The sequence below is a fragment of the Adiantum capillus-veneris genome, chromosome 3 (genome assembly GCF_014529385.1).
Source record: "Adiantum capillus-veneris isolate H3 chromosome 3, ASM1452938v2, whole genome shotgun sequence".
In the NCBI taxonomy this organism is placed as follows: domain Eukaryota; kingdom Viridiplantae; phylum Streptophyta; class Polypodiopsida; order Polypodiales; family Pteridaceae; genus Adiantum; species Adiantum capillus-veneris.
In genome coordinates this window covers 77,582,394-77,654,482 of record NC_140933.1, presented here as the reverse complement: position 1 = coordinate 77,654,482, position 72,089 = coordinate 77,582,394, and the positions used below count along the sequence as shown (strand labels likewise).

The 72,089-nt window shown below is 41.4% G+C and overlaps 1 protein-coding gene across 2 annotated transcripts; it reads left to right on the top strand.

Annotated features, from left to right (window-relative positions):
- Positions 1 to 41,701: 41,701 nt before the first annotated feature.
- LOC147461146 (lipid phosphate phosphatase 2-like) lies at positions 41,702 to 54,092 on the top strand. 2 transcript variants are annotated; one of them, XM_086508768.1, is made up of 9 exons: positions 41,770 to 41,902; positions 44,734 to 44,820; positions 44,914 to 45,182; positions 52,501 to 52,588; positions 52,703 to 52,812; positions 52,898 to 52,991; positions 53,096 to 53,284; positions 53,619 to 53,678; positions 53,794 to 54,092. In XM_086508768.1, exons 3-9 carry the CDS (start codon positions 44,943 to 44,945, stop codon positions 53,952 to 53,954), a joined length of 942 nt encoding a protein of 313 aa, XP_086364894.1. In that variant the 5' UTR covers positions 41,770 to 41,902; positions 44,734 to 44,820; positions 44,914 to 44,942; the 3' UTR covers positions 53,955 to 54,092. The 2 variants fall into 2 exon arrangements, with proteins under 2 accessions (XP_086364893.1, XP_086364894.1); XM_086508767.1 differs by lacking the exon at positions 44,734 to 44,820 and having other exon boundaries at positions 41,702 to 41,902.
- Positions 54,093 to 72,089: the final 17,997 nt, after the last annotated feature.

Here is a 72,089-nt window from a genome sequence, read left to right as displayed (position 1 = left end):
CATTGAAACATGGAGAGAAGGATGCTCCACCATTTGTCGAAGCTAACTCTATTGAAACATGGGGGGTTTACGTTCAAGGTCCACCACTTGTCCAAGCTATTAGTGCTAGTAGCACGAGTGGTTTTGTCTCAAGATTCACCACTTTTTCACTCTATGTCATTATATTAAGAATATTAGGGTGTTAAGGTCCACCACTTGTCCAACCTATAAGGCTATATCTTAAAGGTTATTCTTTCTCACCACTTGGAGTGACCATGATAGGTTTTAAATGGGGGTTTGGTTCCAAGGTCCACCACTTGTCCAAGCTAACTCTATTGAATAATAGAGAGAAGTAAAGGTCCACCACTTGTCCAAGCTAGGGTCCATTGAAACATGGAGAGAAGGATGCTCCACCATTTGTCCAAGATAGGCTCCATTGAAGCATGAAGAGAAGCAAGATGCACGATGTCTCCAAGATGCTAGGCTCCATCGAAATACCTTAAACCCACGATATTTCGTAGATGGGGGGTTTACTTTCAAGGTCCACCACTTGTCCAAGCTATTATCGCTAGTAGCATGGTTTGGTCTCAAGATTCACCAGTTTTCCACGCTATGTCATTATATGAAGAATATCTAGGTTCTAAGGTCGACCACTTGTCCAACCTATAAGGCTATATTCTAAATGATATTTTTTTTGACCACTTGGAATGTGCATGATATGTTTTACATGGGGTTTTATTCCAAGGTCCACCACTTGTCCAAGCTAGATCTATTACATATATATTATACATACAATATTCAACTAGATTCCCTACCTATCATGTCCAGTAGCATGGATGCTCTAGCTTGAAGGTCCACCACTTGTCCAACCTATACTCTCTTCTGTAAGGGAGATCTCGCTATAAATTCAAAACCTTCCCGCCTAAATTTAAAATATCCCTCCCAAATCTTAAATATCCCGCCTAAATTTTAAACTATCCCGCCCAAATTTTAAAATTCAAACTTTTTTATAAAAATTTAAATTTTACTACTTAAATTTAAAATATTCCACGCGAAATTGATTTTAAATTCAAGTTTACCACAAAAAGATATCATTATACCACCTAAATTCAAATATGCAAACCTCAAATCATTATATTGTACATAAATTCAAACAAATTCAAATTAACAAGCCTAAACTGATATTAGTTTGCATAGATATGAATTTATCACACCTAAATTATGTCACCATGTTAGAGAGAGTGGTTAGAGAATTTGAACAAGGTCCACCACTTGTCCAACCTAGATACCAAGAAGGATTGAGTGTACAAGGTATTGTTGGAGGTCCTTATAGTCCATTGGTCTTAAGGTCCACCACTTGTGGTAAGGGTCACCAAAAAGTGTATATATTCATCCAAAGAAATACACGTATTTTTGGTCTACATGTCCTAGTTTAAACCATTTATGTCCATTAGGTGTATCACTAAACAACACTACTATTTTGAGAAACAGAAGTTACAATCATATCTACAAATGGATTAGAGGAAAATCAGCTCAGCATACATCCAGAACTCGCTACAAGAATCGACTTTAACAGATCACGCAAGTAAGTCTTCCATTCAATTTTACTAGTATTACAATGTGTTAGTTATTTGTGATATTTATGTATGTATATATACTATGTGTGCATATCGTAATTAAGTGTAATTGTGTATATGCATTATGTATGAGTATTACAATGAAATAACACAAATATACATACATACACATAGATAACACAGACGCACAATACATGAGCATGTATTTTCAAGAGAGAGATAGCAAATACAGAGATAGATAGATATAGAGAGAGAGAGAGAGAGAGATAATAACTGTTTTTTAGAGAGAGGAGAGAGAAAGATAACAGATTTCACTGTGTTTATGTATGTGGAAGAGAGGAAGACGATGTATGGGAATATGTGCACGTATTTTCAAGAGAGAGACAACAAGATAACAGATTTCATTGTGGTTATGTATGTGGAGTGAGGAAGACGATGTGTGGGAATATGTGCATGTATTTTCAAGAGAGAGACAGCAAGATAACAGATTTCACTGTGGTTATGTATGTGGAAGAGAGGAAGACGATGTGTGGGAATATGTGTATGTGTGCGGGGATACGTTTAAACTATGTATCTCTGTCTTTTGACGAGAGAGTGTGTGTGCAAGAAGAGTTACAGAGAACCATCTTCTCTATATGGAGAAAGACAGAGAGTGAGAGAGAGAGAAATACCTGTTTTTTCTCTATTCGTGAGGTGTGCAATGTCTCCTGAGAAGACTGCCCGATCCTGCCCTTCTGGAAAGCGTTGTGTACGCTGCTGTTTCTTTATCTTGTGCGCGAACTTTCAATCCTGTGCACTCCACCTGTGTGTTGTGTACGATGCCGAGCTTGCTCCTCTACGCGCGCGTATACTCCAACTGTGTGCGATCCGTGTGCGCTTTCTGTGTTTTGCTGCTCGCCTGCTTTCTGTGTTGCGTTTCTCGTGCGCTCTCTGTGTGCCTAATCTTGATAGGGTTTATTAGAATGCCACGTATGCTACAAGTCCATGTTTTATCATAGGATTAAAAAAAAAAAAGCAATATAAAAAATTAACCAATTCACACGGCCAAAATTAAAGAAATCATGGTTGAAAATATGAAAAACATGCGTAACTCTATACTAGGAATTCACTTAAAAAAAAAAAATCTTTGGGCGCTTGACCCTTGACCGCCCGGGGCGCTGCCCCGAACCCCGCCCAGAACAATATCCCAAAATCAACCTCCCAAGCCCCGCCATCGAGAGCGCTATATTCCACATCCCCATCAAGAGCGCTACCCCCAAACCTCACGTGGAAGCGCTGCCTTGTCACCCCATTGTGGCATTGCCCTAAGACCCCGCATCTGGAGTGCTAAATGGGAACATTCTTCATTAGTGAAATTTTGAACATAAATTATATTAGCATATACTTAAATATAATACAAATATTAACATATTAGCTATACTACTAATTTACTATAGCAGTTCTAGATTATGTCCCATACTATATTTAAGGTGCCAAAGGTTTGGCCTTATGGTCCTAGATTTAGCCAAGTGGTCAACACATATAGGACCAAGTGCACACTGTGCCACAAAACTTGGCCACCACTTCACTTGCCAAAGTTTAGGCCACATGGTCAATCCTAACTTTCCAATGTTCTTATTATGTCACCTTTTGCCTCGTGGAAAACCTAGGCTTGTTTTCACATACTCAGGCACTTCAAGCACAATAAATTGTCATTACTCTTCGACAACCCTTTTGTTCAAGTCTTTGAAAAAACATTGTTTAAGGCCACCCTAAACCATTTTCATTTAGGGGTGTCTAAAACTAGCTTTTTGGCAATTCGAAAGAAAATGGTCAAAGTTTTATACTTAGTTTTAACCACTTGACCAATTCAAATATTGGAAAGCAAGGTCTTGTAATACTTTTCTTTGGACATCACACATTAAAACTAGGTCCCTCACTTGTCCAAGCTATGCTCTAATACAATAAAGGGCTTTTGGTTTCAAGATGCACCACTTTCCCAACCTTGATTCCATGAAAGAAGCTAGCTCTACTTAGACATTTAATAGCAAGGTCTTGCAGCAGTTCAGATTGAACATTTTCCATGGCAGCTAGGTCCACCACTTATCTAAGCTATGCTCTAATAGAGTAAGGGGGTTTGGTTTCAAGATCCACCACTTGTCCAAACTTGATTTGGGAAGCAAGGTCCTATAATAGTTTGCTTTGGACATTCACCATTACAACTAAGTCCACCACTTCTCCAAGCTATGTTCTAATACACTAAGGAGGTTTTGGTTTCAAGGAGAACCACTTGTACGACTCTGTTTTTGGAAGTAAGGTCTTTACATAGTTCACCTTGGACCTTGGACATTGGATACTACAACTAAGCCCACCACTTGTCCAAGATATCCTCTATATATAGCCAAAGGGTTTGGGTTTCAAGATTCACCACTTTTCCAACCTTTCTTCCATTAAAGAAAGGAGGGGCTTTTAACTAGGTCCACCACTTGTCCAAGCTATGCTCTGATATGGAAAGGGATTTTGGTTTCAAGGTCCACCACGTGTTCAACCTTGCAAGACTCAAGGGATACTTGGACATTGGAAAGCATAGTCCTATAGTAGTTGATAGGTGGCAGTGGGTATTACAACTAGGTCCAACCTATGCTCTCATATCGCAAGAGGCTTTGCTTTCAAGGTCCACCACTTGTCCAACTTGCTTCCATTAAAGAATGAGGGGCTACGTAAACATTGGCAAGCAAGGTAGCAAGGTTCTAAGGTGTTTCACCTTGGATATTGGGCATTATAACTAGGTCCACACTTGTCAAGCTAGCTCTGATAAAGAAAGGGGATTTTCGTTTAAAGGTCCACCATGTGTTCAACCTTTCTAATATAGAAGGGGATTTTTGTTTCAAGGTCCACCACGTGTTCAACCTTGAAAGACTCAAGGGATACTTGGACATTGGAAAGCATAGTCTTATAGTAGTTGATAGGTGGCAGTGGGTATTAAACTAGGTCACCTATGCTCTTATATAGCAAAGAGGCTTTGGTTTCAAGGTCCCCCACTTGTCCAACCTTACTTCCATTAAAGAAATGAGGGGCTACGTAAACATTGGCAAGCAAGGTAGCAAAGTCCTAAGGTATTTCACCTTGGATATTGGGCATTATAACTAGGTCCACCACTTGTCCAAGCTATGCTCTGATAAAGAAAGGGGATTTTCGTTTCAAGGTCCACCATGTGTTCAACCTTTCTAATATAGAAAGGGGATTTTTGTTTCAAGGTCCACCACGTGTTCAACCTTGAAAGACTCAAGGGATACTTGGACATTGGAAAGCATAGTCTATAGTAGTTGATAGGTGGCAGTGGGTATTAAAACTAGGTCCAACCTATGCTCTTATATAGCAAAGAGGCTTTGGTTTCAAGGTCCACCACTTGTCCAACCTTACTTCCATTAAAGAAATGAGGGCTACGTAAACATTGGCAAGCAAGGTAGCAAAGTCCTAAGGTATTTCACCTTGGATATTGGGCATTATAACTAGGTCCACCACTTGTCCAAGCTATGCTCTGATATAGAAAGGGGATTTTTGTTTCAAGGTCCACCACGTGTTCAACCTTGAAAGACTCAAGGGATACTTGGACATTGGAAAGCATAGTCCTATAGTAGTTGATAGGTGGCAGTGGGTATTACAACTAGGTCCACCACTTGTCCAACCTATGCTCTCATATAGCAAAGAGGCTTTGGTTTCAAGGTCCAACACTTGTCCAACCTTGCTTCCATTAATATAGCAAGGAGGATTTGGTCTCAAGGTTCACCACTTGTCCAACCTATGCAAACCTTTTTCATGTTGTAGCATGATTTTTTGTTTGAAGAGTATTTTTCTATAACTATGGATTTAACAATGTAATCTTTTTACTTACAGGATGGACTTCGAATCTGGGGAGAAAGTACATATGATACTTGACAATGAAATCGTTGGTATTGGTGTGTGTGTGTAGAACAGATCCATATTCCACTTGTGGTGGTACAAAGATAGGGCTGGGAAATGTCTCCATACTAGTGGAGGAATGCTTGAAGGATGTGGTCCTACCTTTTCCTACAATGGATACTTCATCTCTCCAAGGCTCATTATGGAGTGCTGTTCGATGGTCAAAGCTTCTTTTGCAATCTTTTGTATTAAATGGGAACTTAATTGATCCACACGAAAGCTACAATGGTGATGAAGAACATGATCATTCTGATCCTCTAGTTACAGATGCAATACCTATGACAAGCCCAGAATTTGAAGCAATGATTCGAGAGTCTTGGAGAAATCAGAGGGTCCTTTTAAAAGATGACACAATGATGCAAACCATGAATGAAGGGACCATCTTATATGTATTTCCACATGATTATGTCAACTTTCAGGAACTTGGTCCTGATTGTGTGGGTGTGGGTATTGAAAGAGAAAATGCAAGCATTCATGATGTGGGTAGCATCACTTTGCTAAAGTGGCCCATCAAGCAGACAACAATGTTGAATGGGAGCCCATTACAACGCTTTGTTCCTGTTGATGGCATGCATGCTACATATGAGGATGTATCCAACGATGGCAATGTTGGAAAAAAACTTGATGGGAGTAATGTTGTCCAGTTGTCAAGGAAGAGACGATACACTTTCATGAACAGGACTCAAAAATCAAAAGCAGCACCAGCTTCGACTTTTTACTTTCAAACAAATCAATTCAAAGGGTATCATGCATTGATTGTTGTGCACAAAATGCTGCCATTTGCAGATCGTGATATGGTGACAAGGTTACGACAACAATTTTGGGGAGAGTCTCAAAAATCACGCACTAATTATGTTTATGATGTTCTTTCTATATGTTATCAGAAAGATGAGAAGTCACGATACCAATTCAGGCTAAATGGCTCTATTGTTTGTTGTAGAGCATGGTATGAGCTACATGGAATACCAAAGACATCATTTTATCGATACAAGGAGAACTTTGAAAATGGTGTGCGCAATATGTACATGGGAACACATGTACATTGAGAAGGGGACTTCAACATACTAGTTTAGCAAGAGCACTACTAAATGAGTTTGTGGAAAATAAACTCTGAGAAGATGCCACATAGAAGTAGAACACTGCTAGATGGCTCAAGAGAGACTCAATTGGTGATTCCATCAACATACAAACAAGTGGATATTTTATGTGAAATCAACACGACACTTGACCAAATGGGCTATGAGAAGAAGCTATCCCAATCTTCTTTTGGTAGAATTTGGAACAAAGAGTACCCACATGTCACTTTAACAAAGACGAGTGAGTTCTCTAAGTGCAATATTTGTAGTTCAATCAAGGCAAGGTTAGAAGCTAAACCTTCTCTTGAAGAGAGAGCTCTTCTCTTGAGGGAGAGAGAAGTTCACATGGCACAACAAAAGAGTTGCAGAAGCCTATATTATGCATGGCGCACGTATTCAGAAACTCAACCACAAAAATATGTATGCATAATCCATGATAAGATGGATCAAAAGAAGACTGCCATTCCTAGATTACGCATTGTTCCCAAGGGTGTGGATTCAGGATATAATCTGCAGGTGGCATTGATTGGCATGATCACTCATGGACATGGAGAAGGTCATTACGGACACTTTGTCTTGAATGGTTTGTGGCCAGCTGATCCAAATCTTACAATTGGCTCAATTGCTAATTGTTTACATAACCTCGAGAGGATAGATAAGCATCCTCTTGGTGATCTAGTAACAAATGGACTTCCAAGGAGCAATATTTCACTACTACATGCTTTGAACTCAAGGGATGCTTTGGACTACCATAACTTGAGTGATGGAAAAGAGCCCATTGTGCAGTCGTCAGAAATTGCAGAAGAGGAATTGGGGTCAACATTTCGCAGATTGCCAGAGAACTTGTTGCTACAATTGGATAATTGTGCAGGGGAAAACAAAAATCGATACTTATTTGCCTATTTGTCAATGCTTGTTGCAAGGGGTGTTTTCAAAACCATCCAGCTGGGATTTTTAATGGTTGGGCATACACATGAGGACATAGACGCCATGTTTAGTAGGTTTTCAGAGAAGTTGAGAGTTACACAAACCTATACTTTGCCACATTTGATGGATACATTACGAAACAGCTCATCTTCATCTCAGCTCCATTTTTTCTCACAAAGATCCCGATTTCAAGCAATATTGTGATGGCTATCTTTGTGATGGACAAGACATACTTGTTGGACATTCCAAACCGCTTCAGTTCAGGTTCTTTATGCAGGATGAGACACCAATGATGCAATATAAGGCACATGTAGGTGTATCAAGTTGGAGTGGAAGTATTCGCCTTTGGAAAACAGACACAGAAGGCAAGCCAATGTTACCACATGGAGATCCACCTCTAGTACAAATGGCGGAGTATGTCAAGGCCCACGAAGAAGTCATTTTGGGGCTAAAGAACTATATAAAATTTTGGAAAAATTTAGGGAATGGTTCAAGTATTCCGCGATATTATAGACCGTGATAGATTATTGGAGTAAGGTAATTGAAGAGATTGGAAAAGCAATCATATCAGAGGGAGTCTTGTATGAAATTTTTGGCCAAAACTCAAGAATATTCTCATCTACAAAGCACTACAATGAATTTGCAACAAGGAGCAGAAAGATTCCTAGGCCTTGAAGAGTTGAACGATCATTTTGTGGGCCTCAACGAGATAGGCCAAGGGAAGAGTTTGACCCTATGTCTGATGTGCACCAGGTGACTTTCTTATGCTTGTTCCGAGTGACACAGAAATCTATCCAGTGTGGCTTGCAATGGCTTTATCTGACATTGATAATGAGCCTACATCACCAAACTACAGAAAACTCTTGATTCAATATTGGGCACCTTGCGCGAGAAAAAGTGGGATGACAGATACTCAAGCTTACAGTAATTGTTGGAAGGGTTATTGGGCTGTCAACTATAAGGACCCACAAGTGTGGGAAACTATAGATGCAATTGTTTGGTCCTGGAGACCCAACAAAGAAGGACCATTTTCTAGAATAAAGATTCCAGAAAGACATGCTCTAAAAGCCAAAGAAGGCCTCACTCGTGCACATCAGCCACACTTGGATCAAAGTTCAGATATGGTATCAAAATGTGGAGTAGAATTATGTGGGACTTCTATTGTGACTATACTAGTCAATTTGTAAACAAAATCTTTTTTGTATCTTCCTTTGTTTTATGTAATTTATAGTTATTATTCAAATCCATGTGTTGTACATCCTCTTGACTTTTGGTGTTTATCAACACCACAATCCTATGAGATTTTCACTTTATTTACTAGCCACACACCTCAATTTTTCCCACTTTAAGTGGAAAATTCCCAAATTACATGAATTCGGTCGATTTGGAGATTCCCATAATGTGAGATTTTTACCAAAATACCTAATATGGTCTTCAAAGTAGATCAAAAGGGTGACTGCAATGTTAAAGCTCATATGTTTAGTGGTTCGGATACAGCTAGTAATGCGACAAGTGATGCAGACCATGACAATTTTCTTCAAAGCATTCGGCATATCAACATATGCAACACATATTGGTATGTATGCAAACTTTCATCGTTCAAGAATTACGAGACATCGATGCTCACAACAACCAAGACGGATTTCCTTCGAGACGAATTTACATCGACATGTTTGGTTTTATTTCGAAACCGATCATCATCATCATTATTTGTTTTGTTCTATTTTATGTCAGTTTTTCTATAGCCTATTGTAAAAAACAATCATATATTTCCTGTCAAAAGCCTTGTAGTCAATTATTGTCATGCTATTTCACTGTCATGCCAAATTTTGTACGGGCTATAGACACTACCACACATAAGTGGTAAGACCTCCCAAAAAATATGTTCTCAAGTCCTATTTTGTTACCACTTCTCATGAGGTTACTGGGTACACCTTAAACCCAAGGTTTGGTAGTGAACCAAAAACTCCATTTTTGGTAGCTAACCTTTTTTGACCTTTACCCTATCTGTTCAAGGGGGGGTTACAGACGTAGCACCAGGTTATGGATAAACCAGAAATCCTTGGTTGTGAGAGTACCTAATACTCATGGTTGACGAGTACACCAAAAACTCGAGGTATCATGAGTTGCTTGTCCAGTTCGGGCTTGAGGGGGGGATTGTTGGGTTCAAGCCCTTTTTCGGTTAGCCCGTGAGAACAATTCTCATAGGCATGCAATAAAGTTCAGTTTTAAGCCCAATTTGCATGACACTTTTTCTATATATACAATGAAAGGCTCTTACACAAGATATAATAAACAATAGCGTTTTTTTTCTACTAGTGTCGAATCTCTGATCTTTCTCTCTCTCTCTCTCTCTCTCTCTCTCTCTCTCTCTCTCTCTCTCTCTCATTTTCTACTCTGCTCATCTTCCACGCCATGGCTTGCCTCAGGCTACACCCACCATAGCTAACCGCAGGTTCCAACACTTCTTACCATAAACAATCTCGAAGGGAGCTTTGTTTGTGGTAGAGTGCAAAGTGTTTTGTAAGAAAATAGGAGGAGAGGAAGGTGTTGGTCCCAATTTGCTGGTATTGTCTATTGTGTAGGCCTTGAGGAGGTCAAGGATAGTACTATTGGTGGCCTTGGTCTAGCCATTACTTTCAGGGTAAAAAGCAGACGTGAAGTCAATTTTGGAGCCTAGGTTAGTGCACAGTGCAAACCAAAAATGATGGCAAAATCGACCATCACGATAAGGAATTAATACTTTAGGAAAACCATGGTGAGGAAAAATGAGATTCAAAAACCTTTTTGCAGCTTTAGGTGTAATCAGATTCTTTTTACAGGAAATAAAATATGGTTGCTTGTTGAACCTATCTATGAATGTCCATATCATATCATTGTGCGAAGAGGTGGGTGGAAAACCTATGATAAAATCCATGAAAATCTCCTCCCAAGGGTCCTTTGGAATAAGTAGGGGCATAAGAAGTCCATGAGTTTTACCATGGTGCCTCTTGACACGCTGACAAACAATGCAGTGTGAGACAAATTGTGCAACATCATGCTTCATGTCAGGCCAAAAGAAGTAATCAGTGCAAGCAAAGATAGCGCTTTGAATGCCACGGTGACCCATGTACTTTGGTGCATGCATTTCGTGAATAACGAGTTCTCTGAAGTGTGCACTGACTCAAAACGTTTTACGATAAAAGACAAAACCATTCACAAAAGAGTAGTCACCGACATAGGTGACATGTAAGAACACAATTTATAGTAGCCTTGGGCTTCCAATAGTCATTTAGGAATCTCTTCGTAGTAGCCTTGGGCTTCCAATAGTCATTTAGGAATCCAACGCAATGTTTTTCTACATTTCTTGGAGTGAGTGGGGCGTCTCTACAAGGCTTTTGTTTTTTAGCGTTAAAAATGGTCGCTAAAGATTCTTTAGGGACCCATTTGTATGTTTTCTTTGTTAGATTACGATGAGTCTTGTGTGTCTCATGCTTTGTTTCAACTACAAAAGTTGAAGCTCTAGAGGGTTGGGCTATAGATACATATAGTTCAACCCCTTAGACATGCAATGTTTTGGGTTGTATTTCCTCAAGAGGTGATATCTCAGGGACTATCACTTAAGTGGCAGGGCTAAGAGTTGGTTTCTGTGTTGGGACAGTCCCAGTTCCCCAATCAATAGTGCATTTGGCCTCTAACATCCACTTGCATCTTAGGTTTATATTTCCTTCCATAGTTCCAACAAGCATGATCAAAAAGTCTTGAGCTATGACCCTGTTGTCATAAATAATAGAAGTGTGTCGGGTCCCAGAATCAGTAGTTTTTTTCTTGTCGATACCCTTGACTTGGATGGTACTCTCAGATAGAGATGGCTTCCCTAATTGACACCACACTCTATACGATAGCAGATTATATTTAGCACATGTGTCCAATAAGGTGTTGTATAGAACTTTCCCATAGTCACTATTAAACTCAATAGGGTATCGTAGAGGTGTGTCAGATTCCAACCAATCATCCTCTGTTTCAACTTGAAATGCATGTGTAAGTCCAAGATTGGCCTCTCGTTGGTGTCTAATACGTTTTTTTTGCTCCTTAGCCTCAGCTTGAGCTTGTATCTTTTTCAATTTTGCTTGTGTCTTGGTTGCCTTTTTTTTATGGATGGCACGTAGCTTTTCTTGGCTTAAAGGATCATAGTATCTTTTAAATTCACTCCCATTGAGGAATCCAATGGTTTCAACTCCATCAAGAGTTTCCACACGAATGGTACCTTGTGGGGTGACTTTGCATACTCTATATGGTCCTTTTCCCGCATATTTCAACTTTTTCTTCTCATTATGTACTCTATACATAAGGACTTTATCCCCAACCTTGATATCCTTGTTCTTTAAATGACAATCAAACCATTTCTTTTTCCTATCTTTCTTCACAAGTGCACTTTGCACAACCAATTATCTTTCTTCATCTAACACTCAACTAAAGGGTTACCATCCCAACCTTCTTGTGAAGCTACCCGTTGACTAAGAATTACAAACTACTATGACATAACTACTTCTTGGCCATATACCATCTTGAATGGTGATTAATAGCCACTTTGTGAGCAGTACGATAAGCCCATAGAGCTGATGTCAGCTTCAAATCCCAATCTGTGCGACAAGCTTCCACTGATTTGGTCAAGATAGAAACTAAAGTCTTATTAGTGCTCTCACCTTGGCCATTTTCTTGTGGATAATAAGGTGTAGACTTATGGTGGGCTATCATGAAGTTTATCGTCATGAGTTCCTTTATCACTCCATTTATAAAATGAGTACCATTGTCACTCACAATCCCAAGGGGACAACCAAATTGTGTAAAAAGAGAAAATTAGCAGTTGACCTCGTCTCAGTCTTGCGTGTCGCCTTGGCTTCCACCCACTTTGTCACATAGTCAGTGGCAACAATAATATATCAAGATTGAGTGTTATGTGCTACCAGACTAATTGGGTCTACAAAGTCTAAACCCCATTTTTCAAATGGTTGAGTCACTTTAATAGGATGTAAGAACATCTTATCCTTTTGTTGTGTGATCTTATAATGTTGGCATTCATCACACCCTTTTGAAAACAGTGATGTATCCTTGAATAAGGTAGGCTACCAACAATAGCCTAATTGCAACACTTTTCTAGCAATTAGTTCCCCTGAAAAATGTCCTCCGGATATACCCATGTGGGCTTCTTGTCGTATGTATAAATACTCATCCTCTCACGAGCACAACGTCTAAGAATATTGTCCTTCCCTAGCTTGTAGAGAGTTCCTACAATTAGAGAATAAGGTTGAAATTCCTTTAATAGTTTTTGAGCTATATCTTTACAAAGATCTTTGGGTGGAAAACCATTAACTAAAAAGTTCATAATCTTCTCACTCCAGTCAGGCATGGTCTCAACTAGGAACATGGAAGTATCGGGCACTTCGTCATCGATTCTAGTAGAGACTTCACCATTGGGTATGCGAGACAAATGATCCACCATGACATGTCTGTTATCAGGTCTCATCATCACAACGGTAAAATCAAACTCAAGAAGAATTAATAACCATCATGTAATTATTTCCGTGTAACAAGGTTTATTTACTAGATACAACAATGCTTGATGATCCACATAGAAAACAAACTTATTGGCAAGAAGGTAGTAGCAAAATTTCTTTACTATGAAAATCATAGCTAAACCTTCTCGCTCTATAGTGGTGTAGTTTCTCTCAGCATCATTTAATTGATGACTTGCAAAGCTAATGGGGTAGTCCAATTTATGCTCTCCTGATTGAGCTAAAACACACCCAATAACAAAGTTTAATGCATCAATATGCACATGGAAATTTACATTCCAATTGGACACTCATAGGATGGGAGCACTTGTCAAGGCCCTTTTTAATAACTCATAAGCATGGTTACAATCTGCGGTCCAATGGAACTCAATAAGAAGCTTGTACAATGGACGAGCTATCTCGGCAAAGTTTAAAATAAACCGCTTGTAAAACAACCAACATGGCCCATGAACCTTTGAACTCCTTTATAGTTTGTAGGTGGTGGAAATTTGGAAATGGCTTGAATTTTGCTCTCATCTGTGGAAATCCCTTTTTTAGACACTATATGCTCTAAATATGCCCTAAAATGACTCCATGTTTAACCCAAAATTGGCATTTGAAAGGGTTTAATGAGATGTGATAGATATGCACTTTTCAAACACTTTTCATAAACATGATAGATGTTCTTTCCAAAAATAATAAACACAGAGGTCATTTAAGAAAGCTTCACAAAACTCCCTCAAATATTCCCTAAAAGCAGTGTTTATCAATCATTGGAAGGTAGCAGGGGCATTGGTTAAGCCAAAAGCCATAACACAAAATGCGAACACTCCAAATTCGGTTATAAAAGCAGTTTTAGCTTGGTCCTCTAGTGCAATTGTGATTTGATTGTATCCAGAGTACCCATCTAAAAATCTATAAGCTTCCTTCCCTACAACTCTTTCAGGCACATGTTCTGAATATGGCAAGGGGTAATGGTCTCTCCTAGTGGTGGCATTGGCCTTTTTAAGATCCACACACACTCTGAGTTTCCCATTATTTTTTGGCACAATAACTATTGGAGACACCCATTTTGAGTGCTCAATAGGGTATATGAATCCGCATTTGACAAGCATTTCAACCTCTTCTTGAACAATCTTTGCATAGTTAGGATTCATTGGGTAGGGTTGCTGCTGGATTGGTTTAGCCATGCTATTCATAGGAATTATATTTTGCACCACGGAAGGTGGAACACCTTTCATATCATGAAATGTCCAAGAAAATAAATCCTTGAATTCATTGAGAAGCTTCTTAAGAATATATTCCTCAGTCTCTGTCAGATCTTGGGCAATGAAGACAGGTTTGGACTCCTTACCTGGGTCTACTAACTCTATTTCCTTAACTATCCTTGGACCATCATAGACTCCATTACTTCCAACGATAGGTATTCTCTGGGCCTTTGTATACACAAACTTACGCTCCTCCGTGGTGTAGGAGTTGAAATGCTCAGATGCAAGATGTAAATCTGTAAGGTCTTGTTGTTCTGTGGGTTGTGATTTCTCTTTCGCTTCCTTTTGTTGTTGAGCTAGCTCTCAATTTTTTTGTTTCCTTATGGTACAATTGGCTTCTCTATAGCCTCTGACTGTGCAATGTCAATGGGTTGTGGACTGCACCACATGACGCTTTGAAGGTATTCACCCCAATTATCTACCAGCTTACGATGAGCATCACATGCCCCCGTATAACTGAGTCATTCTGTGGTAGATTTCTTTTCATTTATCCTAGCACATACATTGGCTCGATATCATTGCATCTTATGTCTACTTTTTGATTATGACCTTCCTCCAGTGAAGAGTCACTAGATGAATCGCTACCTGTGTCTTCTTCTCTCCAGGATAGATTGTCATCTAGGGTACCAATGGGCCTTGAATGGTTTGTCTCCACATTTGCACCAAGATTTAACTCAGATTCTTCATCCTCAGAGTCAATTTCAATTGATGATTTCGACTCCAAATCATGTGGGCTATAGTCCTTTGAGACATTGCTAGTTCCAATGTCAGTCAAGCCTTCATCTAGTAGGTCATTAGAAGCTATATGCATTGCTCCTATCATATTTAAAGGAACAAATTGTGGCATTTCATCCCCCTTAGGTGTTACCTAGGTCATCCCCCTATTTCCCCAAGTGTCTATGGTTGCTTCTAGGTGGACCCAATCCACATTGTCAGACTCAGTCATCCTAGGTAGAACATCCATATAAGGGGAATCTTCCCCAACATTAGTGTCCTTTTTACACATGCAACAAAACTGCAATGGGGCCGAGTGAACTGCGGTGTCAGATCTATGATCAATTATAAATATGTTTCCTAGAGGATGTGCGCGACCAGTTACAAGATCAACTCAAATGACAGAGTCTTGGAACTACAAGTAGACATGGTTTTTAGACTAGTCATGCACAATTTTTGCTTCCCTCATGAAAGGACGTCCTATCATCTTAGATGACATAGTGTGCTTGGAAAAAATCCATAACAATGAAGGTATGCCTTATTTTGTGTCCAAGGACCTTGACCTTGAGATCTTCTAGAATCCCAATAGGTTTAACAATAGTCCCATTGGCAATCTTTACCACTATGTTTGTAGTCCCAAGGTGAGGTCTTCCCATAGTTTTTCATCGATTTTTAGTTACAATGCTAACCCCAACGCCACCATCCAGGATTCCCTTCACACTTAATGCCTTGGTAGTGTTGGTATGGTCGCATTGGATTCATCGCCTTCAAAGTATTGTCCCAACTTGCTAACAGGTATTTCAACAACATAGTTCTCATCTAGGTTGGGTTTTGGATCTAAATATTCATCCTCTATTGGAACCTCCCTAGCTCCATCCATCTATGCAAATTGTGGTTGCCCGACTTTTAGTTCTCCTTTGAGGAAAGCTTGAAGAGCTAAGAATAGCTTGGGGTCTCCATATAGTTTAAACATGATGGTGGTTCCGACATTTGAAGCCATGGAATCCATCAATTTGGCAATATTTAATGGCACTTTTTGGGCTTCAATACCTTGACATGGGGAAGATGGGATCTCCATTTCTTTGATAGGGTCAGGTAATCCCTCTGTAAACATTCTCTCCAACAAGAAGGGAGTACGCCCACTTCCTAATGACTTAAAGTCACTTTCTTCTTGGATGACACTAGGTATGGCTAGTGGTATATGGTCTTTGTGATATTGATTTTGCATCAAGAACACTGTGTCTATAATATGGTTCTCCTTAGGTGCTGGCTCTAGATCCCTTTGGGTCTCTTCTACCGAACCCATTAATTCCTTGACTCGCTCGATCTCCTCTATAGGGTTTGGGTAAGTTCCTATCTTCTTCTTGGGTTCCTTGGGTTCCTTGGGTCTTGGCCATTGTGGCTCATGATGATCTTCCTTATCTGTCTCTTTCCTAGTGACTATTTTAGTCTCCATGGTCTATTCAAATCAAAATCCTCTTCAGCGTCGTTCATATACATGGGGTCCTCCCCAGCCCCTATGTTGGTCTTTGAACTAGGGTCTGACTTTTTCATTTTTTGTGATCTCTTCGTTCCTGTTTTCTTCTTCTTTTAAGATTGGGTAGTTGATGATGTGTCTCTTTCTTCAAGAATATATTTTGGTTTTGGAGCATCGATCGTGTGAGTACATTTACAGGTACCACATGTGGACTTTGTGATGGCTCCTCGATAACCTCGATTAATTTCAATGGCATGATCTTTGGCGCATTTGAATTATTCGAACATTGGGCAATCAAATGATCTATGCCACATTGATTACACATGAGTATCGACATTGTAGTTGTACTGTTTGATTGGTTTGCATTAGCGTGGCATTCTTTTGTAGTCTAATAGGACACTTGGCTACATGATGTGAACCCCCACGCTCGTAAGCATTGAAGAGGTGGTCTCTTAGCAGTGAAATTGATATTTTGGCCTCTTGCCGCAAGAAGAGATACTTGATAGATAGGTTTGACTTGTCCCCATTAGTCCTCCATGTAGTATTGTGAACTTTGTTTAAGTGCATCAATCCCATAGTTAACATTAGGGTCTATCTCATCCTTGCAATTCACACAAGAAATAGATGACTCACAACTTACTTGAGTCATAGAAGTGATTCTCGGATGTGGGGGTTGCAGTCCTAACACATGAGGTGGTAATGCTGTTGTTTGAATAACATTTTGAGCCCTAGGGACCATGTATTATGACGGTTGTTCAAGAGGTGGGGCCGACATCAATGCAGTCACTCGAGGTGTATCCGTCCATGCTAAGGTTGGTCAATTGGCCATCGCGCGTTTAAATACTATGCAATCCTTGGCTTGATGACCATACCTCCCACCACATGCATTGCAATTCCCATTAATATTTTACTCTAAACGTAGGACATTCACTGGTACTATGTGGACCGAAGCAAACTGAGCACCATTGTTGCTCCCTTCATGGATACATATGATTGTTTTTTGGAGCAGAATCGTCTTGAATTGGCCTTGGTGAGAGCTGCTAAAGTCATCTCATATATCTTTGGCTCTTTAGCAATAGGCTTTATGGTCATTGGTTCATGCCCCGATACTTGCAAGCTAGTACTCTTTCTCCTTGAATCATTAGATTGTCCTCCAATTGGATCATATTGGTGGTGACTGCTTCCCAAGTGGTGATACCTCTAATGACTAGGCCATTGTAGATATCCTCATGTCGTAGTCTCCTAAATTGAGCAATTGAATATTATTGAAGTGCTCATTTGGATTACAACGAGAATTCAAATGCTTCAAGCGACTAATAAAGTCTGTCACAGACTCCCCTTCGTCTTGTTGGGCTTTCTGGAGCTAAGATGCTACACCCCAAAGCACTCCTTCTCGTATGTACTCTTTCAAGAATAGTCTCCTAAGAGTAGGGTAAATCGTTTTCTCTTACACCCTCAAGGTCCTATATCAGTCCCTAGCCTTCCCACTAAAGGTCAAGCTTAAAGCATTACTCTTATGCAGGTCATTATGTTCTCCTAGGGAATCGCATATTTGTTCAAATACTTCGATACGCTTTCTCACATCCCCCGTATCCATTAAATTTTTTTGTGAGCTTGGCTATGTGTACTACCTTACTTTTAGGATCTCTAACAGGTGTGTTACACATATTTCAACAATAGATCGATCAATAGCTTGAGAAAATGTTGCCAAGTCACCCAAGTGAGTAGGTATAGTAGGGACATGCGCTCTCCGAACTGCATGTGGAATGGAGGTTGGCATTGGGTTAGGCATGGGAGTGATCCTCGGGTCCCAAGAAATTTTGTGCCCATGTGGTGGCCCAAAGTTCATATGTGTGGCCCTAGGCATAGTAGACATGGGATTTGACATACTAATGCTAGTTGGTATGGTCCCATCATTGAAATAAGAGCTTGGATGTTGTGGTCGAGGAGCATAAGTTGTTGAAACAATGGGAGGGGTAGGAGCTACATGAGCATGAGACCCATAGGTGCATATTGTTGATACACACTTGTAGATACTGTTGTAGGCATTGGGCCACCATGTAGCGGTGCTTTACTAATAAATGAGGTCCATGGCACGTTTTTTTTCATGCCCATCATTAGGGTAGGCATGGTAGCCGTGGTGTCATCAAGAGAAAACTGAGCTAAACTTGGAAAGGTAAAGCTATCGCTTGTGGGCTCAGATTGTACTGAGACCCCTGACGAAACAACATATGGAGGATCAATCGGGCTTACCGAGGGAGTCTCCATTTGTGATAATGTGATAAAGTTGGTTGCTTAGCCTTCCCTATATCCAAGAATCTCATGAGATCTGTTGAAGGCATGTGGATCCCTTTGTTTTGCCTCTCCATCTCAATAACCCTATGGATGACATCACAAACTCTTAGTTGTTGCTCCTCTATGCTAGTAGCACCCGATGTGGATTATAGGACATCTAACCAACCCACGTGATAGGTGTGACATATGTATAGGTCGGTTAAAGTATTTGTTTGTAGTTCATACTCCCAGTTTTCATTTAGAAATGCTCCATCTAGGATTGAGGTGCTAGGGGTGTCCTTTGAACTAAATGCAATGTGGCTCTATGGGTTTCCCCTTAGTGGAGCACTCAATTGCTTGACTAGCATGGATGTTGACATAGGGGCCTTCGCCTTTAGCTCTCTCCGTTGCTCTACCTTGTGTAAGCTCTCAATTTCCTTTTCCCTAGATGCAATGATATATCGTTCAACCTCTTGCACTTTGGCAAGGCTTCTACCATTAGGTAATATAACCTCAGAGGGGAATAGCTCTGAAGAGTCAGTGAGTACAGTGAATGGAGTATATTCACCAGAAGCATGGGGTCTACATTGGTCATGAATGGTGAATTTACTTCCCCACCCCATTCATTTACATTGATAGCTCCATGTTCGGAACGAGTGGCTCTACTAAAAGTCTCTTTCAAGCGGCTAAGCACGCTCGGCCCAAAACGTGGGCCCATGGCATGCATGTCCTGGCTTGAACTATCGGGATTGGGCATCGGGTAACCTTCCATGATGTCCTAGTTAGAGGAAGAGTCGGTAGATGTAATATGTGGGTCTTGAGTGGTACTACCTTGGGTTCTCGCTGAGGGCCTAGAGCCTAATGTGGACGAATAATTGGTGCCCGCGTAAACGGAAACACTCTCTATATGATCGTCCTCTAGCACACAACCAAAGAGTAGGTGCATGTGACCTCAACACCTTAGAAGTGTTGATGAGTGCACGTGAAGGACGCTCACCTAGTTTTTTGGGAGTTTTGCAACCCAAATTTACTCTCAATTTTTTGTTTTTTGGTCCTTTTTTCTAACCAAGCCACAAAATATATCGTGTGATAGCTCAAAATGAGCGTCTTGGTTAGAGGGACGTGTCGTGATTTACATCCCCAATTCAGTTACTTAAGACCCTTGAAATCCTAAAAACAGTCTTTTTCTAGTCGAGAAGAAAGCTAAAATTAGTAAGTCCAAAGGTGTAAGTGTGAAGGGAAGGGTGACGGACTTGAAGGAATTGTCCCACATGCCCTCCCTTCACCTTGAGGGGGTAGTCTTTATATATATAGTAGTGTCTATACTATATCATAAGATTGAGGACCGAGGCTTGAGCTTGGGCTTGGGGAATGATCTCGATCCCTTACTTTTAATAAAAGATTTTTTCTTTTTCCTTTTGTTTTTGCAATTTCTTTTTTATTTCAAATTTTTTCGAACGTTGTTTTTCAATATATAAATTTTTTACGAAAAAAATTAAAAAAAATTTCTGTGGATAAGATTGTGCTGCATGGTTGCTAAACACTGTCCACTGCAAACAACTTGCACATTGCAGCCACTAACAAATCTAACAAAACCTGCTAAAACCCGCACATTACAACCACTAACAGATCTAACAAAACTTGCTAAAACCTGCACATTAGAGCCACTAAAATATCTAATCCAAACTAAACAAAAACCAAAAACAGATGAAAAGAATGGCTTTAAGAGGCAACACAGAGTGCTCCTCAAGCTTACCTGCACACCAAAAATGTGTCCTTTTACCGCACGTGTTGGAGGTTGGGAACTTGCCGAACATTGTGTTCGAGCCACAAATGGCTGCAAGAACACAACTAGACTATCCTAGTAAGCTCAAAGGGGCAATGGTGTGTCACTCACCACTCAATGCTTGCCGTCATGAAGGATTCCGTGCCATGAAGAAGAGGGAGCCGCCACCACCGTGCTCAACCGCCTTGCCGTCATTGATGCCGCCGCAATGCTCGATCACACACACACACACACACACACACACACACACACACACACACACACACACACACACACACACACACATACTCTCTCTCTCTCTCTCTCTCTCTCTCTCCCCCCCCCCCCCCCTCTCTCTCTATCTATCTATCTCTCTCTCTCACACAAGCACGCACACACACACACACACACACACTCGTGAGCACACGATGGAGAAGAAGGTAGAGGTAGACCAAGAGCACTTCTTTCGCATGCACCTCAAGAATCAGGATTTTAGGTCAAAATGGACCTTTTATATGAATTTGACCCATTCACATGGGCGCCCACAGTGGTCGGTCATAGAAAAAATAATGTAAAAATGAGATAAGTGGTGCGCCTCTCATCGGCGATCACCTTCGCACCTATAGGACCGACAGGCCCGGTCCATGACTCAAATAAAGTGATAAGGCGTCTGTCAAAGGTGATAGCGTGTCTGTAAGATTGTGTGTGTCTTGTATTCACTGTTGGGGTTATGCTCATGACAAAAAGGCATGCCTAAAATTACTCGGTGGATTGCAGTGGTACAACGAGAAAATTGCGCTTTTGGGTGTATGCACCTAGAGTGACTTCAACTTCATTAACCATGTAAATACCATTAAACCGTGTGTCTTGAAATGCACTCTTCACTTTAAATGGTGATTTTATTTTAGTTAGATTTAATTTGTGTGCAAGACGTGCAGAAATAAAGTCATATGTGTTGCCGTCGTAGTGCAAAAGGAGACTGTCGTATCATGTATAGAAGCATTCATGTGCAACAAAGAGTGTATGGTGATAGGGGTACCTCTTGCATCCGCAAAGTTTAGATCGCTAGGTAAGGATCTTTGGTCTAATCATCATAGAGTTTCGTATTTGTGTTGAGATATGAAGTTGGCCTGATTGGGGCATAGAGGGAAATTGGCCATGACATGGCCAATCCTGTACGAACGATGACACTCTATGCAAGGATGATTGTTTGTGGGATGTGTGATAGTGGGTGCAACATGTTGTGGTGTGAAACTGTGAGGTGGTTGTTCAAATGTAGGCCGTTGTGGACTAGAGTTCAAGAGAATGCGTGGAGGTGTTGTATTGCGTGGAGAATTGAAAACAATGTGAAATTGCGAGTGCGCGGTGTCTAATGAGTAGTGGGGTTATAGCTACGATTATTATTGTAGCGCAAAAAATTGTTGAAAGGAGGTGGTTGATGTCGCGGTTGACTAACTTGTAGCATATGTGTGATCAAATTGATCTTCTTTTCAACATCATGTGCATAAGAAATTGCATCATAGAGAGATGTTGGCTTCAAAGAATGGATCTTGGCTTGAATACCATGGTGGAGTCTGTCTTCATACTTGATTTGAAGTGTCTCTTTTGGGACATCCTCCATCATGCGTAGAAGCAACAGGTGTTGCCAAAATCTTTCAGTATATCGGCTCATTGTCTTGCCTTCTATCCAAGAGAAAGTGGACCAGTCACGTCGAGCCTGCACGTGGAATGGGGTGGGAGAAAGTTGTGCTTGATATGGTTTTGAAACTCTTGCCAAGTGGTTGGGCGTTGTGTGCTATTGCAAGTGACATTCGACCATAGCGATGCCTTATCGGTCAAGTGGTTCATTGCACACTTGATCTTATCCTTCTTGGAAAAGGATTCGTCGACAAAGTAATCATCAAATTGGGTAAGCCAAGAAAGGACTATGTTACCAATTTTGCAGTTGTTATAGCCGGAGAAGGTGAAGGCACGACAACTGAGTTCTTGGTCTTTACAATCCTCTTGGTTGTCAAAAGTTGCCTTGAGAATCTTTTAAAGTCGCTCGTCACTGAATTTTTTGTCTCGATCGCGTTTCTCAAGTTTCGCAAGTTGGTGTTGGAGTTCTTGGACGTCTTGTTGTAGGAGCTCGATCTGTTGCTTGGTAGTGAGTGGGTCAAGGAGAAGGGAGTCATCGTTTTGCATGATGCACTGCTTCAAAGTTTGTGATTTGATTTGATTCAATGCACCACCTTCTCTTTGAGGATGGCGAGAGGTATGCATGGTGCCTTGTTCGTATACAAGGCTAGTCTGATTTGTAGCTTGCTTCTTCTTCGATTAGATTTGATTAGCTTTGAGGTGAGAGCGTGTGTAAGAGAGAGTGATCAATCACATGAGATGCAAGTTTGTGTGTGTAGTCCTTGTGGATTATGTGGTCTTTTATGCCAATACTAGCCAGAAATGCATTAAATTCATGAGACATATAATCCCCCCCTCCATCGGAACGGAGGGTGCCCATAATACATTTTGAGACATTTTCAGTCATAGCCAGAAATTGTTTGAAGCACATAAAAACTTTGGACTTTGCTTTAAGCGGAAATACCCATGCATGCCTGGAGTAATCATCAATGAAAGTTACGAAGTAAAGTTAATTGCCCAAGGACGGAGTTTGCATGGGCCCACAAACATCACTATGCACAAGCTGCAACCTGCATGTGGCCCTAACTGAACCATCCTTTGGAAAATTCGAAAGCTGCATTTACCCAAAATACAACCTTCACAAACATGTTTTGACAGGTGCTTCAAGAGGCGGCAAAGAAGCAAACATCTCATATTTTTACAAACGCAGCAAACTGGCAAAATTCAGATGACCGAAACGTGCATGCCAAAGTTTTGCATCTCAAATAGCCCTTGAATCTGTAACTGATTTTTTCCACACTTGTCATACAAAGTGAGCTTATACAGCCCACGGTGCAAAAGCCCAGATGCAACAATTTCATCACCAAAACTGAGATCATGAACTGTACATCTGTCACCCACAAATTTGACTACAAGTCCAAGTTTAGCAAGTGCAAATACAGACAAAAGATTCTTCTTGATCCCACGTACATAAAGTGCATCAACAACTGTGAAAGAACTGCCATTTGCAGCAGTAAGCACAATCTTTCCAACTCCCTGAATCAGATAAGAGGCATTGTTGGCACAAGTGGCTGAATCCCATGAGGGACAAACTCAAGAGAGGTGAACAATTCACGATGTGAGGTAATGTGCTTTGTAGCACCGCTGTCAAAATACCACACATGTGAATCTGCAACAACTGACATGCATACATCATGGACAACAAGATTGTAAGTGCACTCTGCACTAAAAGCCCATTCTGCATCAACGTCAGCATCACAGTCTCCCTTCACAGAAGACTCAACAATGGCTGCATTTGTAGTGGAACCAGCATTTGCAGTGGAACCACCCTCTTTCTTCTTAGCCTCTTTGGCCTTCAACTGAGGACACTGTTTGATCAAGTGATCATTAGCTTTACAATAATGACAACGCATCTTCTTTTTGCACTTATCACCAGAATTTCCAGACGAATTGCTGCCAGCAGAAGCATTAGGAACATAAGTTTTGCCACTTGCAGCAACAGAACCATAAGAAGTGGCTGCATTGTTGTTACTACCCTTTCTTTGAGAAGCAATAAAAGCCTATTCAACTGGACGGTGCCTAGTCCTGTTTTTTTGGGTGACTCTTGCAACAGCAATGTGCATAATGCATCAAACTTGACAACTTCAGGATTTCCTTGGGTCATCAGTCTCCAAGTACTAGCAAAAGTCTGGTATGAATTTGGTAAGGCATCAAGAACAGTCTGCACAAGGGAACTGTCTGAAATGACTTCACCTGTAGAAATAAGTTGCTCATTGATATCCTTGACACCAGCAAGGAAAGTGTCCATATCATCTTCCTCATGCATAATCTTCGACTCCAGCTCTTTACGTAGCAAAGCAATTTTAGCCTGATTGCGACTTGCATAAAGACCAGCCAAACTATCCCAAGCTTGTTTTGCAAATTTTGCTAAAAGAATGTGAAGAACAATGGTGCACTTCACGGACAATGCAATCAACGTAGGAGCCTCCGCATCCTTTACATCCCAACTAGATTTTTCTATCGTAGGCAAAACAACTCTAATAGCAGCAATCCTTGCAACAAGACCTGCCACATCCTCAACATTGCCTACATCCTCAGAACCAGGACGTACATCAATGGCCTGCACAATATTCTAGACGCCCTTTGACAGAAGAACATGTTGCATCATGTAAGCCCACATAGGGTAATTGTCCCCATTCAATCTGTACTCAGCAGCAAACGTCTTGAACACATATGTGTTGTTGTCACTCATAGTAAATGCTGCACCTTATGTGAAAAATGCCCGAAAAGAGGAGAAACAAAGCAGAAACAACATGTTCTATATAGCACAAACCGTAGAAGACTGTAAGGCACCTGTCATGCAAAAAATGGCACTGACAAAAATTTTGCAAAAAATGACAAAATAGCATGTGCAGTATTGCCTGTAGTGGAAACGGAGGCCGAAATGAGCCCGAATTAGAAATTTGAGCAAACTAAGCTCTACGAGCTTACCGAAAATTTTTACCAAAGCTCACTAAAATCGGAGAAAATGAGCAGGCATCTGCTGCTGCTGCTGGCAACTAAGCCCGGGAGGATGCAACCTGCTATGATACCAATTGTTGGAATTAGGGTTGCAGAGAAACGCACACAACTTGGAGAAGATGAAGGAAGCTCAAGGCACACAATAGAGAGTGTATTACTTAGTGTGCAATGGAAAGATAGATAGCCCTAGAGCGATGGGTGTATATACAATGCACGGGGGGAAAAACCTCTTAAAGAGGGAAAAAATGCCCTGACAGTCCTAGTGTGTTCACACACATCACTACCACATGTATATGGTAACAAAATTTTGACTTGGTGGTACCCCAATTTAAAGTAAATTTTGCTAAAAATGTTTGCCCATTTTGATTCGTCTAACATATCATCAACTCTGGGAATAAGAAATATATTCTTAAGGTGATCTTGTTTAGAGCCCTTTAGTCAATATACATATAAAAGTTTCCATTTTTCTTCTTAACAAGAAGTAATATAGATTAGTATGGTGAACTACTAGGTCTAATAAGTCCTTGGTCAAGTAAATATGTGATTTAGTTCTGTATCTCCTTATGTGCAGTTGGGTTTACCCGATAAGGTGCTTTGCAGGGAGCTTCACAAATCAAGATAATATTAATTTTATGGTGGTATTTCAAGAGGCAAATAATGCATGAAACAATCTTTATATTGTGAGAGAAAGTCATAGTGTGAAGAGAAATGAGGAGTTTCAATTTGAGCAAAGTTTTGGTTTACAAACACTAGGTATGTTTTCCCTTGCTTTCGAATTGCTTGTTTTGCTTGAGTGTGAGAAAGTAGTGGAAATTTTTGATATCTGAGGATTTCTTGGATGGAGTAAGTTTTGTTTTCATGGGTGAGAGTCAAAAGTTCATATTTTGTAATTGATCGGTGGATTAAATTCATGTCAAAAAGACATGCCCAAAATCATATCAATACCATGCAGTGGTGTGACTAGAAATGTACGCATATGTAAAAATTCACCAATGCAAACGTCAATAGTGACTTGAGTTCTATAGTTGAAACATTGATTATTAAACACAATCTTGACTTTGTGAAGTGAAGAGAGAGAAAGTTGTTGTGCCAATTGTGCAGAAATGAAATCATGGCTACTACCATCATCTAAGAGAATGTGATATCTTCACCTTTAGCTGTGCCTTTTAGTTTGAGTAACATACAAAACTCTCTTTCTTGAATTTTCCAGGAGGAAATTTAGAAAATTAGGTTTACTTTTTGGGTTTTTGACCTGCTAAAGAAAGGCCTTAACGTTGTGTTGGGTTGGGCGTACTTTGAAGGATGTTGTCCACAAGGACGGACATATTCTACTGCTTAACGCCCAACAAAGGCTAATATTCGATGATATTATGCTGAAAAAATGTATATTCCCTAAAAAACCAATCCACATTTTCCTGACTGGAGGCACAGGCACAGGAAAAACTTTCACCCTCCTTTTAATTGTCCAAGGGCTTCTACGTTTCTATAAACATAGATCACATTCTAACCCAAAAACTACAAAAGCTTTGCTAATGGTATACATGGGCAAGGCTGCTTTTAACATTGGTGGAACCACTATCCACTCGGCCCTCCACTTGCCACTACTCACATCATCTAACACTTCCCTATCACCTAGAGGCTGAATGAACTGCGGTTGCTTTATCGAGGCCTGCAGTTAGCCGTTTTCGATGAAGTCTCCTTCATTGGAACCAACGTCTTCGCTATGGCAGACTCTCTCCTGTGCACATTAAAAAACAACTATGACCTTCCATTCGGTGGTCTTGATGTTGTCTTGTGCGGTGATCTTTGCCAAGCTAGTCCAGTACGCGACTCCTGGATTTTCTCCAGAAAACCTCAGTTGCTTGAAGCTATCTCACCCTCTTTCTGGCATGACCGCATAAAGTGCTATGAGTTAACAAGCACCACGAGACAAACTAATAAGACATTCATCGACATACTCAATAGGATACGTGTTTCAAAACACACCGACGAAGAAATTTTGTTCCTCAATACGGATTACATGTGCACAATACCTCATCAAGCCATTGTGTCCCACCTTTATTATGCGAACAAAGATAAAGACATACACAACCAACATATTTTCAACACTACCATAGAAACACCACTATTTATTGAAGCACAAGACACAAGAGGTAAAACTTACAACAAAACTATTCAAATACCAATAGATCCAAAATTGACATGAGGTCTTCACAAAAAACTTCACTTAAAAACCAGGCCTAATTGTAGAACTTTCTGCTGGAAACATTGACATTCTAGATGACCTAGTCAATGGAGCCGACGGTATATTCAAAGCAGTAACACAAAACTCCACAACACAAACCATATGGATTCACTTTCAAACCACTAAACTAAGCCAAAAAACTAGATATGAAAACCAACAACTATACATTACATCAATAGATAAACAATGGACATCAATCCAAAAAATAACACGTGAGTTTCAAATAGGAAAAAACTTCTTGAGCACTATTACTAGAACACAATTCCCAATTCAACCTACAACTACTAGGACCATACATCGTGCCCAAAGCTTAACACTAGACACCTTGGCTTTCGATCCAACCAGCATTTGAAGTCACGGTCTTGTGTACACTTCCCTCTCCCGCATAAGAGATCCCAACAAACTTTACCTCCTGACAGAATTAACTTCCACCCATATTAAAGTAGACCCAAACAGTTCTAGATGAGCTACACTGCCTCAAAAAACATGCCACTTGGAAACCTTCACAACTTGACCTCCACTCTTTGCCCGACAATCACTTGATAATACAATCTCTTAACATTGTGTCCCTTAAAAAACACTACAACGACCTTATTCATGATAATAACTTAATGGCTTCCGACATTCTTTGTCTCAAAGAAACAAAACTACAACATGCTAGCACAGTGGCCATACGCGGTTACACACACACGCTCTCAAACAACTGGCCCCATGGGAGTACCCCTCTTCACATCAAAGAAAAACGTACATCTACAACACCACAATATTATTTCCACGAATGAAATAGAATGCATTGCAGCACTCCTCGGTACACCACATGGTCTACCAATAACCCTCATAACATTGTACCGCAGACCCTCAAGTCCACTTCCCTTGCTCGTGCAAACATTGACCACACTACTCACACCTCACCTCCAACACACCCCTACCATTTTACTCGGTGATTTCAACATCAATGCTAAATACCAAACCTCTGAATACCTTGCTATTTCTAACCTTCTCTCCACACACAACATGACACAACATATAACCCACAACACAACAATCTACAATTCAACTTTAGACCACATTTGGACCACAAATTCCTTCACTGACATAAGAACAGGCACTAACTTCTCACTTTGGTCAAACCACTCCATTATTTACTTACTGCTTCCACTAAACTCCAAAAACACATTCCAATGCCCCCCTCTTCCTACTTCCTGACAACACCTTCACAAATCCTTCCATTGGTGGCAGGCCCTCGTGATTCCTCACCTTGTTTTTTTCTCAATTTCTTACAATTCCAAGTGTTTTTTGCATCCATCATTTTTTAAAATCTTTTGAAATATATTGTATTATAGTTATTAAAGCCCTCTCAATAGCCTTATGTAGGCCATAGTGAACTTTCACCATGTTTCTTTTTGTGAGTGTGGGGTCTTGACTTTAAAAGCTATTCTTTAGGCCTAGCAATCCAATCCCATTTCCTGAACTGCTAGAGCTTTGAGCTCTTCATATAGTTTTCCATAGATATCTTTTCATGAACTCTTTTCAATGGGAATTTACCATTTTGAGGGCTGGTGTAGTGAATGACAAGTAGGCCTAAGAAAGACAACGAGAACAAAGTTCCACCTTTTCAGTTTTCTTTGGACCTACTCTAAGGTCCACTCCACTCTTCGTTTATTAGAGATTTCGACTCCCAAAGAGGCCCCCACTCCGCTCTTTGTTTATTAGAGATGTTGACTCCCAAAGGGGTCGCAGGTGGTTGGAAAATATACCTTGGGTGAATTTCTCCCGACCACTATGAGGGGTAAAATGAATCAATCTCAGAGAGAAAGACTGGTCTTGATTCCAGGACACAATTTAGAAAAGCTTAACTATCTCGAGAGCCTTCTTTAGCATCTCCTTCTTAGCTTTCAAGAAAAGCGGTGAATTTTAAAAGAGGCTTATCCACGATAGTTGACTATTGAAATCATATGAATAATGAGAAAGTGGATTCCTTCCAAAGCTTATCAGATCACTTGCCAATATCAATCAATCTGGGTTGGATCAAAGGCAAAGAGAATTGTGCTAAAGGAAAAAGAAGAAACTTGTCACAGAGAACAACTCTTCAACCAACCGCTATTTAGAAACTTGGTCAAAATAGCAATTAGCCAGCTCAAAAATGATGTGGATATGGATAATCCAACAAGGGCTTGGGACATGCTAGCCCAAAGTTTCTAGACGGGAATAGAAAGAATAGGGCCGAGGATGAAGAAGCCTTGTGAGGTCAAATTCCAAAAATATAAAGAAGAAGTGGAGGTGCTAATATAAAAAAACAAGAAGATATAGCCACTGAGGCAGAGCACAAGAGGCGGCTTGAAATGAAAGCAAAACTAGCAGACCAATAGCTTCAAGAAGTCAAAAAGGCAAAATTATTGTTTAGGGAGATCTACCTTAAGCCTGAGGCTGGGAATCAATTGCACTTCTTTAGGGCCCTTAAAACCAAAAAGAGACAGGGTATTAACACAACAATCATGAATGATATAGGGAAAGAAGTGCAAGACCCATACACAATGGCCAAATAATAAAAACAATATAATAAAGGGACCCATTGACAAACTAATGTGGGTGGCCTTGTGTGTGAGCTTGCATCCAGTGCTACAGTCTTTTGCTATCATTCGTGCTACTTGTCGATAAGCTTCACTCACGCAGGTGCTGTTGAGTTCTGTTGGGTTCTCTCCCCTGGTGCACCTCCCAGTGGTCAGGTGCAGCTCCCGCTTCCTTCGCTCACTCACGATTAAGTTCTCTTGCATCTCGCCACCGCTACTCCCTCTTTTTCGTTGTTCTTGTTTATAATCGTTGTTCTTCACAACGATTATTATCTCTTGTCAATAATTGCGATAATCAGCTCATGCCTACGTTTTGTTTTTTTTTCTTGTTTGGTGATTTAAATTAACAAGTTTCACTTTGCTTCCCAAAATCTAGCCTTAATTAAAGGTTATATCAAGCAAGCTATAATTACCTCTGTGTCTCTTTGCCTATGCGCCTTTAAGGTCTTGAGCTTAATCAAGGGTTATAAGGCTACGACACTTGATAATGGAACTCGACGCTCTAGTCGCAAGTGAGGATACTATCAAATTTTCAAGGATGTTAGAGCGACGGGGAAAATATCCGAAATGGAGCTAGCCGTGCCTATGGATGTAGGCGGTGGCTCGGTCTTGAGACCGCTACATGATACGAAAATGTCAAGCCCCAACTTGCCAAAGGCTTCAACCATGAAAGAGGTCAAAAATGTCTCGACTGAAAAAGTTCCCTCTGAGGAAACAAGAAAAAATGGGCTCAGCGCAAGGGTTCAAATTCGAGGTAAAAACCCTCAAAGACGGGGTTTCTCAGGGTCCCATCTGTGCGAACGTAAATAAAGCATCAAGTGCATTTGCTACTCTCAGGTCAGGTATTTCGTTTGCTAGCATACTCAAGGGGCCTAACTCTAAGGATTATGGAAAAGGCTCAGCAGAAGGGATGTCAAGTGAAGGAGATATCAAAAACCTGCAGAATACAAAAGCTAGACTTCAATAAGAGCCCATGGAAGTCAACAAAATGATTGAGTCCGGCCCTAACAACAACAAAAGAACTTGCTCCAAACAGAATACAGTGGGCTGGTAGAAGATGGGTTGGCAGATCGAGCCTTTTCTGCTTTAAAAAAGTCTTGGCCACAGCAAGTGGAGGTTGCCGAGGCTACAACTGTAGCGATTCCACCAACACTTATCAAAAAACAGTTAGCCAGGTAAGCTAAGCTAACGCTTGTATTTGGGTTCAGTGGAAGAATCCCGAACAGGTTTGAGATGATTCAATGGCTTGAGGGCCCTCAAATTCTTGGTCATGGAGGAGCAGTTGAAAGTACTTTTTACTTAGCTAAAGGTTTTTGTTCAATGAGATTCAAAGAGGCCTCCGATGTGGAAAAGATCCTTGACAAAGGACCCCTAGTATTTATTAGGACTACGGTTTGTGTGGTGTCTTGGGAGCCAGTGTTCGACTCAACTGAATCTCTATAAGAGTTTCATCGGGTCTGGGTTGAGTTTGTGGGACTGCCTAACTGGTTGTGGGAAAATCTCAGGATGCTTGCTAGCCAACTGGGCACTCCCTTATTTATACCTAGCAAGAGAGGGTTTGGAAGAACCTCAAACAGGGTTTGTATAGGATGGGATATGTCTAAAACGCCACCTAAGTCATGGTTATCAATGTCAGAGCTGGGCTTGTTGCTATTCCGCTAAACTTTGGAACATACTTTGGGGCATGTTTTAAATGCCACAACTTTGGGCACTTCTCCAAGGATTGCCCCTTGAAGTCTAATGATACTGCAACTCTGGCAGCAGAGGCCCCTAATAAAATGGAATCCCTGATGGAAGGGCTGGAGAAGCAAGGAGGCAGTAACAAAGGGACAAATGCAGGGAAGGATAAAGGAGATATGGTATGTGAGAAAATGGATATTAAGATGCAGGAAAATATTGTGGAGGAATCGATTCCCATACAACGACCTTTCGAACAATAATAATAGGATCATTACTCCCGCTGCTACCCCCAAATTTATGACAGTGACAACGACGACAGCTGTCCAAGTCCCTTGTCTGAAAAGAGCCAAAGGAGTGAAGGCAGTGGCAAGAGACTCCAAAGTGCTTCAAGTTGTGAGAACACTTGAGGTGAAAGGATCTAATTCATCCTCCACCTCTTCAAAAGGAGGGGGGTTCATTGTCCCATTGCACAATCCATTTGTAGCACTGCAAGAAAAGGAATCCCCTGACTTGGAACCCCCGTATTCTCTCGAGACCAAAGAGAAAGGGGGGGGGGGAATGAGTCGGATGCTGAAGAATTCGTTCCTCTATCCCAATGATCCCCTCATTAATGATGGAGTCTCTCACTATCCAATCTTGGAACGTGAAGGGGTTGAAAACCCGTAAGAAGAGTACCCTATTCTGGGAGGAAATAAAAAAGGAGAAGACAGTCAACTGCTGGGCCATCCAGGAACACCACTTAGATGCCCATTGCAAGAGAAAGCAGGTGCTAGGAAAGAAACTGGTATTCTATGGAGAAGGAAGTAACGGTTTCAGTGGCGTCCTCAACATTGCGGACAGAGAATTGGAGCCGAAGTTGGTTCTTAACCACCCATTCGGCAGAATCCTGGCGATTAGAATCAGATGGGAAGGGCATCCCTTCACCATTGTGAATGTGTACGGCCCTTATCATGCAAAAGATAGAGCTAAACTATGGATGCATCTTAGAGATACTCCTATTCAAGGGAAGTGGCTGTTGGTTGGCGACTTTAATATGGTAGAAAAGAGCAAGGATAGAACAGGATCCTCCAGTATGCTGGCTGGCTCAGAAAGGTCTAAATGGCAAAGTTTGTGCGAAAAGTGGGCAATGATCGACTTATGGGAAGCTGGCCCATGGAACAGCACGCCTGGTTTCACCTACATAAGCCTCCAGTATGCTTGCACTGCCTCCAGGCTAGATAGATGCTATTGCTCGCACCAAGCTGACTGGATACTGTTGTTGATGGAGATGAAGGTAGTCCCAACAAAAAGCCTTTCAGATCACATTCCTTTGCACATACATTTTAAGAAGAATAAAGAGGAGGAGCAGACCCCAAGAGGTGAGAAAAAACTGTTAGTAATAGGGGCACACCTATTCAAAGACCCTCTTTTCAGGAATCTAACCAAGAAAGCACTGGGTAAGCTCCAAAAATATGTCGACCTCAACAAACACAATGCGTGGGACCTCTTTGCTCGGATCATCCAGAAAGCAATCAAAACCTCGGGCCCCTGAATCAAGAAAGCTAGGGAGGTACACCTTCTACATCTTACAGCGGAGGTACAATTGCTTACCTCCATAAAAGCCAATGGGCATGCTACTGAGGAGGAGCACAAACGATGGCTCGAAGCCAAATCTAACCTTGCTAATGAGCAGTTAGAAGATATTAGAAAGGCAAGGCTGCTCTCGATAGAGACTTTTCTTCAACCTGAAGCCTCCAATCAACCACAGTTTTTTAGGGCTTTAAAAATCAAGAAGAGCCGGGGCCACGTCCGCTCGCTCGATGATGAGAAAGGGACAACATTCCATAGCTAGGATGAAATGGCTGGTCTGATGTTGAGCTATCTTAGTCAAATCATTGGACGGCCAGAGACCCAGTCCCAAGAAGTGGAAGAAGCTAGAGGGACCTTACTTCAGAGTGTCAAGAAGGATATTCCCCATTCAGAAGCTAATAGCTTGGAACGGCCATTCTCCGAAGACGAATGTTCGCTATCATTGCAAGCCCTTGGCAAGGAAAAGTCCCCTGGTTGGGACGGGATGACGGTGGAATTCTATAGAGAATTTGGGAATGATCTCAAGGCCCCAATCACAAGATTGGCCAATAAAGCCATGATCGAAGGGTCATTGGAGATAAGTGTTAAGAGAGGGCTTATCAAACCCATCCCAAAACAGATCTATTGTTCTCAATTGAAGCATTGGCGCCCTATAACGATGATGTCGGTGGCCTACAAAATTATAGCTAAAGCAGTAGCCCTCATACTAGCCCCCTTACTAACCAAGATCATCTCACCCCATCAACATGGGTTCATCAAAGGAAGGTCCATTTACGATAACATCTTGGCAGCAATGGGCGGCATCGAATACGCAACTGTCACAAAGCAGGAGTGCATTCTGCTGCAGTTGGACCTGGACAAGGCTTATGACAGAATAACATGGACATATATAGAAGCCGTCATGGAAGCTCTGGGCTTTGGGCCTTGCCTATGTCGGCTGGTCCATGTAATGGGGGCTGGAAGCCAGTCAGAGCTCCTATTCAACGATAGAATTGTGGGTTCTTTTGAGGTCAAAAGGTCTATTAAGCAGGGATGCCCTCTGGCCCCCCTACTTTTCGTCATAGGATCACATCCTCTAATCACGACGCTCGAAGCTAGTGCAAAACAAGGGGAGTTGCAAGGCCTTGCCTTACCAGGGAATAGCCAACTCCTAGTGAAACTTTTTGCAGATGATTCTCTTAAAGGCGTGCCCCCAGGTCATCAGAAAAGCTCTGAATATTGTAAAAATATTCTCAGTAGCTTCGGGGTCTTAGTGTAATATAGAGAAGTCAAGGCTGATCTCCCTATCGGAAAATGACTCATTTGACCCTTCTGTCTGGGGGAGATTGTCACAAAAGGGAATATCTTTAGACATCTTGGAGCCCCCTTGGGGGTGGACGTAACTCACAAGCAAAGATTTGAGTGGGTGCTTGAAAAAATCAAAACAAAAATGAGTAGGTGTGAGTATGCTCTTCTCCCATTCCCAAGTCGGATAAAAGTGATGAATGCCTTTATGATTCCTTATATTGCCTTCACTAGCCCGCTTCTCAAGATGGCTAAGTGTCACTGGAAAGAGTTCTTAAAACCAGTAAAAAGGTTTTTATGGAAAAATAACACGAAATCTTCCAGGCCATGGCAATGGGCCCGTTGGGAATCAGTTGCTCGGCCAGGGAATCAAGGAGGCCTCGGAGTTCTCAACCCTGTGGCCCATGCAGAAGCTTGTTGCACCAAATTTTTTGTTTCCTTGGCTAAACAGGATCAAGTTTGGGCTGTCATGATCAGAGATATGATAGAAGTAGCTAAACTTGGCTCGAAGGGTGGAAAGTGGAGAGGGGTGGAGATTCATGACAAACTGCTAGCCGGGGGCAGCTCATGAGAATTGGTAAGAAAATGCAATAGAGCAGCAGGAGTCTTAAAGTGGGGGGAAGAAGCCAGATACTTCAAGAACTCCATTCTACATTGGTCCCCCTAGCTTTCCCAAGATATAGATCCACCACAAACTCCCTATTGGATTGAGACAGCCAGGAAGCTGAATAATAAGGGTCTGAAGCGACTTGGGCACTTCTGGGACAGTGGCAACAAGAGTTGGAAAACCATTGACCTTATGGGTACCTAGTACCAACTTAATAGCTTGGAGGTCTTGCTTGTTCACAATGTGATGAAAGAGCTTGACAATCTAGTGATGCAAATATGTGATTCGGAGTTGGACTAGAATGCCTGGAGATGGCCTGCCGGAAGCAATCTCTTATGGAAACCCCATCCTAAAAGCATTTAACAGACAATGATGCAAAAGAAGAATTGGTCTAGCCCTCTTAATAAGCTATGGAAAAAGCAATGGCCGGAGGCAAGGTGGGAGCATGTAATGGAGAACATATGGAAGCCAAAGGTTCCGCAACACATGAAGGTTTTCTTATGGAAGGTTATGTGGGGTGCTCTACCGACGGGGGTGAAGATTCAGGAGAGAGGGATTGGGTCAGATCGATGCTTGGGGTTCAGGTTGGCTATTGAAGATCTGGCCCACCTATTCATGGACTGCCCAACTATCAAAGGCCTCGCAGGGAGAATATGCAAGTGGATCCAAAGAACATGGAAAATTAGTTTTTTCAAGACTGACCTATTCCTTGGAGGTAAGAATTCAGGTAGTTCTGCACTCCTCGTCAGCACTCAGATCGTCAGATACTTCTTCTTCCATAATGTATGGCAGACAAGGAACCGCCGTGTGTTTGAAGGAGGTTTTGAGGTGGCCAGCTTCGTAGAAATTATACAAGAAAGCAAAGTGCTAATATGGACACTCGGACGTAAGCAACACTCGGAGGATTGGTCTAGGACTACTTGTGCCTTTTTGCTAGCAGATGGAATGCCTAGGATGGGGGCAAATCTTGACCATCGGTAAATAAAAGATCTCAGAATGACAAGATTATGGACCTTGTGTATCAAGGATGAGGGGACGGGTTGGTTGGGGTGGCTGCCCTGATAGCCGATGTAAGTATGGTCCCTGGATGATGTCATGGCTTAACAAGAGCATGACAAGACCTTGTAATTTTTTGGGATGTTCAATATAATTCACTCACAATTGTGAGTTTTGCTATTAAAAAAAAAGAATAGAAGATAGTTAAATAATCTAATGTATAGACCTTTATTAGTGTCCCTCGATGAGGTCCGTAAATGTTAGCAGTGTTCAGGAAAAATCAATTTTGCAAACATACAAAATTCTCCTTAGGGTAGATTCAAAGAGAAAATTTTCAAAAATTACCTTTTTTGTGCAATTCAACTCTATTTTCTTAAATTTCTCAAGAGGATTTTCTCCTTCTTTCCTCCCGTCAAACATCTATTTTGATTTCTCAATCAGCTCAATGCTAAGATAAGGCATACTTTTCTCGAACAATGAATGGAAGGACTCTTTCACAAAGTAAATTATTAAGAAAAATTCATTGAATTAATACTTCACATCATGATCAAGCTCCTATGGATACGCTCTTTGATCCCTTGTATGATCAAGCTCCTATGGATACGCTCTTTGATCCCTTGTATGATCAAGCTCCTATGAATGGGCTCTTTAATCCCTCGTTATTTAGGCTTTTTTGAGTAGGCCAATAAAATGAAAAGGAAGTCATGTCGTATAAATCTATGTAATGAAGGACCTTTTTTACAGACTAAAAACAAAAGAAAACTTTCAATGCTTCGTATAAAAAGGTATCAATAGTATAGGAAATAATAAAATACCAGTAGGTCCTCCCAATTTTGAGTTTGGGGCTTATTAGAGGGTATCTAGTGAGATACCCTCAAAAGCAAAGAAAAGTAGGTCCTCCCAATTTTGAATTTGGGGCTTATTAGAGGGTATCTAGTGAGATACCCTCAAAAGCAAAAGAAAAGGGCTTTTGGAAAAGTGAGGACACAGACACTTGGGGAGAGATATTTTTGGAAAACCCCAACTTTTTGTTGGTGCACACGAACAATCGTGGCGGGGGTATTTCGATGTAGACACGAGGAGAGAGGGAGAATACCATTTGCAAAGATGTTTTATGAGCGCAAATGCGTGCATAGGGGGCGAAAAAAGGTACACATGGCAATGATGGCGCACAGAGAGAGAGAGAGAGAGAGAGAGAGAGAGAGAGAGAGAGAGAGAGAGAGAGAATAGCTCATTGGCGCATGCATGCATGTAGCATGTAGAGAGAGATGGAGAAGTTGCAGTATATAGAGAGAGATAGATAATGCTTCTCCTCTAGACTATGCAGTTGTTGTAGCAAGAGAGATCGTGTGCGTATCGTGAGGGAAACCGTGGAAGTGAGACATGAAGGGGAGTCAGAGGCACGGGTAAGAGGACTCCATAGCGAGCAAGGGGATGTGTGCTTTGCGCAGACCTGTGATGGTGACGGCTCCGGGTCTTTTCCTTTCGGATTAGAAGATTCCTTGGAATCTTATAGATAAATTTTTGACTTTTTTCAGTAGTGCCAGCTAGGGAAAATGATAACTATAAGGTGCCAGTGTGTTCGACCCTGAGTGGGAGCAAGGCTCTCCGACAGAGTAGGAGATGCGTGGGCATACGAGCCAACACGAGGAGCGAGAGGTGGTGCAAAGTTTTTTTTTAAGGTTTGAAAAAGTGGTATCTCTAAAGATGCCCTCTTGGGTGATATTTTCTTAAAGACAATAATTTACGTACTTTTAATTCTTTAGTGAGAAATTTGAAATGGGATTGCTTTCTCTCAGGCGATAGTGGCTTTGTTCAAATGCTTAGTTGTAGCCTAAAATGACTGATGAGAGGGCACGTGGAGAGAGAGAGAGAGAGAGAGAGAGAGAGCGCCATGTGTTGAAGCTAGAGCGGTGGACTGGCGGAGAAAGATTTTTTTTGTGTGGATGATCTCGCGCAAGCGGAGGCGATGTGCAGGCATGGGTTTGGGAGTTGTTGATGGGAAGCATCGCGATCGTATATGGCTGGAGAGAGAGAGAGAGAGAGAGAGAGAGAGAGAGAGAGAGAGAGAGAGAGAGAGGGAGAGAGCAGATGGCGCATAGATAGAGGGAATGGCATGGTGGTTTTGTGCTTCAAGTCAGAGCAAGATTGCAATGTTGTCTTGCTGCAAATTTCCTCGCCATGCCATTCACCTTGAGCAAGTAGATAATAACCAGTGAGGGCCAAGGCGGAGAGGCCCATGCACATCGTAGGTGTGCGTAGGAAGGGCTAGAAAAGGAGAAATACAAAGAGCGAGCAGTTTTGCTTTTGAATTTTAGGATTCCAAGGAATCTAAGAAACTAATTAATTGAGTTTCCTATTTGGACCAAAGAGGTTGGGTGCACATTTTTGCAATCAAAAGGACATTACTTGTGGGACTATTGAGTTTAGATGCTTTGAAAAACGAGTGCAGAAGACGGGGCCAAAGTTCAAACCCGATCTCTGTGGCTATTTCTAAGCTCAGGAGTCAGTGTGTGTGTGTGTGTGTGTGTGTGTGTGTGTGTGGGGAGATGCGGTCTGCCTTTATCCTCGACTAGTACAGCCGGGCGCCTTCAGCGTGCAAAGAGGTGTTTTTTAGTTTTGGACTTTAGCCTTCAGGTTGCAGATTACGACACGTGTAAAGGGCTCTCCCTTCCGCCATATCATGTTAGTAGATTGGCATTTCAAAACATGTGGTATCACAAAAAAATATTATGTTTGTTTGAAAAAAGTGCAACAATGAACTATTTATATTAAAATATATTTTAAAAGCATAAAAAATAATGTTTGACACAATACTCAATGCCCCTCTTTAAAGAGAGACGTACACGAAATGTCAACACCCATGCATAAAAAAGTAATAAAAGAAAAGTTTATTATTATTAGCTTGCCATGGCAATAATCCGTCAGCTTTTTCAACGATCCAAATTTTCACCCAAAATCCAACCCTTTACTAAGGACTACTTATGTAGTCCAGAAGCCGAGCACTTTAGGAGAGTGTGTTATTGAGACTTGCAAACTTGTTAGGGGCATAAAGTTCATGGTCTATGGTTGGTTTCACACTAAAGCGGCGGCAGTTACTCTTCAAAAGAGGCATTTCCAAGCAAAAGTGCTTTAGAATGCACTCTTCCCCCGCCTATCTGTTCACGCAGGGGTGGAAGAACCTGATCGATCGTTTCTCTACCGTGCCTGTTGTGAACATCGGAGCCCGGTGGAAAAGATTGGGTTTTCGAAGGTTTGAGTTTATTAAAATAGAAAAGTGGAAGGTTTGAAATTTAATAAAATAAAAAAGTGGTAGTTGTCAGATGACGTGGAGGGTGGAAGTCTAATTGCCGAGGGGGGGGGGGGGGGAGGGTCGGAAGAAATTGCTGGAGTTTCTTCCATACGTTGACAAAGAAAAAAGAGATTGGCACCGCTCACTGTGAAAAGGGCATCCGATGCGCTCGCTTTTGATTGGTTGACAGAGCTCACGCAACTCCTGCCGCCATCCACTATGAACCCGGCCTATGAGACTCCTAGCCAATGCCCCAATGGCATGTATAGCGTCTCTCTCTCTCTCTCTCTCTCTCTCTCTCTTTCTCTCTCTCACACACACACAGACATGTGCGCACGCGCGCACACACACACACAACCTAAGAAATGTAACATGTAAATATGTTCATGTAGTACGTGGGCTCGTCAGATGGTACCTATAAAAATCTCTATTTTACATCATGATAAAAAGATTACATGGTAAAGGAAGAACTTGCATGGTCATTTCTATTTAATCCAAAAAAGTACTCCAAAGAGGTTGGGTGCACATTTTTGCAATCAAAAGGACATTACTTGTGGGACTATTGAGTTTAGATGCTTTGAAAAACGAGTGCAGAAGACGGGGCCAAAGTTCAAACCCGATCTCTGTGGCTATTTCTAAGCTCAGGAGTCAGTGTGTGTGTGTGTGTGTGTGTGTGTGTGTGTGTGTGTGTGTGTGTGTGTGTGTGGGGAGATGCGGTCTGCCTTTATCCTCGATTAGTACAGCCGGGCGCCTTTAGCGTGCAAAGAGGTGTTTTTTAGTTTTGGACTTTAGCCTTCAGGTTGCAGATTGCGACACGTGTAAAGGGCTCTCCCTTCCGCCATATCATGTTAGTAGATTGGCATTTCAAAACATGTGGTATCACAAAAAAATATTATGTTTGTTTGAAAAAAGTGCAACAATGAACTATTTATATTAAAATATATTTTAAAAGCATAAAAAATAATGTTTGACACAATACTCAATGCCCCTCTTTAAAGAGAGACGTACACGAAATGTCAACACCCATGCATAAAAAAGTAATAAAAGAAAAGTTTATTATTATTAGCTTGCCATGGCAATAATCCGTCAGCTTTTTCAACGATCCAAATTTTCACCCAAAATCCAACCCTTTACTAAGGACTACTTATGTAGTCCAGAAGCCGAGCACTTTAGGAGAGTGTGTTATTGAGACTTGCAAACTTGTTAGGGGCATAAAGTTCATGGTCTATGGTTGGTTTCACACTAAAGCGACGGCAGTTACTCTTCAAAAGAGGCATTTCCAAGCAAAAGTGCTTTAGAATGCACTCTTCCCCCGCCTATCTGTTCACGCAAGGGTGGAAGAACCTGATCGATCGTTTCTCTACCGTGCCTGTTGTGAACATCGGAGCCTGGTGGAAAAGATTGGGTTTTCGAAGGTTTGAGTTTATTAAAATAGAAAAGTGGAAGGTTTGAAATTTAATAAAATTAAAAAGTGGTAGTTGTCAGATGACGTGGAGGGTGGAAGTCTAATTGCCGAGGGGGGGGGGGGGGGGAGGGTCGGAAGAAATTGCTGGAGTTTCTTCCATACGTTGACAAAGAAAAAAGAGATTGGCACCGCTCACTGTGAAAAGGGCATCCGAGGCGCTCGCTTTTGATTGGTTGACAGAGCTCACGCAACTCCTGCCGCCGTCCACTATGAACCCGGCCTATGAGACTCCTAGCCAATGCCCCAATGGCATGTATAGCGTCTCTCTCTCTCTCTCTCTCTCTCTCTCTCTCTCTTTCACACACACACAGACATGCGCGCACGCGCGCACACACACACACACAACCTAAGAAATGTAACATGTAAATATGTTCATGTAGTACGTGGGCTCGTCAATGGTACCTATAAAAATCTCTATTTTACATCATGATAAAAAGATTATATGCTAAAGGCAGAACTTGCATGGTCATTTCTATTTAATCCAAAAAAGTACTCCAAAGAGGTTGGGTGCACATTTTTGCAATCAAAAGGACATTACTTGTGGGACTATTGAGTTTAGATGCTTTGAAAAACGAGTGTAGAAGACGGGGTCAAAGTTCAAACCCGATCTCTGTGGCTATTTCTAAGCTCAGGAGTCAAGCTTGTGTGTGTGTGTGTGTGTGTGTGTGGAGACGTGGTCTGCCTTTATCCTCGACTAGTATGGCCGACCGCTTTCAGCGTGCAAAGAGGCATTTTTTAGTTTTGGACTTTAGCCTTCAGGTTGCAGATTGCGACACGTGCAAAGGGCTCCCCTTTCCGCCATATTATGTTAGTTAGTAGAATATTATGCTAGTAGATTCCTCGTGCTTGCCTTCAAACGACTATCCTCATTTCAGAAAGCAGTTGAAAGTTCGGCTGACAGGAGCTACCTTCACCAGTAGCCGACCCGCAAAGCCCTTCAATTTTTCGCCATGAGAAGTCGTTCTCCTTCGCTGCCGTCGGCGCGCCCCGAAGCTCCCATCTCCTCCGCCTCCCCTTCCCCAGGTACGGCATTCTTTCTCTCCTCTTCACAATGACGCTGGGTACGTATGCTTTCCCCTCCTTTCACAAACCAATTTCTTGGCTGTTTTGGGGTTGAATGTGCTAATTTGCTCGCAATTTGGGTTTGTTCCGTTTATATCTCTTAGCTCTAGCACAACGAGCCGGGCGGCAGAGAGGCAGCCAGAAATTTATGCTGAGGTATCTTGGCAGGATTGAGCACAACCACTTCGGCTGCAGGTCAGCCAGCGAGAGGAAGACCAAAGCAGGGCGCTGATTGGGGAATTGGGAAGGAAGGGCAGTTGCCAGGGGAGGTGGGGCGTGGGCTACGACGGCCAGCCAACCACTGCCGGCCACAAAAAGTATGATCCACATCAGCACATGCCCCTCCAAGATGCTCTTTGGCTGGCTGGCTGGCTCGTTGTGCTCGTGCTATCTGTGTCTCCCTTCCATGGTGGTTCTTTGCTTTGCTCAACTTCTTGGGCTTTCTTTGCCTCCTGTCTCTTTCTTTCTCTCACCATTTTCTATGTCTCTGCCTGGCTGTACTTTTTTAGTTGGTTCTTCTGGGCGAAGTTCTGTAACTCTGTTTGTCTTAGTTCTCCTTTCTAGGGTGTACTTAGGATTCTGTTTACTGAGAATATTCATTAGCATCCTTAGTGAATGTAATGTTGGCTGTTAGTGGTGCATGACAATCACAGAGGATTTACTTGTACCTTACCATGCAAGATGGCCGTTGGTAATGTGGATTTTTAGGGCGTTGTTGCAGTGTACATAGCTCTAGGCAAGGTAAGGTCCTACTCAAGATGATCTCCCATAAGATAACGGTCCTTGTTGCCACATGTGTGTTTGTGATCCTCTGTTGATATGTTAGTTACTTGTGCATGCTGCAATCTGGAGGGAATTTTTTTTTTGTAATTTTTTGTTCCTGTGTAATTTTTTTTTTCGCATGTGCGAGAAGGAAATACTTTTATGATTGCACATACCTTATCTGCGAAAGTTGAAGGAGCAAACTTCTATGATAACTTTGATGTTGAGGAGGGTTGTTAGATAACTGCGAGATAACAAAGGTTAGGTGGGGTGATGGAGCAAGCTTTCAAATTGGTTGCTTGTAGACTACAAGCAGAGGATGTTTATGCCTCTGTATGCTTTTCCTCCCTCTAGTTTTGAAAGGTAAATGCCTTCATCAATAGTGAGGGGTTAGAATGGCTAGTTACTAGGTCATTATGTGGGGTGGATGTTTTGATTCGTGAGGAGGGTTGTTAGATAACTGCGAGACAGAAAAGGTTAGGTAGGGTGATGGAGCAAGCTTTAAAATTGGTTGCTTGTAGACTACAAGCAAAGGATGTTTATGCCTTTGTATGCTTTTTCTCCCTCTAGTTTTGAAAGGTAAACGCCTTCATCAATAGTGAGGGGTTAGGGTGGCTAGTTACTAGGTCAGTGGATTTTTTGATTGGTGAGGAGCAGTAACATGCCAGTGTTTTTGTCAAAATGCCATTGCCAAGGTCCAAGAGCTTGGACACAGCTTGGACACAGCTTGAGATGTTCTCATCTATGGAGGTTCTGTCTTAAAGTTTCTTCCCAAGAGTTTGGACACTGTGTGAGATGTTCTCATTTGTGGAGGTTCTGTCTCAAAGTTTTCAACCTTTTTGACCAATGGACACGTTATCTACACCTTATAGCGTACCCTTGACTGCTTTCAGTTGTATAGCTTTCATGAGATTTTTGTGGCTATAGAAACATACATTTGCTGTATCTGTGGCCAATGACATGCCTACTTATGGGGGTTTGTCATATAGTGCATAGAGGTGCGTAAGGCACAAGCTTTGGCGTGCATTTGGATGAGCTGACTTTGGAAAATGTGGCATTCAAGAACCACTGCTATGTGACATAAAATTTATGTCCATAGAAGGACATTTTATGACACATGGTTCCATGTAAAAAGCTGATTAAGTGGCATTCAAGATCCCATGATTCCATTGCTAGATGGTTCGAATTCTGGGTTGTAAATGGAGGACATACAAGGAAGTGGACAAGGTGTTTTTTCTAGGATCTTGCCATTGCCAGTACAAAAGTATGTTTGATCACCCCTAGCCAAGTTGGAAAATGGCCTGTTGCCACTAGAAAATGCCTTTTCAAACATGAGATCCTTAGCTCCTTGGAGTCTGGACACTTACATGTTACATTGTCCAAAGAATGTTGAATGGTTCTTGGTTGTGCGTTAGCAGGAGGCAAGCATTTTATTATTAGCAAAATCTATCACAACTGTGAAATGCTGAACAAGTTGTTTGTCAAGGATGTTGCCATTGCCAGGATGAAGTTTGTTTTATCACCCTGAGAAAAGCTGGAAGATGGCCTGTTGCCAGTAGGAAACACCAAAGTGTCTTCACAAACACAAGTTCTTTAGGTCCTTGAACCTTTATAGGTTTCTTCAAAATTGTTGAACGGTGTTTTGTTTTGTGTTGGCAAGAGGCAGACACTTTGTCATTACCCAATATACCTGAAAAGCTGAACAAGGTGTTGTAAAGAATGTGGCTATTGCCAATATGAAGTAAAGTTGGAAGATGGCCTGATGCCAGTAGGAAACACCAAAGTGTCATCACAAACACGAGTTTTTTAGCGTGTTGAACGCTCACAGTTTACATTCTTCAACAAATTTGGAACGGTTCTTGGTTGTGTGTTAGCATGAGGCAGAGACTTTGTCAATATCAAATTTCTAGGGCTTTAAGTTCCAATTCTTTTCCGGGGAATTTGTAGGATTGCTTGATTGGTGTATTTTTTGTTACCATGTTTTCTTTGTCTAAGCTCTTTGCTTATGGGATGCTATGTTTGGAATGCAGGTCATTGTACACACGTCCTTAGGAACTTTTCTTGATATTAAGTATTTTTGAGAGGGGCAAAATGTTGGTTGCTAGTAGCTTCAAAGGGTGAAAGAATCTGTATTGCGATTTTGTAATTCCTAGCCTAAATTTTCAAGCAATTTTTTTTTCTTGATACCAAATGATGGCTTGCTTGTGCAGGTAAACCTGAGTCAGATAACGTAACGTCCATGGAGGACAGAGGAATTTTGCAGGATATTGGTGAGGAGGTGATCTGCACTTTAAGGGCAGCCAGCTACAAGCTTTTCAGATTTCATCTTCATGATTGGCTGGCTTTAATTGCCCTTGCTGTTATTTATGGGATTCTAAACAGCGTAATCAATCCTTTTTATCGATATGTGGGATCACCAATTATACAAGACTACAAGTATCCATTGAAGCCCAACACTATACCAGGGCTAGCAGTCCCGGTACGATTTAAGCTCTTCTATTACAATATATAGTTTTTTGTGAATTATAATGTGAGGTTTTCATGAAGAAAGTAGTAGCTCTCTGTTGATGTATTGTTATGTACCCTTAGGCTACCGAAAGGAGTGTGTTCAGCTGCTAGTTTATTAAAGACAGCGCATATATTTACTTTCATGGGTTCGGAATTGGTTGCGTGTTTGCTATTGTCCTCTCATGTGAAGAGGTGTGGTTGAGGGATTTATCTGAAGTCCAATGACACCCTCTTAAGTTTTTATGAAATACTGGACAGGATCAGCAGTTTTCAGAGAGAGCACTTATTGGTCCTATGATTAATTGCCCTCTCTCTTGCAATTTTTCAAGATTGTGTTGACTCTCAGAGACAAGTGTATTGACAAGATCGCCATAGTTTTATGTATGAAGGAATGTGCCTCCACTCTGATGGCATATATTCCTCTCTCTATTGCTGATTGGCTGGTGTTGCTCCTTTCACAGGACTCGGCCTTGATATTGTGGTGTGTGGGTCTTGTAGGCGTGTCCGACCACCTAGTGTGGGAGGACACTAGTAGGTTCTTGGCATATGTAACCAACCTCTCTTGCTATAAGAGAGATGACGGATTAATGAAAAGGAGGTCTAGTTTTGGTCTAGTCTTTCTCCTGTAACAGTACGTTACATTGGTGGAGATGACGGGCATTCACTTTCTTGCCTAGCTTCACTTTCTTGCTATAGTGTTCTTACTTCACATAGCGATGGAGTTTTCCATCGAGCCAGACTAGGAGCTACAAGCCATTCCCATCTCTACGAGCCATACATGATGCACTCGCAATTCGATTTTGTGGGGTCAGACAACCCACGTCCCAATTGTCATCCCTCAATCTTTTCGCCTTGATCTCGGTAGTGGTTGGTGATGTGGCCGACGCAGCAAAACGATCAAAGCCTCACAATAGACTATATTGAATGAAGCCTGGGGCTGGACACAGAAGAATCATTCTTCGTCCTCTTCATCGTCAATGTTCTCTGAATTTGAACTGCCTTGCTTGCTTTCCATTTCCCTCTTGCTTGCTTCTATTAGCAGTTCTTGGCAGCGTCAAACTCTCAAAGTTGTGCCTACTGCAACCACACTTAGATTTGCATGCAAGTCTTTGCTTCCCTTCCCATCAGTCCCTTGCATAGTCTGTATTGCAGCTTGTCGCACTCTGGTTACCAGAGTCTCGTACACATAACCTGTTGAGGATTTTTAACATTTAGAATATCAACATGGGTGCCAAGAATCGAGTCGTAGTGATGGCAGCCAACCGTTCAATCTGTGATGGAAGACGTCTTGATGGGGGGGAGTCTTGATGTCCTTAATCCCCTAGTCAACGTCCCTGACGTCCTCATGAACTTTGTGCACACAGGTATTGCAAGACTTCTTGTCCTCGCGCAAGCTGACCAACAGATCGGACCAAACATCACGATGCTACCCGCCACCCTATCTTCTACATGCTGTCGACGTGGCAGTTGATCTTCCTAAATCAGATTTTCCTAGTGAGCTAACGGTGCCAGTGAAGATACTATTGAGGGGCGCAGTTCAAGGTGCTACCCGAGCCTTAATGGCATGCGCGATCAGGCCATTGACAATCGCTCTCAAGTCTTGCTCTTGCTCTCAAATGTTAGTCATTGGCATTTGCTGCATGCTCAATGGTGTTCGCTCACACATGTCGAGTTCTAGAAGAAGTACAAAATTAAGAATCATATTCAGGGGTTGTTCACAGACGTAGGAGTTGCTGCATCTTTGGTGCAGAGGTGCCTAGTCTTTTCATTTGCCAATGTAATAATCGAGCTCCATGATTCAGTTTCAGTTTTAAGGTCTCTTTCTTTGTAGTAGGTTTTTCCTAGTCTTTGTCTTACTCGATCACACCGAACCCCTTTATAAAGATGATGTATGTCGCAAAAAAAATTTCGCACCCAATCCTCAGTCAGTCCTTCCTCGTCTTGTCCATTTCATTGGGATAGCGACCTAATGTTTGCACAAGCGAGATGTATGAGTTCCATGCCTTGATGATGATCGGCATGATGTCGAGTCTAGTCCCCCAAGCTCAGTTTCTTAGCCCCTAAGCCGTTGTATGATCACTCCCCCCGGATGAGGCGTTGGAGTTGATCCCTTTCTGTCGAGTCCCTTCCCAGTCCAAACTTGTAAAAAGATGTCCATCTTTTTCTCCCTAAGGGGGGAGGTGTGGTGTGTGGGTCTTGTAGGCGTGTCCGACCACCTAGTGTGGGAGGACACTAGTAGGTTCTTGGCATATGTAACCAACCTCTCTTGCTATAAGAGAGATGACGGATTAATGAAAAGGAGGTCTAGTTTTGGTCTAGTCTTTCTCCTGTAACAGTACGTTACATTGGTGGAGATGACGGGCATTCACTTTCTTGCCTAGCTTCACTTTCTTGCTATAGTGTTCTTACTTCACATAGCGATGGAGTTTTCCATCGAGCCAGACTAGGAGCTACAAGCCATTCCCATCTCTACGAGCCATACATGATGCACTCGCAATTCGATTTTGTGGGGTCAGACAACCCACGTCCCAATTGTCATCCCTCAATCTTTTCGCCTTGATCTCGGTAGTGGTTGGTGATGTGGCCGACGCAGCAAAACGATCAAAGCCTCACAATAGACTATATTGAATGAAGCCTGGGGCTGGACACAGAAGAATCATTCTTCGTCCTCTTCATCGTCAATGTTCTCTGAATTTGAACTGCCTTGCTTGCTTTCCATTTCCCTCTTGCTTGCTTCTATTAGCAGTTCTTGGCAGCGTCAAACTCTCAAAGTTGTGCCTACTGCAACCACACTTAGATTTGCATGCAAGTCTTTGCTTCCCTTCCCATCAGTCCCTTGCATAGTCTGTATTGCAGCTTGTCGCACTCTGGTTACCAGAGTCTCGTACACATAACCTGTTGAGGATTTTTAACATTTAGAATATCAACATGGGTGCCAAGAATCGAGTCGTAGTGATGGCAGCCAACCGTTCAATCTGTGATGGAAGACGTCTTGATGGGGGGGAGTCTTGATGTCCTTAATCCCCTAGTCAACGTCCCTGACGTCCTCATGAACTTTGTGCACACAGGTATTGCAAGACTTCTTGTCCTCGCGCAAGCTGACCAACAGATCGGACCAAACATCACGATGCTACCCGCCACCCTATCTTCTACATGCTGTCGACGTGGCAGTTGATCTTCCTAAATCAGATTTTCCTAGTGAGCTAACGGTGCCAGTGAAGATACTATTGAGGGGCGCAGTTCAAGGTGCTACCCGAGCCTTAATGGCATGCGCGATCAGGCCATTGACAATCGCTCTCAAGTCTTGCTCTTGCTCTCAAATGTTAGTCATTGGCATTTGCTGCATGCTCAATGGTGTTCGCTCACACATGTCGAGTTCTAGAAGAAGTACAAAATTAAGAATCATATTCAGGGGTTGTTCACAGACGTAGGAGTTGCTGCATCTTTGGTGCAGAGGTGCCTAGTCTTTTCATTTGCCAATGTAATAATCGAGCTCCATGATTCAGTTTCAGTTTTAAGGTCTCTTTCTTTGTAGTAGGTTTTTCCTAGTCTTTGTCTTACTCGATCACACCGAACCCCTTTATAAAGATGATGTATGTCGCAAAAAAAATTTCGCACCCAATCCTCAGTCAGTCCTTCCTCGTCTTGTCCATTTCATTGGGATAGCGACCTAATGTTTGCACAAGCGAGATGTATGAGTTCCATGCCTTGATGATGATCGGCATGATGTCGAGTCTAGTCCCCCAAGCTCAGTTTCTTAGCCCCTAAGCCGTTGTATGATCACTCCCCCCGGATGAGGCGTTGGAGTTGATCCCTTTCTGTCGAGTCCCTTCCCAGTCCAAACTTGTAAAAAGATGTCCATCTTTTTCTCCCTAAGGGGGGAGGTGTGGTGTGTGGGTCTTGTAGGCGTGTCCGACCACCTAGTGTGGGAGGACACTAGTAGGTTCTTGGCATATGTAACCAACCTCTCTTGCTATAAGAGAGATGACGGATTAATGAAAAGGAGGTCTAGTTTTGGTCTAGTCTTTCTCCTGTAACAGTACGTTACAATATTACTGGTTTTTGAGGTCACATGGCAGGTGCACATGTTTTTAGTGAGAATAGCTTTTCAAGGGCTACCGCCAGAATTTAGGGTGCCTTGATTGCTCGAGCAGTTTGCATCTATTTCTGGCACACTTTTGGTTTTATTTCAGCTTCAATCATCTGTCCTTCCGTCAGATGGCAATTGCTCCTTCCATGGAATTTCTGAGTACGCTTTTTTGGTTGAGTGGGAGCTTGTGAGCCTGTATGTAGGACGTGCATGTCCAGGCACTTTAGATTAGTTGCATACCCTCTGATTGCACATAAGCATAGCCAATGTCTGCTCCATGTAGTCACTGGGTAGTGTTCCCGTACAATTGCAATGTGCACTAGTACCCAGCCTAGGTATTTATCTGCATGTGAAGCACCTCTTATAAGTGAGTTTATTAACTCATCAATAAGTGACATTTTTAGAAATCGTGGAATTTTTATTGGCATTATTGCCCTACCCAGCTTTAATCCCAGACATATGTGACCCTAGGGGTCACTTCTCAAGCATAAGTCAATACCCTCAGTACTAGCAATACCTCAACATCTCTGGCATTTTTGCACCAGATCAAGCCATCAGCACCAGCGTTTTCAGTTTTCAGCCATAACCTTGCCGTACCGTCGCAGATCCAGCCATCGGTATTAACGCTTTCAGTTTCCAGCCCAAGATAGCAGATCAGCCAGCGTTTTCAGATTCAGCCCTCAAATCGGACAACGTTTTTCAGTTTTCAGCCCATTCGAATCTGCTAATCAGCCCATAGCCTCATCGAGATTGCAGATTCGAGTCAGGACTCAAAATCCCTAGTGTTTTGCATTTCAAGCATCAATGGCAAGATCCTGTCAGCATCTTAACATCTAGGACCATTGTATCAGCATTTGTGCAATCTAAAGCAAATACCTCTCTAGCGATAGAGAGGGGGGCTCTTGGAGGAAGGCTTGGGACCCCATTTGGTGTTAGTCCTCTCTCTCTCTCTCACACACACACACACACACACACACACACACACACACACACACACACACACACACTCATAGCAGGTCTTGAGTTCAATTCTCTTCGTCGGATAGATCTTTAAGATAGTTTCCTACGACCTTAGAATTCTCTTCTTCTCGAGTGTGTGTGTGTGTGGGTGTGGGTGTGGGTGTGTGTGTGTGCACTGTGCGCACTAATAAGAATAGGAAAATGGTATAGCCTTTCTGTCACCCAAGTGTGGTAGATTGGTTATGCAATTTCCCTCTCGAATAGCAGGTCTTGAGTTCAACTCTCTTCGTCGGATAGATATTTAAGGTCTTTTGGGATAGTTTCCTACGACATTAAAATTCTCTTCTTCTTCTTCTTCTTCTTCTTCTCTCTCTCTCTCTATCACTCTCAGAACCCATTTGGTGTTAGCCCTCTCTCTCTCTCTCTCTCTCTCAGAACCTTCATTCACAGTATCATTCTCTCTTCTCTCTCTAGTCTTTGCACATCTCTCATGAAGTAAAAAGAACTTTCTCATGAGTATGCATTGAGCACTCATCTTGAGCATTCACCATCAATCACTTCCAGTGCACATTACACTTTTGGGGCCACATGCCCATAAATATAAGGCTAGCCTCACCAATTATGCATAGTGGGCTCACATTGGCAACTGCAACTGACAACTTTGAGCAATAAACAAAGAAGTACTACACGGGGCACGGGTGACGGCACGCTCGTTCCAGGGGCTGAAACCTTTGAGGGGAGAACTCTCCACTGTGTCTTGTCTCCAATGTTCTCTTTAGATTAAAGTTTGCTGTTCTCAATCAGCTTTTTGGCCTTATGGCACAAGTGCTTTTGACACTTTTGGAGTAGGGGTGCATGGAGCTATGGGAGGAATGTATGACGCTATGCTTGGTATGTAGGATACCCTTACGGATTCCACCAGGTTGTGATCATTGGCATGTGCGGAGGAGGTATGCCTCCTACTTTGGTGCTACCTTTGATACAGAGGTCAATACCAATCAGCGAACACCGCGGACACAAAGACTATAGAAGAAGAGGCAAGAATGTAAGTTTGATACTTTTCCAGGGTCTCTGGATGAGAAGAAAGCATAGGCCTTCATTAATAGATTGACACAGCTTTCTTAGGAGGCAACTTCATGGAGACAAAGAAAGACTACACCGATGGTGTGCTACAGATTTCAGACTTTACAGGACCAGCCCTTGGATTTAGATGGCCATCCATCCCATAGTTACCCGGAATGGGAAATCGGAACAAGGAAGAAGAACGGCAGCTGGCATGATACTCACACGTGAAACACGGAACGGGGATTTGGAACGGGAAGCTAGAATGAGAACACGCACCATTCCCTGCAACTATGATCCATCCATCCATCAACTCTGTCCGTACGCTGTGTCAGCCGGGGACATGTCAGCAACTGGTGACGTTGGTGTTGCTTAGCGGCATGTTCTTAAAGCTGAGCAACACTGGAGGTTGCTTGGTTTTCCTATGTTGTAGCATCTTGTAGCTTCACGATAAGAATTGGCAATGTGGAGGGAAACCATTAAGTGACTGCTGTGATGCATGCCACTTGACACTTGAGCGAGATTTTGACCACTTCTACTTCAAATAATTTTTGCGATGCCAATTCATGTCAGAGATCGATTTTGACGACTTCTGAAGTCATGGCGTGGCTGCCTTAAGGGATAAGTTGTTCATGGAACGCGCACAGACAAATCTCATATTTGTGTAAGGATTAGAAACTGACAAAACACTTAGTCAAGCATGGTTTTTGTGCTTAGGAAATTATGGCGATGCTTTTTGAAACTTGAGATTGCAAGGTACTTTCGAATACTTCTATGTTAGGGGAAGATGCCTCTAAATTTCTTTCCAAATTGTAATTATTTAGATGCGTCAACTTTCTAGCTCTACTGGAGAGATTTTTACGAAACCGGAAATATTGTTCTGCTGAAATTTTCGTATTGTAAGTATTGTTCTATCTTGTGTTGGGTTTAGCTGTTGTGTTGTGAGTGCTCATCTCGATCTATTTTTTGTTAGCAAGCATGGACTGACTTCCCCTCAAATTAATTTTATCGATATATAAGGACATGTTTTCACTTGCGTTTGATTTGGCTGGTTTCATCGAACAGAAATTTCAAACTTTACCAATATCAGCTATGCAAGATGTAGCAGGGTAAGATCATTCTGAACAAATTCTCAAATGGCATCATTCTGAACAAATTCTCGAATGGCCTTTTGCAGGTAATTGCAATAGGAATTCCTCTAGTGATTTTTATTATTTATTTTCTTTACATGAAGGATATCACAGACCTACACCATGCCATTCTTGGTAAGGTGTAAATTGTTGATATAATTTCAAGCTTTTTTAACTCTGAACTGGCCAGCTTCATGGAAAAATAATCAAGCTCTTTTTAAAAAGAAAAGTTAACCTTTGTGTGGACAGGCCTACTATTCACGGTTGTAATTTCAGCAGTAATCACCGAAGCAATAAAAAATGCTCTAGGTTGGCCTCGGCCAAATTTTTTCTGGAGGTGTTTCCCTGATGGAATTGAGGTAAATCTCCTATAATTTATTTTTTCTTGATAGGTGGGATGCATGAAATTTCAAGTGACAGTTTCCTTGAAGAGCTTTCTGTTAGAGGTACAACAACGATACTTTTGAGGTCCAATGTACTGGTGAGCAGTCAGTCATAAAGGAGGGGCACAAGAGTTTTCCAAGTGGGCATACATCAGGTATGCCTCTTTACCTCTCGCTCTCAACCTTGATTCTGTATTGGTCAATGTCCAGCTCCCAAGGAATCAGGCTGAATAATGGTTTGGATTTTTTGTCAAGACAGGGTCATTTGCTGGCTTGGGGTTTTTATCCTTATATTTAGCAGGAAAGCTTCAGATGTTTGATCGCCGGGGCCATGTTGCAAAACTTATTATTGTCGTTCTTCCACTGATAGGCGCCTTATTAGTAGGTCTGTCACGAGTTGATGACTATTGGCATCATTGGAATGATGTTTTCGGGGGAGCTATTTTAGGTAAGATTTCCCTTTTCATTCAAAGCGGTCAGCAAAAGTCTGCAAATAATGTGCTGTGTAAGTGAATGTATTATCAGATGCACATGCGATATAAGTTAGCAGATGGGTTTGAAGTTTGTGTCTAAACAACCTATAGATGTGTACGTAAATTCTGTATCACTTAGCTTAACTCTGATGGACAGGCCACAATTGCAGTGCTAAGAGCTGTCTATTGATGCTGTTGCCTTCCAAAGTTGTCCTGCAAATGTTGATGACACCCTGATGAAATTAAATGCTTTGTTGCAAGTGCCTGTCAATTCTGCAGTAGTCTGACAGTTTGTGTTGCTCAAAGCAGGCTTGACTATGGCAATATTGTGCTATCATCATTTTTTTCCGTCTGTATTTAGCGACAAAAGTAAGTTGAATATCTAATACTCCATATTTTTTCAGGTTGCACATTAGTTTGCAGTAGTAATAAGTATAAGACTGCGGTGTGTCAGTCTCATAAATTTTTTGTCGTGGTTCTTTAGGCACGGGGCCTCACAGTTATCTTCAGATAGGAAATAACTTCAAGCTGAGTTGTTGCTCTTGGGTTCCGCGCCGGCGGCAACACTCTGATCGGCCTCCTGCAGGGAATGGAAGGCAAGAGCTTGATATGGAGCTTGGTGCTACCAATAATAATATTGAATGATTGTAATGACATATTTTTGTAACATATTGCGGTTTTCAAATCAGGTGTATATTATTCTTTGTTTTTGCTGGACAAGAAATGGTTGTCCAATGAAGGTTTCTTGCATGTATATGGACATAATCAATAAGCTTTGAACAAGGGTCATCTCTTTTTGATAGGAAGGTCACTGTTGTGCTCCTCTGGTCTTTGTCAAGTTGTGCCTTGTTGAGAGAGGGATTGATGGGAGCTCGGTGCTTCAAAGGCTGGTGAAACTTAGTGTGTGCACTGTTGCATAAGGAGTGGTCTTCAAGTGAAATGTTATTTTCTTGCAAAGAGTTTTTCTCGCTCATGTCCATAAGAATCGAATTAGAATGCCCTAAAGACACCTTAAAGAGAGGTTGAAATATGATGTGAAGTGGAAGGTTTCTACCATATTTCTCTTCAGAAGGGTGCTAAGGCTAAATGCAAAAAGCAAAAATGGAATCTTTCGAAAAGAAATTGGGAAGTGCCATCCATTGCTGAAATTGTTGTTAATAGAGGATGGTGAAACTTTTGAAAGGGAAACTTCGCTCAAATTGGCCCGGGTAAGATATAAAAGAGTTTTTGTGAAAAGGACTTGCTGAGGCTAATTCTCAAAGGAAGTTAGTGGCTATAACTTCTCCAAGGAAGTTGTCACCCAATGTTGTGATTGCAGAAGTACATATGCTATTCCAACAAATTGCAGGAGGCAAAGGTTACAAAATCTAAAATGTAATATGGATTAAGAGCAAAGGTAGTGCTTTTAGCTCATAAGCCAACATAGCTATGTTAAAAATTATTCAATTCAGTAATCTGTGTTTTGGATTTCTCATAAGCACATTTGCTGTTTAGATTGATGTTTTGTTGTTGCAAAGAAAAGCAGAGCAACATAGGGTAGAGGAGCTAGTAGTGGGACTACTCATGAAAAGGGGAATTAGTTACTGCCAAGATTGATAATTTTGGATTTTATCTCAATGCTCTATTTGGAAAACATCAAATTTGGAGGCTTTTCAGAGATCTAGGGACACTCAAGGGCTAGTAATAGTACACTTTTCAACAAATCACAATAGGACACATAAGCAAGATTCCAAGCATATTCCAAATTTTTTCCCGCTTTTGGCGATGGGTATGTTCAATTGGGGGTTGCACCATTATTGGGCCCTTTACCCTAGTTTATACATCGTATGAGAGAGCAATGTACTGTAAGCCAACTAAATTTTTTGCAATTAAGCAAGGACACCCAAACCAAGCTAGATTAAAATCCAAATGGGATGGGTTGGATTTGATAAAGCTAAGAATTCATGTCAGTAAAAATACCAGGACACATATATCTTGCTTTCTCAAGATGTTAAAAAGAATCGCTTTTGGTCCATTGCATCTTGCTATTGAGTTTGTTAAGCATGAGATAATACTACCAAGTAGAATTTGAGGCAGGTCCATATTATTGATCTCTAAGATTCAGATTATTGCTATATTATGTATTCGGAAAAATTATTGAAGTTAATTGAAATGTTCCTCACAAGCCGTCATGTTCTCTAGATGGGGAATACACATACTTATTCGAGTAGATTGATATATTCCTCACATTAACTTAACATATTGGGCCCAATGTTTGGCCATGGCTTATGGACGTTCTTTGGAACTACGGAAAAGAAGACACTCAAAACCCTTCTTCTTTTGTGAGTAGTCAACAATTGTTTACAAAAAGTGTCAAAACTTTGATGGCATGTTTTAATTCCTGATACTCAAGGTCAATTTATTGTGATCGTTGGCATTGCAAACTTTTGCTGGCATATCCTCAAGACATTAATACATTTGGGTTAAATTTCCTATTTGAACGATGCTATCTTAAGCATATGTTTTGCTTTGAATGAATGGCAAGAACTGAACTTCAAAGGATGTAAAACAAGGAAATAGAAGTAGCTTGATAAATACACTTAGAGTGGTGACAATATGATCATAGCTTGGTGCTAATGACTTTAGTAGTACAACTATGGGAATGTTGTCATCCACCTTGAGAGTTGCATGCCAATTGAATCAATCTAGCTCTAAGAATAGTTCCTAGAGAAAATTTAAGTGCCATTTCAAGCTTTAAAAATCAAGCAACCGTCTAAATTTTGAGCATTTAGCTTGTGCACCAAGCTTATCCCAATTTTCTTTAGCTGTCTCACTCCATCAACATGGTGGATGTAATTATCATCAAGCTAAATCTTAATGGCCGCTTGGTAACAATTTTCAATTGAGTCATCTGACTCTACGTAGGATTAAGATGAGATCCTAGAGGCATTCTAAGTGCTTTAAAAAATTCAATTAGTCATGTAAATCTTGAAACTTTAGCTTGTGCAACAAAGAGGATATAAAGTTGATTCTTACTTTCTTTAGCCATCTCACATCCATTTGTTACCATATATATGTGGTAGTAACGTGTGTGAAACACACATAGGACCATCGGGGCATTTTTTCCCTCAATAGGAGGTTTTCCCCCATGCATTGTATATACTCCCATCACTCTAGGGCCAACTTATCTTTCCATTGTGCACTAAGCAATATACTCTCTCTGTTGTGTCCCTTGAGCTTCTTCACCTTCTCCAAGATGTGTGTGTTTCCCAACAACCCTATTTCCAACACTTGGTATCAAAGCAGGTTGCGTCCTTCCGGCATAGTCGTCAACGTCGCCCGCACATGCCTGCTCACTTTCTCCAATTTGGGTGAGCTTCGATGAGCATTAGCAGGTCAACAAATCCTTTGGGAGAACTCAAAGATCTTGGTCTACTCAGATTTTTGATTCGAGGTCATTTCGGCCTTCGTTTCCACTACAGGCAATATTGCACATGCAATTTTGTCCTTTTGTGTAGACTTTTTGTCAGTACAATTTTTTGTCGAACGTGTCCCTTATAGTCCTTTTTGGGTTGTATTATAAAGCACGTATTGGTCCTACTTCATTTTATCTCTTTCCTGACAGTTTTCACATCATGTGCACTCACTTGCCATGGTTGACAACAACACAGATGTTTTCAAGATGTTTGTTGCTGAGGATAAACTGGATGGGGATAACTACCCAATGTGGACTTACATGGGGATAAACTGGATGAGGACAACTACCCAATGTGGTCTTACATGATGCAACATGTGCTTGTGTTAAAGGGCATTTGGAATGCTGTGCAGGACATTGATGTATGTCCGCCTTCTGTGGATACAAGCTCTGTTGAGGATGTTGCAGGTTTTGGTGGCAAGAATGTTGTTGCTAGATCTGTTTTACCCACGGCTGAGCAGTCTTGTTGGGATGTTAGAGATGCACAAGCTCATGCATTAATTGCATTATCTGTGAAGCACACTATAACTCCTCAGATTCACTCATCTAAATCAGCAAAACATGCTTGGGATATTCTGGTTGGTCTTTATGCAAGCCGCAATGAGGCTAAACATAAAGAGATGGAATCAAAGATTATGCATGAAGATGACATGGACACTTTCCTTGCTAGTATCAAGGATATTAATGAGCAACTCATTTCTGTAGGTGAAGTCATTTCTGACAAGTCACTTATACAGAATGTCCTTGATGCATTGCCACATTCTTACCATATTTTTGCTAGTACTTGGAGACTTATGACCCAAGGAAATCCTGATGTTGTCAAGTTTGATGCATTATGCACATTGCTATTGCAAGAGACACTTTCAAGAAAGAACAGTGCTAAACAACTTGCAGTTGAACATGCCTTCGTTACTGCTCAAAGAAAAGGTGGTAACATTAATGGAGCCAATTCTCATGGTTCAAGTGGTAGTTCACTTGTTCCTAATGCTTCCGTTGACAACACCTCGTCTAGGAATTCTGGTGAAAAAGGGAATATGAAGATTCATTGCCATTATTGCAAGAGTAATGATCACTTGATTAAGCAGTGTCCCAAGTTGAAGGCACAAGAGGCCAAGAAGAAAGAGGTTGGTTCCACTACAAGTGCAACTATTGTAGAATCTTTCATAAAAGGAGATTGTGATGCTAATGTAGATGCAGAGTGGGCATTTAGTGCAGAATGCACTTATGATCCTTCTGCCCATGATACATGTATATTAGTTGCAACAGATTCACACGGGTGGTACTTTGATAGTGGTGCTACAAAACACATTACCTCACATCCTCACTTGCTTACCTCTCTCAAGTCTGTCCCTCATGGGAATACAATCACTTGTGCCAACAATGCCTCTTATCTGGTCAAGGGAGTTGGAAAGATTGTGCTGACTGCTGCAAATAATAGTTCTTTTAGACTTGTTAATGCACTTTATGTACCTAGAATCAAGAACAACCTTTTGTCTATCTACACTTGCTAGACTTAGTCTTTTTGTTAAATTTTTGGATGACAGGTGTACAATTCATGATCTAAATGTTGGTGATGAACTTGTTCCATCTGACATTTTTTGCTGTGGGTTGTATAATATCACTTTCAATGCCACATATCTCAAGCTGATGAGAATCACCTAGCTTAATTGAACCATGTGTAGAAGCATAACTCCTTTTGGGGAGTAACATGAAAACTTGCATCTGAGTCAATTTTCCAATTCTGTGCATAGCATTCAGTAAGAGCTAACAACACCTCTAGAATCAAATCAGACATGAAAAATAGTACATCTAATGGTTGTTTCACGTCAAGAACAACATCAACATGTGGAGATTCAACGACATTGAGCCCCTCGATCTTCACATTGCTTTTAGGAGGTGCACGACTTACGACAATGGCTTTCTCTTTTTGCAACAAACGGAAACCCTTTTTCATGTATCCTTTCTTGTAACAATGGTAGCATTCAACTTTCCTACACATCCATGACTCTTGCTACATGCATTCTTGCAATCTCGATAACGACAATGACAATGACTATGATCTCTCTACCTTTGATTGTTTCCTAGCTGCTCACTAGTGTCAAGAGATTGATGTCGGATCTCTTCTATGAGCAAAGCACCAATAACATCACAAAAACAAGTTTTCCCTTAGGGGCGGAGTTACTAATGGCAATGTTGAATATTTCCCATGATGCGGTCAAAGAACATGGCAAGAAAATGGCTTTCATTTCATCATCAAAATTAAGCCCCTTTGATGTAAGTTGCATAAACAAGCTATTGAACTCATTTAAGTGTGAGCCGACACTGGTGTGCTCTTTCATATTCAAATGCATGAGCTTTTTCATAAACAAAACTTTGTTTGAGGATCTTTTGCTATCCCAAGCTGAGCATAATGATTCCCATAATTCCTTTGCAGTAGTCTTGTCCATAATCGTAAAGAAAATGTACTCACTAAGGTGTAGGCAATTGGTTGTTATAACACGAGTATCAAGTTCTTTCCACTGATTGTGAGTGTGAACATCCTCTTTATGCTTTATCAATGGTGTTGAGAGGCCCTTATTGACCAAGACATCAAGCATACACTGCTTCCATATTGTGAAGTTTGTGCCATCAAACTTCTTGATATAATACTCTTCTTGTTATAATACTCTTCTTTCTTAGAAGTTCCAGTCATGAGACTGGAACTTCTTGATATAATATCAAACTTCTTGATATAATACTCTTCTTTCTCGGAAGTTCTAGTCATGAGACTGACAAGAGAAAAATCAAGAGAGTGAGATTAGGAATTTATGGCAAACTTTTTGCAAAATTTTTGACAGAGTCTCCTTTGTACAAAGATGAAAATCTCAACTAAAAACTCAGCAAAATCACTGCAATGTCAATGCAAAAGAGTGCTATAAGCAGAGTCTTCTCTGTACGGAGATCAAAATCTCAAGCGAAACTCAAGACAAAATCAACGCATAAAATATCAAGAGTACTCTCTGGGCATAACTGGCATATATTGCTCAAAAAATGAAATTGTAATGGCCGTCACTACCAAAGATGCATGCAGGTCCGCTATGTCAAGAGAATCTGTGACTGTCTTTGTGCGTGTAAAAACTATATCTAAGAGTTATCTCTGAGAAGCTGTCAACGGCTCTGCATAAGCATTACCACAGAGAACATACATCATGTCTAAATATGCATATGTCAATCTAAATTTTCTCTCAAAAAATACATAGAAATGTTGCCAATGGCAATCTGTAACCTATTGCCCTGTGTTTCTCTCTACAATGCCAGAGAGCATGTGAAAACCTATAGTCGATGTCGCCAAAGTAGGTGCCAATTTTTGTCACCGGATGGAAACACCTCGCCGATACTAAGTGTTGAGAAAGCCAATGTGCTCTCATTGTCACTCTCTATGCCCAAAAAGATGATGCCATTAATGTGGAGAGCCGAGACCAAAAGTAAAACCATGTGTATGTATCATACTACGCACACAATCCCTCTCTTTTTGTCGAATCCTCTTTCTCTTCTTCGTCAAGTGTGTGTGTATTGGAGGCCGTCAATGTTGAAGTTGAGATGAAGTTATCTCTTTCTACACTTTCTCTCCTCTCTTACTCAACTCGAATACATAATCTGTCTTGAGAAAATAGTTTGTGTGTTTTTTTTATTTTAGACACATCAACACTTTGAAGCAGCTGACAAGCTCTTCAATAAAGACATAGAGCTTGAAGAGATCTCCATTTTGATAAAAGTTTTTGAATCTGAGTTCTGTATCTCAAGTTATGAGCAAAACAATGACTTGCTATCAATCTGCCCTAAACTAAGCAACCTGCTTCTCTCGATATTTGAGCTCACTAAAAGCTCAATCTTTCACTCCTTGTAGCTTGAGGAGTTCAACCCCTTGCCACCTTGATATGTGAGCTCTATGTGCGGAGCTCACAATGCCTCCATAGCCATGGAAGCTTCAAGCTTCAATCCATTGCCGGTGTGAAGCTTGCCCGGAAGAGGCAAACTCCGAGAGAGAAGTAATGCTACAACCTTTGGCTCTGATACTACTTGGAGAGTGTGCGGTGCGTGCGGAGTGAGAGGGAAGAAGAGTAGACACAAAGTTTTGGTGGAGATCTCAGTGAGGATTATGAATGCCTCACTACTTATTGTTCTATATGATCAAAAGAATAGATAAGGTTAGTACGTTGAGTGTGATAAGTGTTCGACCAACTAGCTTGAACCCTAACAGGGAGTGTTGCCCATGGTACATGCAAAGTAGACTCTAATTTTTTTTATTAAAAAAAATGGTTGTCCAATGAAGGTTTCTTGCACGTATATGGACATAATCAATAAGCTTTGAACAAGGGTCATCTCTTTTTGATAGGAAGATTACTGTTGTGCTCCTCTGGTCTTTGTCAAGTTGTGCCTTGTTGAGAGACGGATTGACGGGAGCTCGGTGCTTTAAAGGCTGGTGAAACTTAGTGTGTGCACTGTTGCATAAGGAGTGGTCTTCAAGTGAAATGTTTTTTTCTTGCAAAGAGTTTTTCTCGCTCACGTCCATAAGAATCAAATTAGTATGCCCTAAAGACACCTTAAAGGAAAATTTGAGAGATTGAAAAATGATATGAAGTGGAAGTTTTCTACTATATTTCTCTTCAGAAGGGTGCTAAGGCTAAATGCAAAACCAAAAATGGAAATTGGGAAGTGTCATTCATTATTGAAATTGTTGTTAATAGAGGATGATGAAAATTTTGAAAGGGAAACTTCAATCAAATTGGCCCAGGCAAGATGTAAAAGAATTTTTGTGAAAAGGTCTCAGCGAGCTTAATTCTCAAAGGAAGTTAGTGGCTATAACTTCTCCAAGGAAGTTGTAAAATTGTCACCCAATGTTGTATAGGTAGGGTGATTTGTGACATGACCAGTCATTGAAGAGGTGAAAATCTACTTAAACGAAGGACATGTTTATGGATGTTGGGTAAGAGGAAGAAGGGGAAACGTGTTTGGTGTTAACCTCTTGTGCAATTAAGCTCTTCAGTGGTTAATTGAAATATTCCTCACAATCCGTCATCTTCTCTAGATGGGGAATACACATACTTATTGGAGTAAATTAATATATCCCTCACATTAACTTAAATTATTGGGCCCAATATTTGGCCATGGCTTATGGACGTTCTTTGCAACTATGGTGAAGAAGACACTCAGAACCCTTCTTTTGTGATTAGTTAGCAATTGTATACAAAAAATGTCAAAACTTTGATGGCATGTTTTAATTCTTGATACTCAAGGTCAGTTTATTGTGATCGGTGGCATATCCTCAAGATGTTAATACATTTGGGTTAAATTTCCTATTTGAACGATGCTATCTTAAGCATATGTTTTGCTTAGAAAGAATGGGAAGAACTAAACTTCAAAGGACATAAAACAAGGAAATAGAAGTAGCTTGATCAATACACTTAGAGTGGTGACAATATGATCATAGCTTGGTGCTAATGACTTTAGTAGTACAACTATGGCAATGCTGTCATCCACCTTGAGGGTTGCATGCCAATTGAATCAATCTAGCTCTAAGAATAGATCCTAGAAAAAATTTAAGTGCCATTTCAAGCTTTAAAAATCAAGCAATCGTCTAAATTTTGAGCATTTAGCTTCTGCACCAAAGAGGGTATCAAGTTTATCCCAAATTTGTTTAGCTGTCTCACTCCATCAACATGGTGGATGTAATTATCGTCAAGCTAAAGCTTAATGGTTGCTTGATAACAATTATCAATTGAGTCATTTGACTCTGTGTAGAATTAAGATGAGATCCTAGAGGCATTCTAAGTGCTTTAAAAAATTCAATTAGTCATGTAAATTTTGAAACTTTAGCTTGTGTACCAAAGAGGATATAAAGTTGATTCTAACTTTCTTTAGCCGTCTGACATCCATTTGTTACCATATATATATGTGGTAGTAATGTGTGTGAAACACACATAGGACCACCGGGGCATTTTCCCCCTCAATAGGAGGTTTTTCTCCATGCATTGTATATCTATTGATCACGTGTGCATTTTTGGTTGTTTAGGTTATGCTTTAGTGCCACAAACACAACGTAGAAAACTCGATGATAAGGTTGTTAAATGCATTTTTGTTGGTAACATTACTAAAAGCAAAGGTTACATGTTATACCATTCGCAAACAAAATGTATCTTGGTTTCACGAGGAGATGTGTTTTGGAAGATTCTGTTCAGTCTTTGTTATCATGTACCAGAGAGACTAATGTAAGCTCGTAGGAAATTTATGACACTTTGTTGCCTCTTTTCAATGGTGGAAACTTGATAAATTCCAATGAAGCAAATGTACAGCCTATGGGAGTCTCTAAAAATGCTACGAATCAACTTGTTATTGATGCAGATGTACATGATGTACTTGATGTGGAAAGGGTTGAGAATGAGCGTTAGAGGTATGCCAAAATGACTGGTGTATACTTTGCGTGACAGTAAATTGGATGCACCTATGTTTAGTCGTACTCGTTGAGATTCTCGCCATGCATCTTATGCGTCAGATTGTTATGCTTTGGCTGTTTCTAGTTTATGTGATGTGGAGGAACCTCTATCTTTTGATGAAGCATCTTTCGATGAAGCACATGATTTTGGATGGCTGCCATGCAATTAGAATATGATGTACTTATAAAAAATGACACATGGACTTTATGTGATTTGCCTCCTGAGAAAAAGGCCATTGGTACAAAGTGGGTTTACAAGTTGAAACGTAAACTGGATGGTGAGATTGATCACTACAGGGCTCCCACTTGTCATATGAAGAGACTTTTGCTCCCACTTGTCATATGACTACTCTTCATTTTCTATGTGCATTGAAAGATCACTTTAAATGGATGTACATCAATCAGACATTGTTACTACTTTCTTGATTGGTGATATATTTGTGGAAGTATATGTAACACAACCTCATAGATTTGTCAAGAAAGGACAAGAAGATAAATTGTCCCAATGTAAGAAAGCTTTGTATGGGTTGAAGCAGTCTCCTCGTGCTTAGTATGAGAAAGGTGATATTAGTTTGGTTAAATGAAACTTCCATAACAGTCAAACAAAAAGCACTTTGTATGTAAAGCATGAGGATGGTGTATTTCTCATTGTCGTTTTATGTGTAGATGATTTGCTGATTACTAGTCCAAATCAGACACACATTGTTGAATTCGAGGCTGATTTGAATGCTACTCTCAAGATGAAAGTTTAGGGTTGTTGCATCATTACTTGGGCATACAGTTTAAGCAGTGTGATGGTGGTATTTCTTTGTGTCAAACAAGCTACGTAGAGACATTACTATGTAATTTTGGACTTGAGGAATGCAAACCTATTGCTACTCCCATGGAAACAAGTTTAAAATTGAGTCTCCATGATGCTAGTGATCCTATTGACGTCACTCATTATCAAACTAATAGATGCTTTATTCATGTATGCAATGTGAGGCCAAATATTTAGTTTGCAGTCTCACATGTTAGCAGATTTAAGCATATTTATTTAGTTTGTAGTCTCACAGGCTACCAAAAAGTCAAGCATAGCGCAGTGTCTAAGCATTAACATGCTGTTGAGAGGATTTTTTGCTACTTGAGTGGCACTTTACATCTTGGCTTGTTTTATCTCAAGGGGGGATCATTGCTACCAAATTTACATGTCTTTTCGGACTCGAATTGGAATGGTTCTAATGACACACAAGTGTCCTCAAGCCATTTTTGTTTCATGCTCGGCAGTTCATGCATATCATGGTTGAGCAAGAAGCAACCTACTGTGGCCACTTCTTGCTGTGAAGCTGAGTATAGGGAATTCTTGACCTCATAGCAACAATAACAACCACACATAGCAAAGGGACAACCAAAATCCGTCCAGCAATCAACGCCCTAATCAACCTTCCAATGGTAATAAAAAGGTGGAATGTTGTAAATATTTTTCAGTTTTGGGCCACTATGCAGATAAGTATCCAAACAATGCTGCGAAGAGCAATGGCCAACCCAATGTAGTTGCATGCAATTCCAACCAAAGACCATTCAACAACAACCACCCAAATGGTGCACAAGTTAACCTCATCAAAGATGCTGTTCCCGTGACGATGAAGTTGAAGTCAATTACGATGAGGGCTATGATCCCAAGTATGATTCCAATGACAACCCTCCTCCATGTATTCCTATATCTCCACACACTTGGAGGAATGATTTTTCCCGAACACTGCATCTCTCTCTTTCTCTCTCTCTCACACAGACACCACATAGGCGAGTGGATCCATTGGATTCGACGATGCACGACGTCTCTGTCTGTCCTCTCACAGATGTGAGGCAGTCTCGGTAGTAGTCAGTACCATGATTCATCGTTCGGGAAAAATGTGTCTCAACTTAATAGCGTGCGGTTTTTAATTTGAAAAATGCCCGTTGAGAGCAAGGAGAAAAGGAGAAATTCTGTCCCAAAATAGAGAAAAATAGTGTAAAAACCTGGAAAATTATTGTAATTTTCAAAAAATTCCTCTTGCCAAATTCAATAAAAGGAATTTTGTACGTTTGTAAAAATGATTTTTCCCAAACACGGCTGGCATGATCTCTCTCTCTCTCTCTCTCTCTCTCACACACACACACACACACACACACACACACACACACACACACACACACACACACACACACACACACACACACACACACACACACACACACACACACAGTCTGAGGCAATCGACTCATCCGACTGTGTCACCAACCCTGTGTACGAACCCTTGCGGAGCGCCGTGTAGCTGCAACCAGTTACTGTGCAGAGGGTACTCGTAGAGAGAGAGCTCGAGGACCTCATGCTCAAGATCTGTAGCCGTGATGTTGACAACCAGAGAGAGGCCTCCCTCGCCCTTCGCAACCTCACAAAGACTAGTCACCAGCTCCGTCCATCGCTTCTACATCGACTATCGAGCCTGAGTTGGACGCAATCGTCAAGTACAACTGCAGCAATAGACACACACGACTCTAGCCTCTAACTTCTAAGGCTCTATTATCCAAGGAGAACTTTGCACGCAACTCCAAGCAAAATTTCACGCCGTCCTCGCTCTTGCAGCGTCTGCTGTGCAAACTTGCTGGTCGTCCACGTGGACGCCATCGGTAGAAGTATGCCCAAGCAAGCCCAACACTAAGGCCTTTCCTTAGCAAGCCAACAAAGTGAAATTGGATGGGAAGAATTGTGTGTGACCCAATACCCAATGCCTCTTTTTGGCTTGCTAAAGGTCTTAGTACCCAAAGGGTGAAGTTCATTCAATTTTCCTTGGAAGACAAGAGTCCCTACGCTCGGGTCTCAAAAGTGTTAGCTTAGGGTCTCAAAAGTGTTGTGAATAGAAAGCTATTCTCTAAAGTAGCATTTACTTTTACTAGTATGTGACCCGTGCGTTGCTGCGGCTAATTAGAAGCCAAGGAGAAGCTAGGATAAGTCTGTGACACTCTCCTCCCTTGTCTTTCCCCAAGGTGGCAACATGTGCAAACATTCTCTATGCATCGATGAGGTAGTGCCAAATATATTCTTGGATACTTCATTATTAAGTACTAGTACGTGACCCACGCATTGCCGCGGCATAAAAAAAGTGGCCTTTTTTCTTATGCAACTAACTTTCTTTTCAAAGCGCAAAAATATCAATGTTGGATTTATGTTCATGCCATGCAATATCAATTATACATTGGGTGGTGCATCAATGTATAGAATTTTTATCATATACAATAATACATTTATTTATCTGCTAATGATGATAACACCAACAAGACAAAGGAATTAAGGTGGAATTATGCACCATTGCATGCACTCAAGTACGCTATAGGGTCACCTTTGATGAATATCATAGAAGTCTCTCTCTCTCTCTCTCTCTCTCTCTCTCTCTCTCTCTCTCTCTCCACATTGTCGGGGGATTTTATGTTCGCGAGTTGAGCGGGGACAACATCGGGCTGCTCGTTGTGAGAAACAGATAGAGAGAGATGCACAACACAAGAGAATATGGCACAAAAAAACACTTATAAAAACCATTAAATTGAGATACTTATTGAACTCAAAATCTGAATACAAAAGACTTGACCGTTGCAATAGGCAATCATGTGCTCGTAAATCTACCAAGATCGTGAGTGGAAGCATGGATACCAAAGCCTTACGTGCTTTAGTTCCCTTCCCTTGCTCTTCTTGACCACCTTCAAGAGCACTAACTTCACCGTCACTTGCTTCGGTCTTCTTTGAACTCAAGCATACCTCTGAAAACTGCTAAAAAATTGTGTCTCCAACGTTATAACTTCGCCAAGGTATATCATCGGCTTGCAGCAACTCGCTCTCTTTTAAATTTGTTTTTAAAGTGTTAAGAAACTGTTCAAAGTCTTAAAAAATACACAGAAACAAATAATGATGCATCATGAATTTCTTGTCGGCCTTGCTCCTCAACTGCTCTCTTCGTTCTCTACCGACTCCTCGCTCTCGTATATGCCGGCTCCTCGGTCTCTTCCGTGGATACACCTTGCACCCAAGCATGTACTCCTTCCAACTCGTTCTTGGTCTAGGCCCTTAGTAGCTCACTACTCTTTGCAACTCGCTGAAGATGCCCATCACCTTACGCTCAAACCAACTGTGCTCTCTTTGATCGTGGCTCCACCCCCTAATTAAAACAGTATGCTACTTGTTGCTTTATTGCTTGTAAACTGCCCTGCAACTCCCTCGAAGCTTCCCACATAGCTATGAACCTCTTGCAAGCTGATACGATTGACGATCATGGCCAATTGGCATGGTCCAATCTCCTCCACTTCAGCGCCAGGTTGACTTGTCTCAATATTTTCTCCTCAACAAGGTGAAGTAAGCTCGAGGGGGAGAAGAAATCCACTCTCTACTCTCCTCCTGGTCGGTCAACTCTCTACCTACTTATTTGCAAGCTAGCCCACCTCGGCCTTGCTTTTCCCAAACCAACGAAAGTGCCACCTCTTGTCTGCAGCTCTTGTAGCTCTTCTCGGACACCCCTTGTCTAGTGAGATTACGCTCCCCTCCTCTGATTGTAGGCCAACTCCCACCAAGGCTCACCCCGTAAGCTTTCTCGCTCCAAAGCCAATAGTCAATGCATTATAAAACACAATTGCCTTGCCATATTGGTCATGATTGTGTTCAAATGACACCATCTCGGGTAATAAAATCCTCAAACCATGAAGCTCACTGCGTTTTTCATACGTGTCATAAAATATAATATCTAACTTTACCAAATGATTTTCTCATATTAAACTGATCATTTAATGTGGGAGAATAAACGGGAACAAGAGTTAGAATAGAGACATGTGCTTCTAGACCTATCTCAACACGAGACCAAAAGGAGAGATGGTTGCATCTCAATAGGGGTCCAAAAGGTGATGCTCTATCAAAAAGCAATGTGCAATAAGTGCTTCTAAACTTACCTTAGCAAGGGACCAAGAGGAGAGATGGTTACATCTCAATAAGGGTCCAAAAGGAGGTAGTCTATCAAAGACCGATGTGCATCTAATGGAACTTAAAAGACCTTAGGGTTAGCTTCATTAAAGACCTCCAATGGTTAGTGTTAAAAGTCCTTTGACCTTAGGCAAGCTAGGGCCGAGATTGAGGTGGGAACCCGGAGGTGGGAACCCGACCTAAGCTTGAGGTGCTTGTCGTGCTTGATGACTAAGGTGCGTGCTTGATTACTGAGGTGCTTGAGGTGCTTGTCATGCTTGATGACTAAGATACTTGAGGTGCTTGTCATACTTAATGGGGAGTAAGATGCTTGAGTCGAAAAGAGACCCTACAAACTTAATGAGGAAGGTGCTTGAGAAGCTTCCCATACATGGGGGTAAGGTGCTTGAGTCAAAAAGAGACCCTACAAACTTAATGAGGAAGGTGCTTGAGAAGCTTCCCATACATGGGGGATAATGTGCTTGAGTCAAAAAGAGACCCTACAAACTTAATGAGGAAGGTGCTTGAGAAGCTTCCCATACATGGGGGATAAGGTGATTTAGTAAAAAAGAGACCATACAAAATTAATGAGGAAGGTGCTTGAGAAGCTTCCTATGCATGAAAGTCCCAAAGTTAGGGGAATCTTTGACGTAACTTTCCACTCACCTAAAGGGCACCCCTTTTTCAAAGGGCACATGGGACACATGTCAGACTCTCCCTATGCTTAACCACATGGTGTGCTTGAATGCTATTGGTTGGGCTAAAGAGGGGTCCGATGAGCTTCTAGCTCCATTCAACAAATAACTAGATATTTTCAATCTCTCTCTCTCTAAGGGGTAAGGAGGACACTTGTCCAAAGACTACCCATGTACTTGAATGCATGCTGCATGTGATTGGCTAGGGGGTAGAGGGGTCCAATGAGCTCGAAACATGTGTAAAAGCTACAACTCGCCCCAAGAAAGCAAGGGGGGTGGTGGGGGGATATAAACCACATACACACACTCAATTTGTGGATTCATTCTCACTTGGTGAAAGTTGAGGAACTCCACCTCCTTCTCCAAGCTTGTGAGAAGTGAGAGCTACACCAACTCTCTTGGCTATGGAATGAAAAATCCAACCAAGAGCCATGCTTGAATGCTTAATCGTAACATCTTTTCCATCTTCATTACTATGCTAATATGCTAGCAAGAAGAGTGATGATAAGTAAGGAACTATTTCTTTCTCCTATGGAATGTTTCTTCTTCCTCTTCCCTATCCTCATTCCCCGCTAGCTCTCTCCACCTTCGAAGGTGTTTGAGGCCTTAGGACCGAGGCTTGGGATAGTTAATGCTTTCTACAAAGTTTATGTTATGTTTGTGATGCATGAAGCTTTCCATCTTCATTGCATCACCTAGGTCACAAGGAACACAAAGATTGTATTGTATGAAGTCTCTCTTGATGGTAGAAACTATAATACAAATGCCTATTGGAGGGGGGACCGGCTCCATATGAATCCGGTCCTCAATTATTGTCATGTTCTCTAAACTCTCTCTCTTGCAAAAGTATTGTTCATGCCAAGTTAACTAAGTACCATGTTCCTGTTGCTACCATCAATTAAGTTCACCCGCTATGCTCACAAAGTAATCCCACAAAAGTGCTTCACCTAATTTCCTAATTTTGCTACTCTCAAAGTTCATAGGCCATTTCCATTACATTGGTATCAGAGCATTTGTTTTCTCTTTTCTTGCTTAAGAAGAGAGGTGCTTAAGTAGCCTATTAATGGTTGATTTTGTTAATTATATTAGGGTAAGTGGGACTGGGATCTATTATCGGTTTTGTTGAGCCCACTATGTGGGATATGGTGCACACCTTGGGAGCTTTGGTCTTAATAATGGAGTTTTTTTAGACTTGCCTACAGCTTTACCATTATTGAGCCATAAGAACTCGGAAAGGAGCTATCCCTCGACAAATTCTCTATGTTAGACTCACTCCATTACTCTCTATAATTAACCAATGTGAGCCGTGGGTGTAGATACTTAAGTGCCTATTTTCAAAGGCTAAGAGGAGTAACAACTAAGGTTTTGAATTGCCAAAGCATACACTAAGTAAACACATAAGTTTAATTAACATGGATGACAGTAACCAAGAGAGTAGAATGAACATTGATAACTTTGATTTTTCACATGAAGGTGCTAATGATGATGCCCCCATGTTTGTTAATTATCTTGTCACTAGGTTGCAACAAGCTATGGGCAATCCCGCTTTGCAAGGCGAAGTTACTCAATAACTTCGTGCTTATGGGATTTCCTTTCCTCTCTAAGAGGAGAGAGAGCTTAGGAGTCCTCTTGATGAGACCCCCAAAAGAAGACTCTCTCCCATACGAGAGGAGGAATCCAAAGATCAAGAAAGTACTGAATCCCTAAATTCCTCCGAAGATGTGGCTCCATGAAGAAGGCAAACTAAACGATCGCCAACTCCTCCCAAGAGGACACGGTTAACCCATAGTCCTTCTCCTCATCACTCCAAAAGGGAAGAGAGTAAACAAAAGAAGAAGAGGGCAAGAAAGAGGTCACCCTCTTCTCCTTCTTCTTCACCTTCCTCCTCTTCCAACGAAAGCAATAGCTATTCTCCTAGAGAATACAAGAGAGGAGAACATCGTAAATCTTACCTTGCATGGCGAAGGTCACAAAAGCTCAAGAAGCTCAAAGAGGGAGGAAAGACTATCTCTTTTCTCACCTATGATGGAACCTTTGGTGCTACCGACAAAGTATTGGCCTTCATCCAACAATTTGATGCAGCCTTTGGAGACGAGGGCTTCACGGAGTCCTCCAAGCTACACCATGTAGCTATGCACTTCCAAAAATCGGCTTGTCTATAGTGGGCTAGCCTTCGTGGCAACGGCAAAGCCCCAAAGACATGGAAAACTCTACGATTTTCCATCATGAAGCAATTCCTTGCAAGTGATGCAAAGGACAAAGTGCTTACCAAATGGCAAAGTTTAAAGCTTCTCTCACATGAGTCTATCCACAAATATGTAGACAAGTTTTGGATTTACATCTCAAGGCTACTATCTTTCAAAAGATAGACTTTGCCGAGCAAAAGCAACAATTTTGTGTGGGATTACCCAAAGAGATGGCCGAAACGTCAACTCTCAACGGCCTGGTTCTATCACTGAAGTAGTCCACCACACCATGGTTGCTTCACGCATCAATTTCCAACAAGGTGCTAGATGGAATGTCAAGCCCATGGAAAATAAAGACAAAAGTGATGCCAAGAGGAAAACCAATGCCCAAAATTCTTACCGAGGCTATTCCAACAACAACAACAATCAATCCAAGGAGAAGGGAGTTTACAAAGGTAAATATAAACTCTCTCCTAAAGAGCTAGAAGCTTTTAGTAAGGACCACAAATGTTTTAAGTGTGGGGAGCAAGGCCATGGTTATCGTCCTTGCCCCAAGAGAATTGCCCATAATGAGACTCCTAGAGTCTCTATGTTTGAAGCTCCAAAAGAGGATGCTCATTGCCAAGGATTTCTCCATTCCTATGCTTGGGGAAAGATGCAAGAGCATGATGCCTTTATTTTGTTTGACCGTAGTTTTATTCACACCTTCATATCCACAAAGTTGATCACTAAGCTAGACATACAAGCCCACGAGCTGGGAGATGCATTGAAAGCCAATGGAGCTAGCAAGGGACAAGACGTCTCAGTTACTTCCTTAATTGGAAAATTAAGGCTTCATGTCCAAAGCTATGTGGACAAAAAGGACTTCTTCATCTCCCCTCTCAAACATGAGAATTTTATCGTTGGGGTACCATGGTTTAACCGCATGGCTTCCAACATGAAGTTCCCTGAAAGGAGAATCTACTTCACCTACAAGAAAGAGAGCATGTACATAGATGCTAATGAGTCCGAAA

Excerpts from the sequence above, each read along its gene's own strand:
- LOC147461146 (XM_086508767.1), top strand. The coding sequence starts at position 41,830 with ATGAGAAGTCGTTCTCCTTCGCTGCCGTCGGCGCGCCCCGAAGCTCCC. Across the intron at positions 41,903-44,913 it reads CTCCGCCTCCCCTTCCCCAG|GTAAACCTGAGTCAGATAAC; the intron begins GTACGGCATTCT and ends TTGCTTGTGCAG. Across the intron at positions 52,992-53,095 it reads TCCAAGTGGGCATACATCAG|GGTCATTTGCTGGCTTGGGG; the intron begins GTATGCCTCTTT and ends TTGTCAAGACAG.